Raw genomic sequence first — 71341 nt, forward strand, 5'->3', positions numbered from 1 at the left:
AAAGCTGTCCAAACTGCAGATGAACTGGTCCAAACATATTTATAAAATCATGTACTTTTTTACGGAAAATTAACAAACAAATGTGAGCAAATGGCAAACAGAGTAACTACACTGGCTGCCTCCACACTAATAAAAAACACCAGGAAAACAAAGTATGCAATCAGTTAATTGCTTTCTTAACATGACTTAGCTCAGCTTCTGCACAGCAACTTTAAAAGTAGGCAAAAAAAAAAGGAACTGAAAGAACAATCACCTGAACGATTCGTGACTCCAGCTGCTCTACAGAAGCCTGCTCTTTGGACTGAACTGTGGCACTCATCATCTGCTTTTTCATCACGCCGTACTTGTGCAGCGCTCTCTGGTGCTCATGAAGCACACCCTTTTCATGACGCTCGCATAGATCCTAGAGTAAAACAGGTTGCAGCTTTTACTGATTGACTCAAAGTGGCAGGGTGATGCACCTCAGAACAGCATTATATAACAACAGAGAGTATGTTAAGAATCAAAAGTGGCCATTTTATCAATTTGAAAAGTATTTCACCAAATAAAAATTCTGTTCTTAAAAAAAAGATTAACTAGGTTCAAAGTTCGGTTTACACAGCCCTATATAACATCTTGCTGCATAAAAGGAAAATGAGACCATGTGAAATAACTGCCAAGCCTTTTTAACCTTTAACGTGACATTTGTCATCTACAATACAACTGAAAAATAATAATAGTATAGTATGAAGCTGTCCTTATACGTCTGACATTTGCATCTTTCAGCTAAAGCCAAATTTGAGTGGTTACAAAAGCTTGAAATAATCTCACTGTACAAATGTATTAGTCAGGAGAGGTGTGCAAAACATTTTACTACATACAGTACTACACACAAACCATTGCACAGTGGAGGCAGTAAATCAATAATGTGAGAAAATGTGGAACAATTCGGATATTCCAGAAACTGTATGTCTCTCTAAAATTGATCAAGACTAGACTAAAACTGGTCAGGAAGGCTTCAGCAATGCCCAAGAAGCTGCAGGTATTTCCAACAACGTCTGGTTGTGTTCTTTAAGTAAAAATCCCCTGTATTCTCCATATGTCTGAACTGAGTAGTAGGGTTGTAAGACAGAAGTGTTTTTTCCAGAGAAAACATCTTAGCTTTTCTAAAATCTTCCAAACTTTGTGAGAGAATGCATCATGGTCTAATGAAACTAACTTATAACTTTTGAGAAGCAATTCCAAATGGTTTTGCACAAAAAGAACACCAGTAAAGCATGGTGGTGGGAGAATGACGCAGTAGTGTAACTCAAACCAAATACCAGTCAGTCTTTACCGTATAACCAAATAATAATCTTGGTGACACAGCTACTTCACACGTAAATGTCTGTAATGTTTTCAACATGCAAATGTTTATTACTGTAGAATGATTGATATGTAGGACCTATTTTGAAGACCATTTGTTTTTATTTTTGCAGTAATGATTACATTTTTATGATCATTTATGATCTTGCTTGCTTACTCTGTATGACTGCAGCAAATCTAGGAAGAAGTTCAGTTTCTCCACAACATCATCCTCTTCCCGTCTGCCCTGGAGACATAAACAGAGTAACATTTATCACCCAGCGTTGGTTTGGGGAAACCACAGCAGGCATCTACTTAAGGCTGTACCTGCTGAGTGGCTTTGTCGGATAAAACGGCAAACTCCACCGACAGGCTTTTCAACGACCGACGCAGGGTTCCCCAGCTGCTGTGTGAGGAGGCCAAGGAAGGAAGAGCCGACGCATCTGAGCCCAGAGCACTGACGAGAACATTAAAATAAAAAGAATACAATATAGCAGGGGCCAACTACCCAGGATTTGAATCCCGTAAATCCTACGAGAGGACTAACTGAAGATCCTTAATAATAAAATACCTAAGCTCTCGACCAAACTGAAGCAGATCAGTTGCATTCTCCTTTGAGCGCTCAGCCATTTTTTCTGCTCTGTCCCGCAGCCTCTGGAAGCTGTTGTGGATATTTTTAATCAGCTCTCTGCTAGTTGAGAACTGAGCCTGAATGTCTGCTGGGAGATATTCCTGCAAAACAGGTCCAACAAATTTCCTCTGTTATGTTTACAGTTTTTAAACGAAAGTAACTGCACAAGACAAGGTGCGCCTGGAATTATCATATCCACAACGAACCTTCACTTGGGTTGCAATCTTGTTGGTCATGAACTCGTCACCCGATTTCTTGCAAGTGTCACGCAGCCTGGTCTGGACATCCTGTTTGTGAAGCAGGGTGATGAGAAGGAAAGTGGAAAAGGACAAAGAGTGAATCAAACAGGATGTGTTTTTTTCCCATGTGTTGTACAGATAGTGCTTATTGTGCAAGAAAATACTTAAAAACATACAGAGCCACTGAAGGTGAGGAAGGTCTTGACCAGCTCATCCTCGGAGAAGACGGGGTGGCGGGCCACTAAGTTTATAAATCTGCCCAGAGCTCGTCTTCTCCCTTCAATGAACTCATGCTCAGACACAGATGTCAGGACTGTGGATAAAATAAAAACAAATGTATATTTAGAGATTTACTTTAAAATGAAAGAAGGGTGTATAGGCAGCTGAACAGTTTAACTCAAGAGACAAATGCTCATAATCCCATAAGGCCGAGCTAGCATGCAGATATTACCTCGGCATATCTTCAGACCTGAGAACATATACTGGCACAAATGTTAGAAAATAGTCTGTTACGACCAAAAGTCACAATATTAGGCTGTTCAACGGTGACTAAAGCTACAAGACATCAGGAAGTGAAAGAAGCTCATTTGATGCATCACTAGTCTCTATGTCTCAGTCAGGCAAAAGCTTCTGAGAACTGCACATTTTGTTTGCAGGTTTATAAACACATCTCTTCTAAGACCGCAAAAAATCCTTACAAATCTCTGTCTATTAAAAACATTAAGACGACATTTAAACCAGGAATTTCTACATATTATCTTAAAACAAATCAAGACATAAAGAAGTTATGAAATGGTGATACAAAATCCGAATCTAATGAATGAATAAAGAAAACACAGACAGATGTAACAGTGCAGTTCACACAGTAACCCACCTCCCTTTAGCATCCTTTTGGGTGGCAGTGCTGGAACCACTCTGTAGGCAAATTTCTGAAGTAAAAGTTCATGGAAGATGTCGAAATCACTGTACCGCCTATAAACTGATATTTTATAACGCTGAAAAGTAAAAACAAATTTGAAAATAATCAAACAGAATTACAAAATGGGTAAAAATACCTTTGATTGAGTCTTTTTTAATATGAATCGTGCAAACTACTTGATAAAAGGTGGAGTATTTCCTTTTACTGAAACAATATAACTTTCATAATTTGTTTTTAACGTGAACATGTTGCAAATTTTTCTTTTAGGATCCTTGCCTGGCTGGTGACCTGGTACTCCACATGCTTGAGGAACAGGCCCTTCTTCTCCGGTATCAGCTCCACCTGGACTGTGTCTTTGGCCAGAAGCTTTTCCAGCGTCTCTGAAATGGTCAGAACATCATTCTGAGCCGGCTGCATCCTCAGAGCGTTCAGCTCCCTTGGCTCTCCGAGCTGGGGTTTTGGTAACTCTGTAAACCACACAGTTCAGCAAGATTTGTTTTGCGTGACTGAATCAATACTCCAGGAGTGACAGGAATTTCAAAACAGTTTGGAATGCAAGCCGATTTTTTTGAAACCAGATTTGTTTTTGTTTCCTTCTGTTTGTCTCCAACTAGAATAGTACTTTTGACAGTAATCCATGTGACCTTTTATAGTTCCTCCCAGGACATTCCAAGACAGCCATGAATAAAATTTAATGTACTGAGACAAACTCAGAAAGCGAGTTCTGGGGCAGAAGAGGAAGTGGCACGAAGCAAGTTGCCATACTGGCCACACCTGAAATAACAAAACTGGATTCAACAGTAAAGCTCATACTGGTTACTGTAAACAAAACCATTAAATATCCCTCCATCATCATCATCCCACAAAGAGAGAGGGAGGATGTGACACTTAAAATACAGTGAATTGCAAAAATATCCATACCCACTGACATTCTCCACATTTAGTCTGTCAACCATTTATATTCAACCCTCTTTAACCTAATGCTCGTGAATAAATTCCAGCGAGACCAGCTGTCTTCAGCTACCTAATTGGTAAATAGAGTACATCTGTGTGTAATTCAACCTCTGTAGAGCTGTTCTATGAGGGCCTCAGGGGTTTGTTAGAGGACATTAGTGAACAAACCTTATCATGCAGAACACACCAGACAGGTCAGAGAGAAACGTATCCATCTGAAAAAGGATCAGAGTATAGCATAGCTACAAATTTACCAAGACATTGTTGTCCACCTAAACGCCCAGGCAAGGAGAGCACTTATCAGAGAAGCAGCCAAGAGGCCCATGGTAACTCCATAGCTCTAACCTTTATACAAAAGTAGCAAAAAGAATGCCATTGTTGAAAAACAGCCTAAATTTATCCAGTTTGCAGTGCCACAGTGGAAGAAAGAGCTCAAAGTCAAATGAGCCCCGAAATGTAACTTCTTGGTCTACATGCAAAATGTTATGTGTGGATGAAACAAATACTGCATATCACCCTGATAATTCCATCCCACAGTCAAACATAGTGGTGGCAGCATCATGCTGCGGTGTTATTTTTCTTGAGCAAAGACAAGGAATCTGTTCATAGCTGATTGGGAGACAGATGCTGGCTAAATACATGGAAATTCTGGAGGAAAACCTGTTAGAAAGAGAAAGACTTGAGACTGGGACAGATACTCAGCTTCCTGCAGGATAACAGCCCTAAACATACAGTCAGACAGTGCTACAAGAGAACGGTTTCAATAAAAGCATAGCATTTGAGTGGCCAAATTACAGCCAGACCGTAATCCAACTTAAAATATATGACAAGACTTGAAAAATTATGTTTACAGATTCTCTTCACAAAGAGGAATGGACAAATATTTCTGTGTATGTAATTCGGTTCTATAAAGTACTGACTCAGCAACGCTGCATAACCCACTTTCAGATTTGTAAATTTTTCCTACCACATTACAATAATATTTTGTTGTTCAATCATATAAAGTATGTTGAGGTTTGTGGAGGTTCAGAACACTAGTTGCCATTTTATCTGGGAAAAAAGAAGTGATGGAGTTGAAAATGTGGATATCTTAAAAAAACATTATGGTAAAATATCCCCAAAAGCATACAACTTGGTAACTGCAGTGAGGAAACTGTTGGGTTTATTTCAGGGTTAAAGTGGCAAAGAAAACTTCCATGTAAGCTAATAAAAGAGTGAGATTTGCACTTTGTACATGAACAGATGAGGCCTTTCTAAGGTTGTCTTTGGACGCCAAGCTACTCATTAAGCAGAAACCTTTACTACTCTGCTGTCACTGCAACTGTCACTTACCCTGTATGTAGTTCTCCAAGAGTTTAGGGCTTGGTTGTTTCCCTTGCTGGGCAACAGCAATCAAAGCCAGTCCTTTATAGAGGGACAGCTTGGTAAGGAATCCATCTGTGGAGTCAACATGCTGAGCAATCTGAGAAAAACAAAAGGTGGATGGAGAGAATATGACACAGAAGGTCAACCTTTTTTCCGTCTGAGATCCAACTTTAACTGTGGTTTGCATTCCTGTGTACAAAAGCCCTCACAAGGCACAAAGCGAACAATATGCTATCAAAGGTCAGAAAAGGGGGAATGATGCCTTCAATAGATTCATGCATACTACATCCCTATTAAATATCTTATATTTGATTTCTAGCTACACTTAATTTTTAGTGTTTTGCATTGACCGCATCTTGTGGAACCCCTCACCTGGCTGCGAGCCGTCTTGGGGAGACCGGCCCTTTGCAGGAGCCGCTCAAAAACTTCAACCTGCACTCTCTCATCTGTCCTGCATCGGATGGCCTCATACACTTCTCTGTAATAGGCAGGAACTGAACCTAAAAGGGGAACAACAGCCACATACCATCACATGTGCCTCAATATGAGTTACATCTTATCAACTGTAAAACACCAAGAGCTTACTTTAGACAATGAGTGACATCAATGTCATTTTTTTTTTCAAAATGACGTGTGACTTTGTGTCATATCTGTTCTGCAAAGAAACCTTAAATTGTTGTAAGTTTAAATGACAGAGGGGATAAATTGTGAGAATGGGCATCCTTAACAGATATTTTTAATAATGAACAAGAGGGATATCTATTATGACATTATAAATAACTCCTGCAAGGCACACCTTAGAAGATTTTAGGAGGAAGAGGAGAAAACAGCAAGACTTTAAACAACTTTTCTTGGTCTTTTTGGTAGATCAAGGGTAAAGAAAGGAGCAACAGTAGTTTGGGGAAGAAAACTCTGATTAAATATAAAGAGGAGCTTTCAAGATGCAACAACTTGTTTCCGATCGGTCACTCAAAACGTCTTAGAGATGAGTTCAAATCGCGACCTCGGCGGGTAGAAAAGTCATCGCATTTTAACGCGAGTTTTGCAAATAGCTACACCGAGGAAACATTAAATAAAGCCACAAAAAAATCCTTGGCTCAAGTGAGATTAAAAAAGTTTTCGCACTGTACCTTCATTGATCTCTCCTGCCATCGCTCGGACTGTCATGTGAGCACAAGAGCACCTCCATGTGATTTCCTGCAGACTAGGAAAAACAAGTAATTTGCGTCTTAAAGTTGTAGTGAACCCTTGTTGAGGTCCAAGTCCTGTTGAAGTGGACCCAGTTGCCACCAACACGCACTGCCAGCTGGCGATGCAACGTAAGCTATTTCACTGCGGGGATTTTTTTAAGTGTTTGGGGGGCGTGAATATGCCAGTCTATGTTTCTTTGTGTTAAACTTTAGCACGCTGCAATATGCAGTTTATATTCTACCAACAATATCAAGTAAGCGTGGCTTTATTTGTAACTTTTTATCATCTGGTCTCACCACCGCAGGTTTATTGTCTGTTCCTCATTCTTTAAAATTATGTCCACATAAAAAATGCTGCCTTCACGTACACATCGTAGACGTCAGCTCTTGTTTTTATTAGTTCTTAGAACCTATATGAGATGATAGCTTTTTAGACAGGGTTCGGATGCAAACCATGTCGTTATGTGGACTTTACCAAGATGAATAATTGCTGAAAAAGGAATGTAGGGCAGTTTTCCGAATGCAAACATCAAACGCATCCATCTGAACATTTAATTCCAGTTTATCACAAATTAAACTTCCTGACCTATCTAACCAAATTGTTTGCCATGCACAAAGTGAGAAAAAACAAATGCAACATTGTTTCTTTCTGTGATTTGGAGAAAAATCATCACGTTTTTCTAAAAATTTTGGGGTTTTTCATTTACAGCAAGCAAATTCTTAAAATAAACCCATTTAAATTTATTCAAAGTCATTTTATTAGAACTTATTAGCATTCATGGAATACCAAAAGAACATTGCAGCTGAAGAGACAGGGTAGTTAAATTTATTTCTGATATGTTTGTTAGAGTTTGCTCATATTATCAGTAAAAATTTGGTTAATGTTCAATTCAATTCAGTTTTATTTATATAGCGCCAATTCACAACACATGATGTCTCAAGGCACTTCACAACAGTCAGGTACATACATTCCAATTAATCCTAACAATTGAACAGTGCAGTCGGAGTTAGCTTTTTATTCAAATTGGATAAAACGTTTTTCTATCTAAGGAAACCCAGCAGATTGCATCCAGTCAGTGACTAGCAGCATTCACTCCTCCTGGATGAGCATGTAGAGACAGTGGACAGTCACTGGCGTTGACTTTGCAGCAATCCCTCATACTGAGCATGCATGTAGCGACAGTGGAGAGGAAAAACTCCCTTTTAACAGGAAGAAACCTCCAGCAGAACCAGGCTCAGTGTGAGCGGCCATCTGCCACGACCGACTGGGGTTTGAGAGAACAGAGCAGAGACACAAAAAGAACACAGAAGCACTGATCCAGGAGTACTTTCTATGGGAAGGAAAAGTAAATGTTAATGGATGTAGCTCCTTTAGTCGTTTCACCTAGAAAGAAAGAACAGATAAACTCTGAGCCAGTTTTCAAGGTTAGAGTCTGAAAGAGAGGACATAGAGTTAGTTACAGTTAAGCTCAGTCAGTAGCTATGTCTAGGAGAGAGAAAGGGTTAAACACTAAAAGACAGGGCCATGTGGATCATCGGTAGAGGGTGAGCATTTGTTGTTGCCAGCAGAAGCTCGGATGATTCCCCTCTCCAGAAAGGTGTCACAGGTAGACACAGAGCCAGGCCAGGTGTAGCTTCTAGGAAGAGAATAGAGAGAACAAAGTTAAAAGCTGAAATAACAGCAAATAATGCAAAATTGGAGAGTAGTGTGAGAATGTAGCGCAGAGGGTGAAAGTGGTCATTATGTCCTCCAGCAGCCTAAGCCTATAGCAGCATAACTACACAGATAGTTTCAGTTCAGATTATTTAGTTAAACGGCGCTTATTTACAACAATGTCGTCTCAAGGAACCCCACAAAGGGTCCCACTGATGGTCATTGTTATACTAAAAACCACAAGGATTGGGATACCTCTCTCTGTCAGACTGATTATAACCATTGGAAAAGAGAAGGGGTCATACAGGTAGCAGAAACGGAGGGTGTGTTTGCACCTCAACCATAACTGAGCCGGTTTAGGCTAAACCTGACTCCCCCTTACTCCATCCAACAGGGAAGGAGGAAGGCTCCCTCCCTGATAAACTAAGCCACTCTAACCATAAGCTTTATCAAAAAGGAAAGTTTTAAGCCTAGCCTTAAAAATAGACAGGGATGTTATCATTTGCTGTAATAATTCAATTCAATCCAGTTATTTATATAGCTCCAACTCACAATAAATGTTCTCTCAAGGCACATTAGAAGTAAAGCTGGTCCAATTCAGATCCAGTTATAACATCAAATCAACTCATTACATATATAAGCCCAGCTGAATGCATCAAGTCAATGACTCTGTTGCAACCCCTGCTCTTGAGCAACCACGTGGCAAAAGCGGAAAGGAACGTCCAGCAGAACCAGGTTCAGTATGAGCAGCAACCCGTGGAGGCAGACTTGGGGCTGAAAGGACTGTGCAGACATAGAGCACTGGGCCAGGAGTACTTTCTATATGAAAAACAAAACTGAGTACACAGAGTTAGTAGCAGCACCAGCTTTGTTTGTGGTTTCATCTAAGTGATAAACACAGCTAAACAGAGAAGTACTAAGCCAGTGGTCTCAAGTGGTCGCAGCAGTAGGTTATATGTGACTTTATCCAAAAAGGAGACAATATTCAACACAGATTGACAGGTTCAAGTGTATCATATATAGAGAGAAGGTGAAGTTATTGGCAGCAATAGCTCAGCTGATGGCTTCATATGGGAAAGTCACAGAGCTAACAGAAACATCTGGACAAGTGTGAAGAGTAAAAACCAAAAGTGAACATAAAAGTAGTTTCAGCAATAAAACAAAAATAATGGTTAAATAGTGAGTAGTAGGAGAAAGTCGCTGAAAGAGGAAAAGTGGTCAATTTGTCCTGCAGTTGCCTATGCATATAGCGGCACTGCAACAGAGATAGCATAAGGAAAATCTAAGCTATACTAACTATGAGCTTTTTATTAAAAAAGAAAGTTTTAAACCTAAAAGATGGGACTTGGTAGATAGGACTGGTAAACCTGCTGTCTGAGAGCACAATGCTTTATCTGGGAACATATGAAACAATCAGATCACTCAGATGGAGCTTGATTATTCATTATGTTCCAAATTTAGCAGAGATCAAATGAAGAGAAGCTAAAATTGGAACAATATGATGTCTCCTTTTAATTCTCATCAGACCTCGAATAAGATGAAAACGTTTTATTCATTTTTATTGGGTTTCCTGTTAATAAATAGTATAAGAATCTATGTTTAAAGTAACAAATGCATGAAGTGGTTTTTCTGCAGCACTGTGGGACAGGATACATCTAAATCTGGCAATACTGCATTGGTGTAGAAGGATGTCAGAAACCAGTTTAATGTTGAATTTACCCACCATTTCCTGGTGAAAGAAACACTAGGGTTCTTTAAATTAGTACTGAAAGTCAGAATAATGCAATACAGTGTAAATGGACTGTATGGAGTTTAAAACCAGAAATGTAAAAGTCACCCAGGCGTATATACCTTTAAGAGATGCTCGTAGTGTAAAAACAGATTAGATTTGTCAGATTTCAATATCTTCAAAAACAACATGTTCTTTAGGCATAATGGTTCAACTATTGCTTTCTATTTCCATGGGTGATAAAACTGATTTATTTCTATACAAGATGCCATTGTGAGTCCATGTCTGTAAGGACTGAAATTTGATTCATAAATTAACATCTACGTCAAAAGTGATTGACTGTAAAAGTTATCTAAGTTCAAGAGAATTTTCTACAAATAGAAAAATTGCACTTTAAAAATTTTAAATTAATTTAATATTTTTAATGCGGGTTTCTACCATTTGAATTGCCTGAATAACCAAACAATTTGACAGTTCGTCTTCACCACTATTTGTAGCGACCACTATATTTTGAGTCTCAAATTTTCTGAATTTCAACCCCCTAAGTAGCAAACAAGTAAGTTATGACATTTCCGACACTCGATGAACCTCAGATTGCTTCGACGCCAGCGCGCCTGTAGGTGTCGCTGTAGGATCCTTTTTCTCACTGATGAGTGTTTTTGTTGAGTTCTGGCCCGGGCTGGGTTGATTCGCCAGCTGGGGACTGTCGTGAGCAGTCGCAGCGTCGGCTCCAGTTTCCTGCGCTCAATTCCTAGCTGGATGAAGTCAATCTGAGTGACTAGGGAGAGATATTCTGCGTTGGAGTAAGTCCGAAAAAGATTAATTAACAGACCGGAGAACCCAAAAAAATCTGGATGAAAATAAGCGCAGACCAGAATGCCAGCGGGATAAAAGACACTTCTTCTTCTCTTCCGTCTATCGGTGAAAAAAACTAACTAGCAGCTAAAAGCTAGCTAACCTACGTTGCTGTCTTAAGTAGCTTTGAATAGTCGAATGCTTTTGTTTCTAAGAAGCACAATTTTAATGGGCTTCATCTCTTTGGAGTTTACTACTACATTACAACTGGGTCCGCGTTAACACTTCAATGTTAGCAACGGTTAAGCAGGTAGGCTGAGGAGGTTGGTAGTTGGTTAGTTACTAGTTCAAACTAGCTCTTCGTGTTGGTGCTTGTTCAGCTGTCTTGAAATCACTCCATTGAGGTGATTAGTTGGGCTTTTTTTTTTTTTTTCCAACAGTAAAAACGAGCTGTCGTCAACACTTTCATACTGTACATCTACCGTTTTTGAGCTTCGCTTTCATCTTGGACCCAAACTGAATGAAGTGCTTTATTTTTCTAGTTTACAGCTGAAAGCTTCTTCTTTTTTACTTTTGCTTTTGACTGAATCGCTTAGACTTTTCGTCGCCATGGCAGCTGTAGCCAGCTACTCACCACCTTGGTGGGTGAACCTGCTGCACAGACTTCCCCACTTCAACTTAAAGTTTCAGCAAACAAGCAGTGATTTCCAACCAGAAGACTGGACATATCAGCAGGTAATATCTTCACACACACACATAAGGTTATGATATCATCTAATTGTGAACAGCATGATGAGGGCTTTTTCTGTGTACAATTCAATAATTGAGTTTCCAATCTGGATTTAAAGATTACTGGTTTATTGTGACAGGTTTACACCTGTTTGCTCTGTTTACCATGTGATCCATGTCACCATCTGTGTGAACCTGTGCTATCCAGGCCTTGGCCTTTTCCAGAAACAAGCCAGGTGGCTTGGTGTGGAGTCAAAACAAACCTGAGAATACAGAAGAAATCATGTACTTTATAATATATTTTACTTACAATATCATAGCTTGTACCCTGCACATAGATATTTATAAATCTGAAATAGGTCTGTAAATAAAAAGAAGAAACGAACAAAGAAAAGGAGTAACCTGCCTGATTAAGGCATTTTTAACCAGTGGCAAAGGTCAAAGAGTCTACACAGCTTGTTAATCAGCTAAGGCTGGGGGAGCTGAATTTGTTCACAAGTTTAGTACAAATGATGCTTGGTTTTAAAAATCGGTTTCTCAAAGGCATGTAACAGAAGTTCTGTATTTCTCAAATTCCTTCGAAACAGCTGGTTCAGCAGTTTTTTGTTAAATTATTTCCAGTAGGTTCTGTAGTTTCTATTTGTCTAATTATAGTCATAATTATCATGCCTTTTTCTATTTTTACTTAAAAGGTTCTGGATTGGTGACCAGCTCAGCAGGGATTGGCATCAGCCAGAGGATATTTTGATACTTATATGGGATTTAAATGGGAAACTTTAACCAGTACCAGTTTATATAGGTGTTTAGGGGTGTAAGGGATTTTGTTTTGTTTGTTTCTTTTTTGTAATATCACCTTTTGGGTGGGTAGAGGTTTGTTTTTATTTTTATAAAGAACAGAAAAGTTCTCTAAAACATTTTAAGCAGAAAACATAATTAAGAACCTGGTCCTGAATGAGAGTCAGGCATGATCCCAGGAAGTATTTTAAGTTATGTCTGTACTGCAGTTAAATGGGAGGACATGATTCAAAAAATGAAGAAGTGATTCATGCTTCCTGAGAAGCAGGATGATATGTCCCAGACATGCGTTGGCGGTTTAATGGAGATGTACTTGATCCTGTACAGGTTGGAAAAGTTCATCTCAAGGCGTGAAACGGTTTATTTTCTTATTTCGTCCTCTTTCAATTCATGTGGGCGTCTAATGTTTGCTGCCAGCTCTGTTTATTTCCTTCAGGATTTAGTGCAAACGGACAAAACGATTCAGTTCTTTCAGTGTTATGCAAGACTGGCTCTCCTGAATCTTATTGGATCCAAGATAGATGGGTTTGCTGTGTGGTATGTACAAACAGGAACGGGATCGGAATAGTATCGCTGTTTTTGTGGAGCATTCTGTGTATTTAAATGCACAGGTAATTTAACAAGTAGGATATGTCAATTTTTCTCCCATCACAAATTTATAATGTCAAATGTCATGGAAAGGATGCTAACACAGGCTCATCCTACAAGCGGCTATTGTTAACCTTCTATGATGACATCCTGCTAATTATTGGTAATGCAGCTCTTCCCCCACAGGCTTAAAAAGAGGTTTCAACTCGTCCAGATGGCCGAGCTGTCGTTGTTGCTTACTATGCAAACACTTCTTAATGATGCAACCTTGAGTGACTGCCGTGTTGCAGTGTGCCAGAGATGACCCAAAATTACAACTGCATTTGCTCAGTCGTTTTCTACTCCTCGCTGAGCCTTGCAGAGCTGCAAGAGCCAAGAAATCATCCAACTGCGTGTGATCAGCCAGTCTGTCACAAGCGTGTGTCACAGTAGATAAAAGGAGCAGTGTCACCGCTCTTTGAAGGTTAGCTCTTCTTGTCTCTAAAGAGTAGAATAAGTTCACGTGTTGAAATTAGCAGTCATTAGAGTAATGTGTAATTTACAGTGAGTCATTGAAGGGATAAAAATGGAGCAAGCAGAAGAACCCAAAGGTTTTGGAAATCTGCCTCAGACATGTATCCTCAGGAGTCTGCAGTGAACACAGAAACCTTCTGCCTGACCTACATACTGTATGAAGTGTTGCTGTTGGCTGAGAGGTTTAACTATTACTGTACAATACTCCGCTGTAAGCTTGGAAATACTGTCAGCACTCTCCTGAGTATCATATTTGTTGTTCAAGAAGATGTTTTTTTTTCTTTTGTTTTTATTTTACAGTACTTTGTAATGTAATTCTTTTTACATTTTTCCCCCTGCATTTCACACAGCTGCTTTATTCAGGGCATCATGTCTTTCTTTAACATTGTGCATATGGGATTAAATTGTATTACTATTATTCTAGCAATAAGTGTGCTTGTTGGTTTAAAAGAAATAGGACAGCCTATGAGAACCTGTCAATATTTAGACATTAAGGATATTTGATATCAGTATAAGAGTACTGAGAAATTTAAGTAATTCATATGAATATAAACAGAAGAAAATACAATTTAGCACTTTGTAATGTAAAAAATCATTTCACTAAGGAATGAGTAGGAACTCCCTGACTTGTAATCCCACTTTAAATAAATAAAATCAGACAAAGGCATGTCACATCAGGTCCATATGGTTCAAACATTGTTTCTCAGCATGTTGAAGCAAGCCTACCCAACTGAAAGTTTGTAAAGTCAGAGTGAACACTGTAGTGAGATCAACCCTGCTGTCTGTGGACTTTAGTAAAAACATTGCAGCAGCCTGAGTCTGATAAGGGGTTTAAAAAGGCATCAGAGGAATTTGAAATCAGCTATTTGCACTGGAAGGAAAATGGTACACAAGTGGAGAAAATTCAGTACAACTGCCCAGGGCTATCCTTCCGAGGAAGCTCATCCTTAAGGAATACTGCAAGATGCTTAAAAAGTCTCCAAAAACCCTTAAATGTAACCACAAGACCTACAGCGTGCTCATGCTCTGTTGAAATGATGGAGAATGCCCCTAAAATTAGAGAAACACTACACAAATTTAACTTTCATGGGATGTTTGCATAGAGGGACACCTTTAAACTCTAATAAAAACATGAAGGTCAGACTAATGTTTGGCAGAGAGAACAGAGACATAGACCAGGACCTCTGAAAATATTTTCATTTGGACAGATAAGAATAAAATTTAATTATTTGGACCCCAGAATGGAGGACATATTGGGCTTAAACCAAATATAACATTCCAGGAAATAACCTCATGTCAACTATGAAACATTGAAATGTTGTAGTTTAGGCTCGGCCTGCTGCAGCAGGACCCGCCCAGCTCACAATCATTTCAACCGGCATAAATTCTCCTGTGTTTCGGAGGGCGTCTGAGGAAAATATGAGGCCATATCTAAATAAATCATCTTGGAGAACAACTGGACCCTGCTAAATGACAGTGACCTATAACATACCGGTAAGTCCACAACGGACTGGCCTGGAAAGTCCTGGAACGCTCAAGTCCAAATCTTAATCCCAGTGAGAAACCACACGGTGACTTGAAACGGGTTGTTTCATGCAAGAAACTTCAAACATCTCACTGCTGAATTCTGCGTTGAGATTTCCTAGATGTCAGAGAGTAGAAGTTGCCTTCAAGAAGCATCTTGCTGAAGTTATTTCAGCCAATTTCTTGCTCAGTTACAAAATTGTGAATATTTCTTACTAAACAACAAATTAAAAAGTTTTACCATGACTCTAAATGTTTATATTAAAGCATAGGAGACAGTTCCATTATTGCCTTTGTCATTGACACAGACAAGTTCTCATAACTTTGCTCCTCGTTCCTTCAGTCCATCTTGTTGCTGGGCGGTTTAGCGCTTGCCTGTCTGGTTCTGGACCTCCTGTTTCTACTCTTCTACTCCATCTGGCTCTGCTGCCGACGGAGCAAAACCACTGAGCAGCCCAACGCCGACTGCTGCTGCACGGCCTGGTGCGTCATCATCGCAACACTCGTGTGCAGGTGAGTGTAAACACATGACCGCGCTGGCAACGGTTAAGTCCATGAATTCAAGTTGCCAAGCATAATTAGCTTCTCATTTCGCCCACGTTCATGATTCACTGTGCTACATTTCACTTTGATGTGACCACTTGCTCGCGTGTTATAGCCCCATGGTCGCAGCTATCGCCCAGCATGCAGTCGGATTTAATCATGAAAGAATCCATCTTGCTTTGCTGATTAAGACCTAAATTATTTGAACAGTCGGTGTTTTCTCTCATTCAAACTAACTGCGTGGGTTGTATTGTTGTAAGGATATGGATATGATGGTGAGAAGTACACTTACTTTATATATTTGCCTCTGCATTCAGTGTTGGCTTCACTTTCTGTGCTTTAGTGATATTTTTGTTATTAGGTAGAGAGGTGTGAGAATTTCCCATCTGGTCTTGTTTTCTGTCCTTGAACACAGCGTTGGTTTCCTGTTTTCCTCCTCCTGTTGGGGAGCCTCCAGAGAGCCATCATAGTTGATTCAGAGTAGCACAAAGAGCCCAGGGACTTGATGAGTACAAGAACTGCATCACAATCGCTGTCTCTGTGCGCTTGTACCCACGCACAAATGTTTTAGCCAAAATAGGAAGGAAACAAAAAAAAAAGTTTAGTTTCAATGCTTTGTTTAACTTGTATTTCTTTTTTTTTTTTCTTTTTTTATATTTAGTCTGTAAAGTTGTCTGTGTAACTGCAAAAAGCACTGAACTGTGCGATTATCTGTTATTTTAAATGTATTCCTAAATATTTTCCAAATGTAAAGGTGTTTCTGTGGGTTCATGACAGCAGGATATTTACCCGGCTTTAGTTGGGCTTTTTTTACTCTCCAAAGTGTGAGAGGAAGAGATTAGCAGCCATACAGGAAGAAGGAAAACTCCCAGATCCACTCCGGCCTGTCGGTTTATCCATGTTTGTCCAAGTTTGTAGGAATGTTCTTGTCATCAATGCGTTTGGTGAGATCAACTCGTAGGTTGTTCGGCATTTAATACAGAGTCGTGCTGAAAGGAGAAACGACAATACTCCTAACTTACAGGCATTTTATTGTTTCTTATAGAAATAATTAGTATTTATATACAGTGCTTTGTAAAAGTAATCATATCACTTAAGGTTTTCTGCAGTGTGTTAAAAGGTAACATTTGTTTTATTAGGATTTTATGTGGTAGACCATTTGTTCCAAAACCTTTCCACCTACAAATTCACACCATAATGAGACTTGTGACCCCACCTATCGGTGGAGTATACAAGCATGTTGTATGTATGCTGTTTTCCTCTATTTGAAAGTGGTGTTTACAATGCATTTTAACATTTATGGCATAAATGTCTCTTAATCATTATCGTATTTTGAAATTAGTTTGATTTATAGAGGATCTCATAAACCACCGCTTGTTGATCAGCGACCCGGGTATTGAGAAACCACTGTGTGAGACCGATGAAAGTATTGCATAATTGTGAAGTGAGGGGAAATGATGCATATTCATAAAAAGTTTTAGAAATAAAAATCTGAAGTGTCCCATCTATTTTTATTCAACCTCCTTTACTTTGATACTACTTGATTTCAGAAGCAACCTAAGTAGTCGCCAGCGACCCATTGTGTGTGATGCACTACTGTTGGTCTATCACATAACATTCATAAGAAATATATTGGCCTTTGTTGTTATAACATGACAAAATATAAAAAACTTCAAGAAGTATGAATATGTCTGAAAGACTATGTATAATAATGTTACTCTAAATTAAGCCACAACGAATAAATGTAAACTGAGCACATCCTTTTCTGAAATTGTTGCCCGTGTAGCTGCCTGAGCTGTTTGAGGCCTGTTACAGCCAATGAGAGCTGATCTACTGGCTGACTGCAGCCTTTGTCAGGCGTAGCGTAGGGTTTTGGGCCATTGCTGGTCCATTCCTCTCTGTTTCCATGGTTCTCTAAAGGGTCTTTCTGCCGAGGCTGAAAGGAGCCTGTTGACGGGGGTCCGAACCGACAGGGTTAAAACAGAGTTCACACGCCTCTCACCCTGCCTGGCTGTCCCCCGCACTTGGTTTCTTCTCTCTCCTCTCTGTCTTTTTTTGCCAAGCCCTCCTCTTCACTAGCCTGTCTCCCCTCCTTTTTTGTCTCCCCTCAGTGCTGGCATTGCTGTCGGTTTCTATGGGAATGGCGAGACTTGTGATGGAGTGAATCGACTGACGTATTCCCTCCGCCACGCTAACCGCACAATCACTGGGGTTCAAAAGCTGGTAAGACCAAGAGCGCAGTCATATGAACGTGTCTAATAGTTCAACATTCTTCTGCTGCGAGCATCCCGGGTTTAAATACAACTTTGCCATTCTTTCCTCTGAACACTGTCATGTCCTCATATGTCCATGTGTTTGCGCTAGGTATATGATAGTACGTCGTCGTTGAACCAGACAGTTGACAACAATCTGCAACAGCTTGAGGGTCAGTATGCTCAGCATGCAGACTACCTCTCCATCATCCAAAAGCTGCAGGGCCAACTGGATGAGCTGGTCAGACAGATGGTTGAGATTCCTTTCTGGGACAACAACCTCATTTCCCTGGAAGATTTGTCCACCAGCATCGAGCTATATGACTGGTATAGGTAAGACTGTAATAGTGTACTCCAAAGAGCAGTAGAAAACAGAAAAATATATTCGTCGTATCTTTTTAATATCCAACGTTATGTGCAGACACACTAAAACTGTAATGCCCCGCCCTGTGGAAACTTGATTTGCCTTTTATCTCCATTTCCTGTATTATTGAGAGCCTTGGTGAAATGATGCTGAGTGGCTGTACTCTCTTAAATTGATTTTTGTAGATGTTGATTGGAAATCTACAGAAGGAACCAATGTAAAGCGCAGATCAAGAGAAGGTACTTCAGCGCAGCATTAGCTTGCAGTGAACTTAGAAGTTTTCTAAAAAATAAAAATGGTAATTTAGCCAGACTACTTACATGATGCCAAAAGTGTGCAAGTGACTCCAGAGATTGTTTTAATGAAGTAAAAAGTGTTTATAAAATACTATTTACACTGTTTGGGTTGTTTATGTAAGAGTAGACACTCGACTGCTCATTCAAGAGAATATTCAGTCCCTTTTTATATGTAGTCATCGACAGTTGCCTCTTTCTTCACCAACAATTTGTGTGTGGTTTATTTAAATATACCTATAAGCCTAAAACAAGGCAATCAAATCCTTTCTCATTATCGGGGCAATGTTTTTACTCTCAGTGCACTTTAATGTATCTACACAACTAGAAATCAGAGCAGAAAGTACTACAGTTACTAAAACCCTGAAGATTTAACAACAAAAAATTGTACTACTAAACTGCATTCTTGAGGCTGGACTATTGTTTATTAAAATTGTCAGTTTAAGAGGCTTGTTTACTGTTTTTGACTGAACCGAGTTGCAGTATGACTGAATGCAAGTTATACTAGCTGTCTTGCACACAGCGTATCTATCTTATTTCAGTGTTTTTATGGTTGGTGGTACATCATTAACGCTAGATCAATCCCAAGGATTATTAATGTCATTTGATTTGTTTTTCTGTGTTTGATTTTCATTATCATTTTAATGTTTTTCTTCATGTACAGCGCTTTGAGTGCCTTGTTGCTGAAAAGCGACAAATATAAATAAACTTGACTTGACTAGATGATCAGGTTAGAAACTGTCTGTGCCTCTGAAGAAACTCAAATTTTGCCTAACTTTTCTTGTATTGAGTGCCTTTCTGTTCAAATGTTACTTATTGATTCCAAATTCAATTGGAACTGATTATTACTCATTACTCCTACAATATCGTTTAACATGAGTATGAATGCCAGCTTAAGTGTTTCACAGTGCACTATAAAGCCAGATATTAGTGTGTGGTGGTACTTTTATTTCTGTTTTTACACTGAGATACATTCTTGAGATGGAGGTGATGCAGCTTCTGTCTTAATTAACAGTAGAAACACAAGGAATTCATTATGTACATATTTTTTGTTGACTGGTATAACTAGATTTGAAAACCACAAATCACTTTTTGTTGATAATTGCCGACGCGGTTTGAAGCGCGTCTCAGAGGGAGAATGATGACGTTATCTCCACAGGTGGCTGGGCTACATCACACTGCTGCTCTTTGACATCCTCATCTGCCTCCTTGTTCTGTTCGGCCTCATTCGCAACTCAAAGGGAATACTTATAGCGTAAGTCTCCTCATTTCATCATTATTTTCCCACATTATTGATCTATTTTTTTTAACAAAGAGCAACAAGTTTACAGGATGGAATAAAACCTCAGTTGCAGCAGGAATTGTATGACTCCTTCTAGTAAGTCATAAAGTCAAAGATTAACTTAGCATGGCAGTCGTTCAGATAAATTAGTTTAACATTCTAGATAAATTGATACTTACAGGGAATCTTACTGTTCATTCCTCACATCATGTCCAAATTTAAACATCCTATATATTTTCACCAGTTGGCAGTGAGCTTAGCAAACATGTCTACCTATTTGTTTTTCAATATTATCCCCAAATTTTGCCGTCTGCAATTACTTGCAATTACTATCTTCTCTGGGCTATTTTCTGCATCATTATTAAAGTCTAGCAGTCAACATTCTAGGTCCAAACTTTTTTGCAACATACTTAAAGTGCTAATGTCAAGGTTAGGACACATTTTAGAATGATCTTTGTTTAGTTGCAGCTTAGCCCAGAATCTGTTCGCTTTGACCATGAAATTAAATCACCTTTATTATGTTAAGCCTCTCTTTTGGTAAGTAGAGTTCATGGTCTAACGCTGCTGGTGAGATGTGCTCCTGACCTCATGTTTCCCACAGGGTGTGCTTGTTCGGTGTAGTGGCTCTTCTAATCAGCTGGGTCTCCCTGGGATTGGAACTGGCTGTCTCTGTGGTAAGTGTCTGCAAGACATGATCTTCTTTACCTGGTGGGACTGCTCTGTTTTATGCTTTTTGTTATCTGATATAAGTTTTTTGGTTTTTTCTGTTAAGAGTCCTGATCAAATTTGAGGTGAAACACTCAAATTATGGACTCATAAATTCTGTAACCCTCTAAAAATTTGGACATAATACTTTGAAACTCAGAATAAATACATGTTTAATAATGACATATTTTTATGGGTTTAGTTGGAATAAACACCTGTGTTCATGTTTTTTGGGTCACGTTGTCTTTTCTAGAAATCCTGAAGACTAATAACAGTGGTTAGGACCTGTAGCTCAAGCGTAACAGCCATTATTAGGACTGTAGCCGTACTGTTGAAGGGGGAGCTGGAGGTTTGCTTTCTTCATTGAGAATATAAAGTACTAAAATGCAGAATAGGGCAGCGTAAGTCCAGATGTTTTCTTCATTTACTTAATTTTAATAGACATCTGGTTTTAATGTTGATAAAGGACAGTCTGCTTACGTGTGAAGGATTTCCTCCTCTGCAGATGACTCTGTTTATAGTCTTTGGCTCCTGTGCATGAATAATTTCTTTCAGCTTAGATTGAGGCTGCTTTTTCCTTTTTTACCGTAATTACTTAAATGTGTGTTCACGGCCTTTAATGTAATTTGGGCTGATCTTTGACTAATTTCAACTCAATCGTCTTGTTTTCAGAGCTCAAGTGACTTTTGCTTTGCTCCTGATACATATGTTACCTCAGTGGTGGATCAGTATGCGGTCATCAATAAAGGTATGACTTCTTCTATTATATTTTCAGACACACACAAGATGCAGTTATATCCTAAAACTAGCGATACAATCTAATGCTAGATGGGGATTAGTCTCATCCTCTCGTTTCAATGCTCTGATTATTTTGCGGCAGTAAGACAGCATGCCTTTTTATTTTATTTTTATTTTTTTGCCCACAAAAAAAGCTCCTAGAAATTGCTGCCACATCTGCAGCAAGATCAGAAAGGTGATGGGCTGCCATTTGAATTAGTACAAAAGCCTTTCTAACACATCTCATTGCAGTAATTTCCCTAACCCGTTCCATGACAGGCAGCATGTCACAGGAAAGCAAGAAGAGCCTTGGGTTTTCTTCTGTTTGTGTATGAGGGAGATAAGAGCAGGAGAGCAGAGGATCAAAGACAGCATATTTCCCTTGGAGATGAAACTGTTGCTTTAAAATAAAACTTCCATTTAGAAGTCTGTTTAATGTCCCTTCCCAACGTCAGCTCAGCTAAATGAGCTTTTTCCTGAAAATGATTGCTGCTGCATGCAAGCAAACAGAAATTAGAACGTGGACCTGTAATCACTGAGCTGTTGAAGTAATATGAGCAATAAGAGCTGATTTGCTATTGATTATTTACTGATCTGTGTTATATTAAGGCTTTTACATTTTTCCTGTATAAAGGCTGATGCAGCTAATGAAGCAGGGTTGAATTAATGCTGGGATAAAGAAATCTTTTTTTTGATTATAATTTTTACATAATTCTTTTAGTACATTTGCATTTCGCAATGTTTTCAATTAATTCAACAGAACAAAACGGTAAGGGACATAGTTCTGAGTATTTTCTCTACATAACTCTTTAATTCTCAGTATATTTTTGATTTTCCTTTCTGCAGCTGTTGCCTTTCTCAGATTTCATCAGGAACCCATCTTGATAGCACAAGTGTTTTCCTTTGCTATTGGATTTATTGCTTCCTGCTGTTTCTACAATTATTTTAACATTTATTTCATCAACTATTTTACTTCTTGTGCTCTTGCCCTGTCTGTACCTCAGCTGTATTATAGAGAATCTAAGTTCTGTAATCTGGGGTAAAGAACCCATATTATTTTTACTCTTTCTCCCTTCCTGAAGATGATCTGTGAAAGATGTTAAATTATTTTTAATTTTTAAACTTGAATAACCCTCAGTACCTAAATCTGACTGCACTTCGTTAAGTGTTTACTCAGACATTTTGGAAGTTAATGTTTTGATCGTCATTTCCTTGGTTAGTACTTCTGATTGCCAGAATCTTTTAAAGTTTTATGAAGTTAAAAAACTTGCGGATCAACTAAACAGCAACTTCAGTGAATCTATCAGTGCTGTTCAGCCTGGTCACTTCTGATAGGTGGACACAACTTGTCTTAAGATCGTACCTGTCCATCTGTAAATGTGTCCATCCATCCAACCATTTGTGTAACAGTACACAGTGCAGAACGCACTTTGGGTTTAAAGTCACAGTTGGTTATTTCTTTCAAGACAAACGACCAAAAATGTGGAATTTTGTGCAACGTTTTCGGTTAAAATTCTGATTAGAGGTTTATTTTCATTTCTTTAATTGAAAAAACCATTAGATAACAATAACACCACTTGAAAACGGTTGTTGTTGTTGCTGAGGAATATTTTAGAAAGGCCGTGCTTCGATAACAAGAAAGTGTTTAAGTTACAGACATAAGTCTAGGAGTGTCACTTAAATTCGCCATAGAATCGCTGCTGGTGGGAAAATCCCTCCCAATAGATGGACTCATCTCTACACAGCGCCAGTGTGTGACCACAGGTCTGCAGGTATTAAGACTCCTATGGCATTTACCGGTGGTTGAATGCAACAGACAGCTAGGCCCTTTTCATATTGCCAATGTTTATATTTGGTGCGGTTTCATTTGATGTGAGTATCTACGGTCAGTTTAAAACGAGTTACCTTGTTGCTGGAAAACATTTATAATAAAGCATATGATCCCTCCTTGCCTGAAGTAAATAGTTGTATGAGCTATTCTTTTGCATTAGCTGGTGATTTATTTAGAAGTCTGTGATTATTTACACTGGATTGGTCTGTGGTCCATTGCTAATGTATTAGTGTATTACAAAACTGCTTGTTTTATCATTTATAGTACCGTTTAAAATGTAGTTAAAGCATTTATTTTTTTTATCAGTCTAAGTTATCATCAAGCTGTATTATTTGCTTCAGCACTAACTACATTTAACCTTGTCCCAGCCCCTTGGTGAAGTGTCCAAAGCATCACCCACTGAGATCGGAAAATCCGTTCCTCCTAATATTCATGCTTGTCAGCTGGCCTTACAGACTTGCGTGCGTTTTATTTCCTGCGTTCCACTGGTGCTTAGTTGTGTTGAGAGAGAGAGAGAGAGAACGCAAATCCACTGACTCAGCAGTGAGTTTGAATGTCACTAACACCGTGTGTCAGTTCGGTGGCGGTGGCGTTTGTCACAGCTTGGATCTGTACACATGGTTGTGTTGCAGTACTTCTGAGTCATATGTGAAGGATTTCTCACCAACGGAAGTGGGTGGTGATCGCAAGTGAAAGTCCAAACCTCTAATAATTACGATCCTCGTTGGTTCACTTTGTACTCAAGCAGAATCCAGGTTTAGTCTTGTAACAGAGCAATAACAACACTGATGATGTAACAGGCACTGGTGGTGCTTTTGCAAGGCTGTGTGCAGTCGGAGGAATTATACCTGCACCTCTCCCTGGGTTTGTGCAGTGTATTAGTTTCAATGCTTTCAAAGAATTCATTAAAAGTTTTGTAAGTTTCGTGTATCTTTTGGAAGACTTCTTAGCGTTTAGGTTGCCTCATTCATAGTCGTACTTTGCAAGCTGCAACAAGTCAGAAGGAATTACAGAAACATGACTAGATAGAAGATAATGGAATCTCTGCGCTTCAACAAAACTGTAAAGACCGAAAACAGAACTTAGTGTAGGTATAAGCAAGATGCTTTCTCAGAACAAATAAATACACTCTATCTGAACCCTGATTTTTCTGCTTTTTTGTCATTTTTTTACATTTCAATGTCTGTCACGTGACATTTCTTTATTCAGGCACGAAGTTCTTAATACCCTCTTTGTTGCAGCATTTTGCTGCTGTAGAAACCGATTAAACTCAGTCAGTGCTGCAACTCCACCCTTACATGGAATCTTTCTGTGAAGTGCTTTCAATTAGCTTTAGGAGTTTCCACAGTGTTGTGGTGATACTTCAGTAGTGACTGGTCAGTCTTGTCAGATATTTACCAAGAGAAGTGCCTCACCTTTTCAACCAACGTATGGTTTTTAGTAAAATAAATATAACTTCTTGTCAAAGACCCGTCAGTTGACAGTTATTGGACTGAACAATAATTCAGAAAGGAATAAAACGATAATCATTGTATTGTGTCAGTTACATTAAGATAAATGTGTGTTTTATGAATCTGTTTTTGCTTTCTGTCCCTGTTCCTCCTTGCTGACTCTCAGAGATCCTGCAGTACTACCTTAGTTGCAGTTTGGAGCAAACCAACCCCTTTCAGCAGGTTTGTTGCACTTGCATTTTACAAATATGAACTTCTTTTTCTAAAATATTTACTTCATGTGTTTACAACTGAGATGTAAGAGATGACAGCATAACATGCTCTCTTTGATGGCCCCAAAGCAAGCATTTTTTCTTTCCTTTGCAGCTGTAAAAAAATGTTCTCTTCCCCAGGGAGTTGAACTGATGCACATCAGCATGTGCCCATGCTAATAGCATTGAGTTTGTGCAAAGTGCATTCATTAAACGTTTGTTTTTTAGCACACAAGTAAAGTCTGTGTAAAGATCTTTAGCAAACCGTGGTTAATTTGTTCTTGTTTTCTTGAGTAATAGTTTGTCAGATCCAAAAGAAAAACGGTTGTAGTACCTCCAAATTACAAACATGATTAAAATGAACATTTTTAATGGTACCCTCCCTGATCTAAAGACACAATTTCTATTTAGCTGAGTGTTCTGACTTTTCTTGTTTTTTTAATGACCTTTTTCCTTCCTATTGTTATATTTGTTTTCTTTGTCACTGTTGTTGTGGCTCCACTCGTCTTGCAGCAATGTTTATGAGATTTTTATTTTAAATCTTTTTCTTAATTTGTTTTTAAGGGCATTATTATATAATGTTCACTTATTTGAGATTCATATTTGGTATTGAGTATTCTACTTTTCTGTCTTGATTTATTCAGTTTCCTTTAAGGAACAGAAGGCCATTAGTGATAAGATATTCAAATGTTTTGGCTACAAGCTCCTTTTGGCATTTACCTTTATTACGTTTCAGATGTAGCGTAAGATATCAGAATAAAAAAATCTGTTAAAAACAGACGTTAACATGTACTGTGTAAAAAGTTACATAACCTTTTTTGGCCTCAGTGTATGACATTGAATCAGAATCAACTGTTCCTCTTTTAGGTCACCAAAGTTAGTTCTTACATAAATCATTATTTATTTATTTTTTTTATTTTTTTGCTAAATGCCAGAATAATGAGTAAGAGAGTTTTAGCAGTTTCTCCTTATTGAGAGGTTTACATACAATAAGATGCCATTAAAGATCTTGGGAAATTCTAGACGATGGCGTTACTTAACAACTTTGACTTTAACTGCATATATATTCATAACTGTGGATATACTTTTCTTCATTGCATGACACCATGGGATAATGAAAAGATTTTGTCATGCTGACATAATTAAAAAAAGAAGCTTAAAGCTTGCAAGCCTGAAAGCCCCATCTCACCTGTGAAGTACAGGAGTGGCAGCATCATGTGGGAATGTTTTTCTGCAGAAATAACTGGTGCAAATCAAAATATCCAATTGCGTCGTGAGGAAAGAACATTTTGTGGAAATACTGAAATATCTTTAGATATCAGCCAGGAAGTTAAATCCTCGGCACACACGGGTTGTCCAAATGGATAATAACACCGCCATGCTAGTTATGATGTGGGTTAAGGGCAACCGAGTCAATTTTTTGCAGTGGGCATCACAAAAAGCTGATCTTTCTCGCATGGAGAATTTGTTTTTGTGTGAACAAAGGTAGCCTACAAACCAGACTCATTTGGACCAATTCTGTCAGTTGGAATTGGCCAAAATTCCAATAAATTACCATGAGAAGTCATACAGTTAAAAGGGAATTCTACTAAATACAAAGGAAATTTTTGCAAAAGTCTGAATCTCAAGAAAGAAAAAAATGTAATAAAATCTCTCTTGATTCTATAATTTACCAAGTACGAATATTTTTGGTTTTTCCTACTGACCTAAAACAGAAAAGATTTAGTCTAATTTCAGTGAGTTCAAAAAGTTTTGTCTTTGTATACAGTATATGTAAACTGTCACCTGTATGATCTCAACGTTTTGTTTTATACAAAGCACAGTTCATCTGTTTAAGATTGATATTTCAAGAAAAAACTATAGATCTGCGTTTTTTTAAACAGGAATAGTCGGGTGGAAGGATTAGACTAAAAAAGAGTGGTAAAAACTGTCCAAAGGTTTAAATTAAAATGGTTAACAGTCTTTTTATAAAGCCTGGAGAAATAGTCTTAGAAATGAGTAGAAAAAATGACAAGAAGTCTGGCTTCTTTTTGAAGAAAAATCTAAAACAAGGAAGGTTAGCTTCCATGTTTCTGTAGGTTATCTCTCTTGCTGTCAGACGTGTTGCCCTAAATGGCCTACCTACCTTTTTTACTTTCAGGCCGCATCAATAAGTCAAAACCTTTGAGTGCTCCGGATGTCATGGGCATCTATTGTTGGTATCCATGTGTGTTCATAAAATGTCTCCTAATATCCTGCTGAAGGTTTTTTGTGATGATTTTAAGAATTTTAAAACTTTCAACTCCTCTGGGTTGTTTCTCATTGTATTAATGCTTTCCTTTCCAGAGGCTTTCTGGGAGCCATAAGGCCTTAGTAGAAATGCAGGATGATGTGTCTGAGCTGCTGCGCTCTGCCACCAGAGAATATAAACAGACAAAGGTAAGGTATGAGAGACTGAAACTGTTTGTGGCGACAGAATATCTTAGTGAATGGGACCTGACTGACCTGCAGAACGGGGAGCTACATCTGTCGAACAAAGATTAGCTGACAGACCACCTGGGACCTGCATTATTCATTTAGCTGCATTAGGCTTTCACTGCCCCTTGTCCACACAACATTGGTATTGTCCATCACTGGTTTTTACACGGTGTTGATGGAGGCATAAATGAGAGCAGACATTGGGAACAGAGGGAGGCATGTTTTCCTCACATACACGCACAGAGAAATTTGCTGAGGTTGTTCAAACTTTTTTATCAGGCAAGCAGATTCATTTTGAGCTAAAGATAAGGCTAAAATGTTGACTAGAGGAAAAATTGAGAAATGATCATAAATTAAAATCTGCTTTTCAGCTCTTGCTGTCTATTTATGAACGGCCAATCCCTGATAAATGTGCTTTGAATGGATAATCGAGAAGTGAATCACTCCCATTTTCTTTCTTTGGACTTTAAGCGAGCAGGAACAGAAAAACGTTCCCGAAGTTTCGTATCTCGTCATGTTGGCTCTGAATGTTTCTTCTTTTGTTAGTCTTACAGCTGTACAATTGTAGTGTTTTCTTCACTTATTCCCAGGGAAGTTTGGAAGAGATTCAGGGGATTCTGAACACCACAGAGATCAGCCTTCATCAGCTCACTGCACTGGTGGACTGTCGCAGCCTGCACATGGTGAGCAGAGACGAGGAGACTACAAACGGAGACACTGTCTCGCTGTAGCGCTGCTCAGACCTGGAAACTGATTCGTTCAGGCAGATTTTACAGCAGCTAACTTGTATAAAGCATCCCATCTTTGATGGCTGTGGAACTTGCAGAGTTGTCACTCTAGATAACATTTGGTGTCCTATATGTAAGTACTTGTCCCTTTGATGCTGTATTATGAATTTGGCAGTCCTTTTTTAATAGGGGCTTGCTCTCCAGTGGATTCATAATTCCAAAGGTGCACACAAAAGTGCAGTTAAAAACTTTTAATAACTTTACCAGTCTATTCATGTATTGCTTTAGGAATTTGAACGTAGGCTGAATTTGTCTTGCAGGACTACGTCCAGGGAATGACGGGACTGTGCTATGATGGGCTGGAAGGCCTCATCTACCTCTTGCTTTTCTCCTTCGTGACGGCTCTTATGTTCAGCTCGATTGTCTGCAGCGTGCCTCACACCTGGCGAGTTAAGCGGTAAGACAGCCACTACATTCGTGGAAAGCACAACCTCCACAGATGTAGTTGTGTAAAAGCTTTCATGCCAACTTTATATTCAGAATGGTATAAGGACTGATAAATAATTCACAAGGAAAACTTATTAATCATTTATGGTAAAAAAAAAAACTGGCTTTTTAGTCATGGTTTTTTTTTTTTTACTTTACACCAAAATGATCTGGGAACAAAAGTCCAGTAGACTCCAGCTGCTTTAGCAGATAGACTTCCCTACCTAATTGTGCCATGTTGGCCAAAATCTAATACAATCCCTAACTGATCTAGTATCGTTTTCTGCAGCAGAAGTGTAACATCACTGTGATTTCTTTCTCCCATTAGCAGCAGGATAATGAGTGCAGAGTTGCTACTTGGAAAGAAGTTGAAGCCTGCCCACATAATGAACTGATCTCTCCTTATCATAGGGGGGAGCATGTTTATCAGTTTTATCTCAGCTGGTGCTTCCTGTCACAAAGCAAAAGCTTCGTCTGTCTGCTGTTTTCAGTGTTCCCCGCTACGCTTGTTCAGCAGTACAGTCGTAATGAAGTATGCCAGCTAATTATTTTACTCCATCTGAAATCTGAACAAAGAGAGCAACATTTATTTTATAGCTGTTGAGTTATAATTATGCTGTTTGGAATCCCTTGCCAACATGCATGTGTGATGAAATCCATAGGAACATATGCTAAATGTTACTATATGATGTCATAAATGAGGTATGATGGAACTGGAGCTGTGGGTCGCCATGAACTTTAGAGGAAGACATGCAGCAGTTTCTTATTTTGCTAGAAGTTTGGGTGATTCATTATTTGAATCCACCTTTCTGTCTGCAGAAGAGATCATCTTCCATTTTTCATGCAAAATGTTTGCTTAACAAAGCACTTTTATTTTAGTTGAAATGGAATAAATTGCACTAGTCTATTTTTCAACACTATCCAGTTACAAGGAGGTTAGCACAATGCTGTTTCTTATTTATTTGAAATAACAGTTTTTGTTTTTCCATCCTAAAATGATTAAAGACACATCATAGGAAAAAATAAAAAACATGACTGTGTGGCAAGTTTATGCTGTATTGTCATCAGAGGCAGATGAGGGGCGCCCCCTGGTGGTCGTTCTAAAATTCTGTTTTTGCAGGAGCAACGAAGATGGTGAAGATGACTCTCTGAGCCCCGGCGGAAGGCAGAACCATGACAGCCTGTACCGGGTCCACATGCCCAGCCTCTACAGCTGTGGCAGCAGCTATGGGAGTGAGACATCCATTCCTGCCACAGCCCACACTGTCAGCAACGCACCTGTCACAGAGTACATGTAAGATACCACTATTAGAAAAATATGTTTATTCAACAAGAGGACACTATAAGTGAAAGCAGAAGAGGTAGAAAATGTATTTGCATGTTGTGTTCTTAACTCTGCACAGTAAGGGAGATTTTTTTTACTTCTTCTTGTTTTCAAAAAGTTTATTTGACCCCAGAGAGAAGCTTAGTTCCCCCAAAGTTAGCAGATGCAGCTGTTTCTCTCCAGCTGTGATGGTTGTGAAACGCAAAGCGTTCTGAGGCTCCATCCTAATGAAACTGGGGGAGGGGATACATCTGTTTCTAGTTCTGTGTAAACCTTGGTGGCAGCAAAGGTCTTATTGCGTGCACTTTATAAATTCATATCAGCAAGTATACTGTGGTTTTTAAAGGTCTACACAACTGAAGTTCTGTGATGTAAAAACAAATTAGACTTTATTGAATTATTTTGCGTCTTTTCCCACATATAACTTCACATATATCCTGAACAAGAGAAGAAAAAACATTTATTAGTGGGGAAACAAGCAGCAGTAACCTTTTTGAGTAAATATGAACGCTGTCAAACTAATACTATGTTGATCTTATTGTACAAAGGTATCAGTCAGGCGAAGAGTACTAAAAAAACATTTCACAACATTATATATACACCATGAAACGGTGAAGTCAGTCACCTAAAATTAGTTAAAATTTGCTGAAACTGAGACTTCTCTTCAAAACTGATGAAAATACAAGACTGAAACTGGTGATGGCAGGGCTGAAGGAGCAGCAGGGATTCCCAACAAGTCCCAGTGGTTTTCTGCAAGCAACAAAAATCTCCTGTATGCTCTGTACCACTGATCTAAAAATTAGTTCAGTGGTTTTCTCCCAAAGAAGACATCGAAGCCTGTCTAAAATCTCCTAAACCGTTGCAGAATGTGTCATGGTCAGATGGAGCCTAGTTGGAACTTTCTAAAATATACAGGTCCTTCTCAAAAAATTAGCATATTGTGATAAAGTTCATTATTTTCTATAATGTCATGATGAAAATTTAACATTCATATATTTTAGATTCATTGCACACTAACTGAAATATTTCAGGTCTTTTATTGTCTTAATACGGCTGATTTTGGCATACAGCTCATGAAAACCCCAAATTCCTATCTCACAAAATTAGCATATCATTAAAAGGGTCTCTAAACGAGCTATGAACCTAATCATCTGAATCAACGAGTTAACTCTAAACACCTGCAAAAGATTCCTGAGGCCTTTAAAACTCCCAGCCTGGTTCATCACTCAAAACCCCAAACATGGGTAAGACTGCCGACCTGACTGCTGTCCAGAAGGCCACTATTGACACCCTCAAGCAAGAGGGTAAGACACAGAAAGAAATTTCTGAACGAATAGGCTGTTCCCAGAGTGCTGTATCAAGGCACCTCAGTGGGAAGTCTGTGGGAAGGAAAAGGTGTGGCAGAAAACGTTGCACAACGAGAAGAGGTGACCGGACCCTGAGGAAGATTGTGGAGAAGGGCCGATTCCAGACCTTGGGGGACCTGCAGAAGTAGTGAACTGACTCTGGAGTAGAAACATCCAGAGCCACCGTGCACAGGCGTGTGCAGGAAATGGGCTACAGGTGCCGCATTCCCCAGACCTGGGCTACAGAGAAGCAGCACTGGACTGTTGCTCAGTGGTTCAAAGTACTTTTTTCAGATGAAAGCAAATTCTGCATGTCATTCGGAAATCAAGGTGCCAGAGTCTGGAGGAAGACTGGGGAGAAGGAAATGCCAAAATGCCAGAAGTCCAGTGTCAAGTACCCACAGTCAGTGATGGTCTGGGGTGCCGTGTCAGCTGCTGGTGTTGGTCCACTGTGTTTTATCAAGGGCAGGGTCAATGCAGCTAGCTATCAGGAGATTTTGGAGCACTTCATGCTTCCATCTGCTGAAAAGCTTTATGGAGATGAAGATTTCATTTTTCAGCACGACCTGGCACCTGCTCACAGTGCCAAAACCACTGGTAAATGGTTTACTGACCATGGTATCACTGTGCTCAATTGGCCTGCCAACTCTCCTGACCTGAACCCCATAGAGAATCTGTGGGATATTGTGAAGAGAACGTTGAGAGACTCAAGACCCAACACTCTGGATGAGCTAAAGGCCGCTATCGAAGCATCCTGGGCCTCCATAAGACCTCAGCAGTGCCACAGGCTGATTGCCTCCATGCCACGCCGCATTGAAGCAGTCATTTCTGCAAAAGGATTCCCGACCAAGTATTGAGTGCATAACTGTACATGATTATTTGAAGGTTGATGTTTTTTGTATTAAAACACTTTTCTTTTATTGGTCGGATGAAATATGCTAATTTTGTGAGATAGGAATTTTGGGTTTTCATGAGCTGTATGCCAAAATCATCTGTATTAAGACAATAAAAGACCTGAAATATTTCAGTTAGTGTGCAATGAATCTAAAATATGTGAATGTTAAATTTTAATCATTACATTATAGAAAATAATGAACTTTATCACAATATGCTAATTTTTTGAGAAGGACCTGTATGTTGGGCACAAAACCAGCACTGAGCACCACCAACAGAAAACAATACCCCCAGTAAAAGATGGCGGGGGCAGCATCATGCTCTGGGGTTATCTATCTTCAGATGAAACTGAAATAATTATTCCCAATAGCGCTCTGTTTTGGCTCAAATCCTTCAGCCTTCTGCTAGAAAAATGAAGAAAGATTAAAATTTTCAGAACCACAGTGAGCTAAAGCATGCATCCAAATCATCAAAAGGTTGCTTAATGAGAGGAACATTCAAGTTTTGTAATAACCTCACACACCGATGGATTTGGAAGAACCTTTATAATGTGGAATAGGCAAATATTACCAAGTCAAGATATGGGATGCTGAGACAACAAAGTACTTTCTGAGTGCGTGCACCTACGCAAGTGGATTATTGCACCTCTTTTTATTTTCTACCTGCGGTATCTCCATCAACACTATTGATCACCCTTCCCTTTGGGGTTTTATTAACACCAGTGTACAGTAAAAGTATCAGAAAGAGCATGTAACTTTGACCAAACAGTATGAATTTACATTCAAAGGCAATCTGTTTTTTATTTCCTGATCCAAGGTTTCTGTACAACAGCAGCGATAAGTGGAAAAAGTTTTGAACCGACGTATCATGGTCTCATTTCTACATCACTAAAACCCGGCATTTTAACAGCGTTGTTTATATATACTGCTGTATGTGAGAGGTTTTCATGTATTTGATGTCTCTGTGTGTTGTATTATACAGGGCTCAGAACTCCAACTTCCAGAACTCGCGCTGTGAAAACACGCCACTGATCGGACGCGAGTCTCCTCCTCCCACTGTAAGTTTTCCTTTTTTGTCTAATTATTTAAAAATGTCAGAGCTTACACAACGTAAAGCTACCAGCAGACTGTTACATATCATTCTTTTCCAATATCTTGATAAATAACAGCGACTGTGTACTACACGTAAAGCAGGTGTGGTGTGCATTTTACCCATCCATCCCTTTGGAATCACTAACATCAGTCAATCATACGTGCCATGCTGTTTCTCTGATTGAGCTTCATCAATCAGACAAACATCTGAGGCCTGATGATTCATTCCTGTGTTCAGGATTGTTTCAGCTCCTTCCAAGTAAAGAGTTTTTAAAGCCTTAGAGTTGATATTAACAGCCGACTTCAGTTATTTCGCCCCGACTCGCCCTGGTCCGATCCTCCACTAGAAATCCTGCTCTCCCTCGCGTCCGTGTGTCTGCTTGGACCTCGACACTGCTTTGTGCATCTTCTCTGTACTCTCTTCTTGTCGTCTTTTCTCTGCGAACCCATACAGTTGTATTTGACTGCCGCGGACAGTAACAGCGGTCACTGCTGGCAGTTAAAGCCCTCGGAGAGTTCAAGATCGTTTTGGTAACTTCATCTGCTTTACTAACAGGTACACAACATCCCCACCTCCCCACACCTGCTGGCCTGTTCCTCTGTATCACCTCCCAAAGTCCTGGCTTTGCTGACCCCCTTTTAGGCTCCCAGTGGGCGGGGTTGTAGAGATCCTCCCCCCATGTTCTGCACCCTCTCTGCCCTAGTGTCCCACCTAATGTCTAACCTGATGTTTGTATGCTGTCGCCCTGGGCTGCATGTTAACCTACCTCCTCAACCAGCAGGAACATGTGCGGCTGTAACTTTTCCCGGACTCAGTGTGGCATATGAATCAGTGGTTCATATGCATCAAATTATAAATGCCTTCAACTATTTTGGTATATCCTTGGTTTTTGCATTAGTCGGTGAACTACTTTGTCAAGGGCCAAAAATGCCATAATTCATAATAAATAAGCCATTTAAATAAGTATTTATATATGTGGTCAATTAAAAAAAATGAAAAAGCGTACATTAAAAAAAAAAAAGTTACATTTCAGTAATTCCTGAAATACATAATTTAATAATTTAATGTTGTAATTATAACTTAAATTCTAAATTCCTTAAGTAAAAATCATAAAGAATTTCAGTATTTAATTATTTTACATCTTTTAAGGTTCCATCACTACGGTTCGTTAAATATACACTAATATTTCATTGTGCAGACCAGTCACACTGTTTTCACTGTTGACCGACTTTAATGGGTAAGGCAAATTGTCTTGTACTAAAATAATTATAGTTGCTTTTTAAATAGAGTTAAATCCTCATTTTAATGCATGTTTTCCACATTTCCGTATTTATGTTATATCTCTGGAATATATAAATAATTACAGATATATACACATGGGCCAAATTGTTGATACCCCACTGTTAATGAATGAAAAACCCACAATGGTCACTGAAATAACTTGAAACTGACAAAACTTAATAATAAATAGAGCATTTACTGAATATCAACCAATGAAAATCAGACATTGCTTTTGAATTGTGGTTCAACTGAATAATAAAAAATAAAAAAAACTCATGAAACAGGCCTGGACAAATGATTGTACCCCTAGAAAATATTGAAAATAAATTGATCATAGGCGCTATAGGTGTCTTCAAAGTTGTAATGAGTCAGTCTGCCTATTTAAAGGGTGACAAGTAGTCACTGTGCTGTTTGGTGACATGAACGTGGACCACAGGAAGCAAAGGAGAGTTGTCTCAGGAGGTTAGAAAGAAAATTATAGACAAGCATGTTGAAGGTAAAGGCTATGAGACCATCTCAAAGCAGCTAGATGTTCCTGTGACTACAGCTGCACATATTATTCAGAAGTTAAGGTCCACGGGGCACTAGTTAACCTTCCTGGATGTGGGTGCGGGAGGAAAATTGATGACAAATTTGAAGTGAAAGGTACAAATGGTAACCAAAGAGTCCAGAACAACCTCCAAACAAATTAAAGTTGAACTCCAAGGTCAATGTACATCAGTGTCAAATCGCACCATCCGTCGTTATTTGAGCCAAAGTGGACTTCATCGGAGAAGACCAAGGAGGATACCACTGTTAAAGGAAATCATAAAAATGATATTGACAAACCAAAAAGCTTCTGGAGAATGTCCTTTGGACAGATGAGGCAAAACTGGAGATTTTGACAAGGCACATCAGCTCTTTGTTCACAGAAATGAAGCATATGAAGAAAAGAACACTGTCCCTACTCTGAAACATGGAGGAGGCTCTGTTATGTTCTGGGCTGCTTTGCTGCATCTGGCACAGGGTCTCTTGAATCTGTGCAGGGTATAATGAAATCTCAAGACTATCAAGGCATTCTGGGGAGAAATGTGCTGCCTAGTGTCAGAAAGTCTGGTCTCAGTCGCAGAGCATGGATCTTCCAACAGGTTACTGACCCAAAACGCAAAGCTAAAAACACCCAAGAAAGGCTAAGAGCAAAGCCATGGACTATTCCGAAGTGACCTTCATATAAATCCTTCGGAACATCTGTGGAAGGAGCTGAAACACACCGTCTGGAGAAGGAAAACCTGAGACAACTGGAGCAGTTTGTTCATGTTGTGCAACAAAGTATTAAGTTACAGGTACCATCATTTTGGGCCAGGCCTGTTTCATTGGTTTGTTTTTTAAAATGATTCTGTTGAACTACAATTCAGAAGACATGTATGATTTTCATTGGTTGATTTTTGTTCATTTTTACTATTATTTCTGTCAGTTTCAAGTTATTTCAGTGACCATTGTGGTTTTTTGTTGATTAAGAGCGGGGTTACCAACAATTTTGTCCGTGTGTGTGTGTGTTTGCGTGTGTGTATGTATTCATTAAGTTATTGTATGTATTTCCAATTATGTTTAGATCACTACAAATATAAATATTTATTTACCAACTTTTTTTTATTTTATCTAATTGTGGCATTTTTGGTCCTTGTATTATTGAGACTATATTTATGTCAAAGCTTTGTAAAGTAAGAAAAAGATCAAAATTTAAATATAAAACTTTAATGACATAAAAGCAGATTTTCGTTTTAATCCTGCACGAGTGAAAGCATAAGAGGACCTGTGTGGGTTTTAATGTGCAACTTGCAGTAGCCAACTGATCTAACTAGGACTAACTTTGTGGTTTGGAGATTAAAGTCATCATTTTATATGAAATCAAAAATAAATATGATGATAATGTTTCATTCAGGAAATGTAAAAAGCTGCCAAGTGACGTGCAGTTTGTTGGCAGACTGCTCAGTGTGACAGGAGCAGGTGCCAGAAACATTTGAACAAAATTAGCAGCGCCACATAACATTTTCTTCAAGCTAAACGTTGACAAACGTAGAATGAGCTGCAGACAGAGTGAGTGGAGGGAACTCATTTAGCGTTCTGCATTTGGTACAGACAGAAAAACCTCCACATATGTGTTCTAGAAAGTTCCTTTTCTTCTTGTTTTGTCACCCCTCTCATTTCTCACCCTCGCTGAATGGCGCCCAGGTGACATTTTCAAAATAAAAATCTTTATTGAGTGCATTGGAATGCAGCCGGGAATTTTACACTAGGTTTCAGTAAAAAAAAAAAAAAAAAAAGAGGATTTTGTTGCTGTGGTCTTCATCTTGAAACAAAACCCAGAGTCCAACCTGTCCAAGATCTAGACAAGACCAGCATTTTGTAATATTACACGTGATGGAAAACAAACAATGGAGCTGCTGTTTTAAAAAGCTCAAGCATCCGTTTAAGCTTCAGTGCTTCATAAACCTTTATCCATTTACCTTTTGTATTCAACAGAGTATAGTCTGTCCTGGTTTTGACATTTTCTAGGGAGAACAATTAATAAAAAATAATGATAAATGTTTCCCTGAAAACAAGTTCTGGTGTTTTTAAGTTGTTCAGATGACTCTGAAAGGTGATCACAGAACAAAATACACTTTAACCTTATTGCATCCAAGATGGCCGTCTCCACAGGAGTGAAATGCAGCCCTGTCATGCTCGTTTTCCTCCCATCCAAACATGCATGGATCCATTCCAACTGTATATAAATGTCTGGTTCTGTTGGTCTGAACACACAACAGGAAGAAGGGCAGTTTAAACTACAGCAGAGTTATATTATACGGTTCTGCTGTGCTTTTTGTCTCCTGTGAATTTGATGTTCATGTAGACTGTAGCACTTGTCTGAAAGATAATCTCTGCAGGATTTTCTCCCATCTCCTTGTACTGTTTTGTTTATCCTGTTTTATCTTTTCACAGTTTTTAATGTTTAAGGAATGGATGTATTTTTTTCACTTATCAGAACTTTAAAAAGTTTTTTTCAGTCTATAAAGGTGGTGTCTTTGATTGCTGTTCAATAAGAATGAGAAAATCCTACATTGGATTCGCTTGTTTTATGTGACCAGACTGATTTTTTATTTTTTACCCTGTTTATTACTTGCTGTTCATTTTTAAATCTGTAGAGGGAGAAATTATTACCTATTTTTCTCTGGTTCTCTTTACAGTACACCTCCAGCATGCGAGCAAAGTACCTGGCCAACAGTCGACCCGATCCCAACAACCCTCCAGCTCATTAAACCTCTCCAATCTCCACCAATCTGCATCGCTGCACATCTCTGAAGCTTCTCCTCTATCCAGTCTCTCCTCAAGTGATCGGTTCCATTTCTTCTGCTTCTTGCTTATTTTTCTTGTCTCACTTTATTTGAACCAAATGTGCTTTTTCTTGCTTGGCTTAAGCAGAACCAGAGGACATGCATCAGATGGCCAACTGTGTGTCCGACGTACAGATGCCACTAATCCAACTTCCACACTCCTTTGTTTAGCACTGCGTGGATCATTAAGGATGCTGGGACTGAACTCCTGAGCTGATGCAATACACTTGAAAGATTTTAAACAAGAATTCATGATGACATGGGTGACATCAAACATGGACTCTTCTATTGAAGCTGGTTAAGTACTGTAACATATTCTGTCTTTACTCTGGAGCAAATGCCTACATCTGTAGATAGGATCTTTAAAGCTACCTATTTCATTGATTATTAACTTTAGCTTGTTAGGACTCTGTTTCTGGAGCTTGAACCGTACTGTACTTGTGGCACATTCACCACACACTAACACACTTGGCTTATAGTGGCATTCTGTCTTAAACCTGTTGTCTGGGACCAGTGTTCCTGTGGTATTGCATGTCTGACCACAGTCTTATTTTTCTTAAGACACAATTATTTCACTTGTTTTGTTTTTATATTGCAATGAGCCCCACTTCTCTAGCAGTTGCTGTTCACTTGTGAAGATCTGGATCTGGCACATGTTTTTATTTGGTTGAATGAAACTGAGAAGCCAGAACTCATTTTTTTTCCCAGCAGATGACTAAAAAAAAGACGAGTGTGTGGTCTTTGGAGCGCCCTGCGTCTTCTTAACGGCTTGTAATGCTTTCTGTGGTTCTTTTATTAAAAAAACTGCAAACTTCACACAGAAAAAAGCAGCAGTGATCACCCAGTGGGAGCTTTTGACTTGAAAAAATGGCTTTTTCTCAGGAGATTTTTCTGAAAACATTTTATGCGTTTGCAATGCAGTGCCTCAAATGTGTTTTAGCATTTATATAACACTCAAAAGGGGTAGTGGCTGCTGTGAAAGGATTGTGAAAACCTCTACTTTCTGTGTAAAAGAAAAAGGAATTTCTCTTTTAGGAAAATAATCTGTTGCAACATGACGAACTTTCAAATGTGGAGTGAGATGTCTGTACTCCCACTGCCTCTGCTTGCTTCTTAAGATGTGATGTGTAGGAAGTGATGTTGAGACAGTGCCACGTTAAGCACAAACCTTTTAGTATCTGAGAAATGTTTTACATGTCTTTAATTCAACCAGCAGCTCCTTGGTGGCTGTGAAACAAGAAAATGAGCCTGAGTTTAAAAACAAATGTATGCTTTCTTTAAATATTCACTGATGCAGTCTGGTTTTTTTTTTTTTTTTCATTTTTTGTAGTAGTAATATTGATCTTGTTCTAATACAGATGAAGATCATTAGAAACATTTCCAACTCTGAAAAAATTATTTTTCTTTTCTTTAAACAAAACCTGTGATTAATTTTTAAGGCATTTCTTTTATTTTACCTTTAGAAACATGAATTCATGTAAATATTAATAGATTTGTCTTTCTTTTGTGTAATAAAATCACTGTAGATCTGTTTTTTTATACATCATTTTGTAATGTGTACGTGTAAAGGCTGTGGTCACGTTGAAGCTTGAATGCTGTGTTTTAAAATTAAAGGAAGTTTAACTGAAGTGGCGAGGTTATCGAGGGGTCATTAATTTGAGCAAATGTTGACACAGAACAAACACTAGGTAGCAGCAAAGCTTCACTGCTCAGATCCTAATGAAAACACACTTTTTTAACACTGATTACCTAAACGCATTTTCCATTTGGTTTCTTTTTTTTCACTTTAAACAAAAATAACTCAGAATTTCCAAAAATAACGGAAAAAGTTGAATCTGAAACATCTTCTGATTGTAATGATACAACTGCAGCCTCATGTTCTGTTTTTTTTCTGTGTTGCAACACTCATTTTACCAATACTTCAGGTCAAGTTTAGCCACCAACAGCAGCTGTAATCAGAAAATATTAATCATCAGACAAAAAATAAAATCAAGGATTACCGTACTGAAGTTTGTCTAGTTTCCACAATGTTTTTTTTTTTTTTTCTTTTATGAAAAATAAGGTCATAGCTACAGTCATGGAAAAAATAAACCAGATCCTCTTAATTTTGGGTTTAACAAATCAGGATGTAATAAATATAATCTACCGGTATTTAACAGGTATACTGAAGATTTCACCTTCTCTATACACACTAAACAAAACAGAAAGCAAAGGCTACATATATGGGTTAATAACCAGGCTACTAAGCTTATATACATTTTTCTGTTAAAGTTCATGATTTAAATGATTGTAGGTATTTGCAGTAATGTAGACAAGAAAGGCAGGCTTGTGCGTGTGTCTGACCTCGCCTGGTCAACAGCAGACAGGAGGTCAGTGTCAGCGCCGGGCCAACAGTCTTGTTTTTTCACTTTGGGGCCAGCCAGCTGCTGTCCTCCAAAAACACATTTTCCAAGTTTGAGGGTTGACACAGAAAAAAGTTCTTAGCCTCAGCTTTGTCCCAGCTATTATACTTATTATACAAAGAAACTCTTAAAATATAAAACATTTAGGAATAGATTAGTGTCACCTCTGATATTTAAAGTATGAAACAGTGATCAATTAAAAAAGATTACAGCATCTTCTCATCGTCTGCTGTTTGTTCTGGAGCAACTGCAGATCAAACAAAGCATGACAGAGACAGAGACGTTTTTACAGCCTGGACAAAAACCCAGAGAACTGAAGATGCAAATCAAATTTCACACGGCCCCATTGTCGAGGAAATTGAATTACCCTGCTTGTTGCTGGACTGGAGGAATGCATTACTAATGCTTTGAGGTGAGGAGCTGAATGGAGAAGAGGAGGAAGAACAGGGGGAGGGACCCCCATACACACATGGACACTTCCTGAGCTGGACCGGGCTCTCTGCCAAGCTATCGGACCATGGCTCTCCTCAGTGTTGAGCAGCTGCAAGGCAGCAAAGCAGAAACACAAGTCAGATACCCCTCCAGAAGGCAGTTCAGCACTTCCATTTAAAAAAAAAGGTTCTGCTTTTATCAGACCCAAACACAACACAGACCTCTGATAGACCTCATGTCTAGAAGCAATTATTCTGCCAAACAACAAAGTTGTGAGGATGTATCACAGTACAAACTGTTTAAATGTGTGGGTTTTCCAAGTTTTAGGGAAAAACTGAATATGTCCACATTGTTGATTTTGTCTTCCAAAGGGTTCCATAAATATTTAGTAGCCTCTGACTTTCCGAGTGAATGTATTTTCAGTTTGTGTCAAAACATAAAGTAAAACACAAGTTTTGCTCATATTGTTCTCATTTTCCTCTCATACATCAATTTACTGTCATCACAATAAAGATAAAGCAGCAGACTACAAACACACCTCTTTATTTCTTCTTCAGATAGAGAATAACAACCCGCCGCCTGGGGCCTACAACAATGGAAAAAGCACCCGACACAACATTATTTCAATCTGAAAAGACTCACAAGGAAAAGGGATGGCAATCAGAAAAGTTTTAATGATGTGAAATGACATGGATATTTTTCTTTGGCGCGCGGACCTGGGAGGAAGACATGAATGCTGAGAATGACATGAGCTAAGGTGAACGTTTGAAAGGTTTAGATTTAGAGATGTCTTCCCCCCGATCCGACGCTGGTGGTGGGTTGGCGGCCAGGGAGCGAGGAAGCCAGGAGTAGATGTGAAGGAAGATGCTGGAGGTGGGGTGGAGGAGGGATGAGCACAGCTGACAAGCGAGGATGAACACAGCTGAAGGTCCTTTAAAAGCGAGGCGTCGGAAGGTGATTGGATGGAGAATCAGGCAGACAGGATGCTGATTGGAGGCCGGGAGACGCACAGAAGAATCATTGGAAGATGGAGGCGGTGAAGGTGAGTCTTTCATTCTGAATTTTCGTCTAAACTCCATTACACCACACACACTCCTCATCAAGTTTATGACAGTCCTCATGAATAAATGAATGAATAAGTGAATGAATGAATGGAATAACAGTTTTGTGGTTTGGCAGCTAACAGAATCCATCAGTTGATGTGAGGGTTTTCACACCATGTGTGATATTGCAGTACACATCCCCATCAGCCTGGACAGATAGAGGACAAACGGAGAACAGGACCAGTTTCTTACTGTTAATACTGCAACAACAATCCTCTGTTGAAATACACAAAGGAAATCTTATTAGCACTATGCAAACTTTTTAAACCACTCCTTATCCCATTTTATTGGATTCCAAGTAGTCCAAATTTGTTGTAAATTCATCTCTTCAAGCTTTCTTAAATTCTATCAGTGTTTTTCTTTGAACTTTATCTGCTTTTTCACACACTTTCTGTCTGCTTCTTGTACCTAATCAGGTGTTGTTTGTTTAAACATTGTTTTCAAGAGGTCTAACCTCTTGAAAACAGGAAATACGAAAAAAGCATCACACATTTTTAGCAAATAGCCTATTTGAACCATTTTGTTGGAGCTGAAGTAATAATTATTTGCACATTTCTAGACATTTCAAGTCTGTTATTTATTCTCTACTTTCATCACTCTGTTAAAGTATGTATTTTTACTTATTAATGTATTTTATTAATTGTATCTCCAATTTTCATTCATTGGAAAACTCTTAATTTCACTTTTGTTTTAAAGAAACATGTGTTTCATAACATTTTATGTCTTGTAGTTGATGTCTGGTATTTTTATAGATTTTTTTATAGATTTTTTGATAGCAATAAAAGATGCCATTTAAAATTGGTTTGTTGTTAAGAAGTCTATTGCCACAGTTGTCCCTGAGTTGAAATCCTTTTATAGTTTTAAGTGATAATTGACTTAACAAACACAAACATTCCTCTGATTACACTAAAAATTACTAAAAATGCAGCAAATGTCCAAAGAAAAATCTTTGAAGACCTCCATAAAAGCCAGTTCTCTGAGGAGTTTAATTTAGTTTTTGAGTCACACCAGCCCTTTCAAGAGTTTTTAATGGCCTTCTTTTACACTCTACTTGTTTTACTGTTTTAGTACTTTTTGACTTCTCCGTAGCCTTTCATAGAATAGACCATAAACACATCGGATGCAGGACTTCTTCTGTTTGCCTGTAATTTCTCTTCTGTAGCAGCTCTTTATTTCGGGGTTCCTCAGGGGCCTGTATTCGGTCAATGGCTGTTTATCATGTACATGTTGCTCCTTGGGTCAATCTTTAGTATAATTTACTTTACATTGTTGTCCCTTCAATCGGGCCTAATTAACAGCAGTAATCTCCTGACACCACAACTAAACTGTTTTAACAGAATTAAGACCTGGATGAAGTTAAACTTTCTAAATTTTAACAAACATAAGACACATCTAATTTGGGAAATCTAATTGACCCATTTGGTTAAACAGATTACTGATGTTATAAAATCGGTGCTTTTCCAACTAAGAGTTATTGTGACAGAAAAGCCTTCCCTCCTTGCTTAAGATTTTCTAACGTATCGTCTGGACTATTTCAATGCTCTGTATAAACTGTCAAGTAGCTGTTACTCATCTTTCTAAACATATTACTCTGGGTCTGAAATCCCAACATAGGTTGCCCTTGATTTTTTTCTATTTATTGAAAAAAATTATTGCTTAATGTTAAAGTTTTAAAGGATCTGTGCCTATCTTATTTACACTTTTATAAGCGAAGATTTGTTTTGGTCCTTGCTTCAAACAAAGAAATTAGTTCAGTTGATTTAGTTAACTAATCTGCCAAATATAGTTGCTTTTCCTAAATGTCCTGTTTTTGGAATTTGGGTGAAGCACAAACTAAAACACTGTAAATCTTCTGGCTGAGCTTTCAAGACAAGCAGTTCTGCATTCTTAGGTCCTGAACTCAAGTGCTGCTTATGAAGTCAAGTCGCTCTTCTGCGGAGATATGTGATACCCGGATTATGGTAAACTCCTACTTGGTGGGCCTTTGTAGCACATGCTGAGCAGGATTAAGGCCTCTGCCAGTTGTTGTGAGGTCAGTCCAGCGGGGCTTGTGCCGCCAGCTCTAATCCTGCAGACAATGCAGACTGTTAATTGGAGACTGACTGATATAGCCAGGGAGAGTCATGAAGACAATGTGCAACTGGCCAGTGTCTCTGTAATCCCCATGCACACTGTCCCTTTGAAGAATCCATCCATATGTATACTTCACCACATCCACTCCTCTGCCTCCCCCACAAATGGGGCTTTCCATTTTGCTTTCAGTTAGAGGCGCTCTTCTGTTGTGAGTTGAACAAATACAAGGCGTGTGGCTTTATAGAGATGTGAAATTTCACATTTCCCGCTCAGCGCTCTGATAGGAAGTGTAAAAAAGCACACAGAGGTGTTTGTATTGTGAGCTGTTCAAAACACACAGTGTTTCCAGACTAGCTGTTCCAATTAACTACAGAACATAGAGAGAGCTGTAAAAACTATGAATATATTTTATTTTATATAAACTCAGCATAGATTAGAAAGCTACTATAGCAGTCCAAAAAGATGTTATGTCACTGAAAGCGATTAGCAATGCTGATATTCTGTTGTTTTATGTCTATTAGATGTCTTTATTTCATAGTTACATCTCTGTAGTAATTTCTGAACCATTCCTTATTGTTTTTCACACCTTTGTGGTTGTATCTGAGCTTTATGAGTCATTTTAAATCTGGATTGGTATTTCCATGGTGATATTTCACTTTTTTGTGTTTTAATGTACTTGAGAAATCAGGGTACCCTTGTAAATTCAATAAGAAATAACTGCATATGTGGCCTGAAAACATGTTTTTATATTCAGTCATGAATTAAATAAAACCGCAGGATGATGGAACAGAGCTGCAAGGGGGTTTTATTGTATTACTGGAACAGATTTCGGCCACCACCTCCTGAGTATAAACCTACATTTTTCTGGTTTCTGATTGCATTAAAGTGTTTGATGTGAGCATCTCTCAATTCAATTCAATTCAATTCAGTTTTATTTATATAGCGCCAATTCACAACACATGTCGTCTCAAGGCACTTCACAAAGGGTTTGAATGGTATAGGGTTGTTGGGGAGGTTAGATTAAACTACTGAGTGTTAGAGTTTGGCCATTTTAGAATGGGGTTTGTGTAGGGGTACTAAGTAAAATAATAAACTGATAAAGTTTGTCCATCTAGAGCCCACTGGTGGCCATTGTTATACTAAAAACCACAAGGATTGGGGGTACCTCTCTCTGTCAGACTGATTATAACCATTGGAAAAGAGAAGGGGTCATACAGGTAGCAGAAATGGAGGGTGTGTTTGCACCTCAACCATAACTGAGCCGGTTTAGGCTAAACCTGACTCCCCCTTACTCCATCCAACAGGGAGGGAGGAAGGCAGAGGTAAAAATAATTGGAGAGTGTTGCAATGTGTGAAAGGTGGGTAACTTTAAAATGGGCTAATTCAATCGAGTCATATAGATTTCAAGGCAGGTACATACATTCCAATTAATCCTAACCATTGAACAGTGCAGTCAGATTCAGGTATTTATTCAAATTGGATAAAAAGTTTTTCTATCTAAGGAAACCCAGCAGATTGCATCCAGTCAGTGACTTGCAGCATTCCCTCCTCCCGGATGAGCATGTAGAGACAGTGGACAGTCACTGGCGTTGACTTTGCAGCAATCCCTCATACTGAGCATGCATGTAGCGACAGCGGAGAGGAAAAACTCCCTTTTAACAGGAAGAAACCTCCAGCAGAACCAGGCTCAGTGTGAGCGGCCATCTGCCACGACCGACTGGGGGTTTGAGAGAACAGAGCAGAGACACAAAGAGAACAAAGAAGCACTGATCCAGGAGTAAAACCTAACTGCTCTCTGGCTGTCAGTTACAACACAAACGTCCCACTTTTTGTGTTTAGTTTCTGCTCCATGTCGTCAGAGACGATGCCTGTCTCACAAAGCATGAGCCAAACTGGGAGAGAAGCAAGTAACACAGGATAAGTGTTTTATAAACAGAGCTCTTCTGACATTTGGGATACAACATCCTATATCTGCAAATACAAAATCAGCCATAACATTCCACTCCCTCGCCCCCTCTCTCCTGTCCCGATTCACCTAACTCCCCTGGCAGGCAGGTGGTTGGACCGGTGGCAGCCATCTCCAGTTGGATGTTTATGAGCTTCAAACCTCCTACCTGTCGCCACATCATGAAAATGCAAAACAGCATTCCAGCAGATGCTTCCACAGCTTTGAATCTGTCATTATTTGGTTACAATTTGCAATTGTAATAAGTAACAGATCTTTTTTCATTTGAAATTGTGAAAAGTTGATGGTTAGGTTTTGCCAGATTTTTGTAAATATATACAGATAGAGATATATAGAGATAGAGATATACAGTATAGAGATACAAATGTAAACATAGATTTAGATATATCTCTAAACTGTGGCTAAGCAATTCCAAAACATTAATTTCCTTCTCCTGAAGTTATTCTGGAGTTATTCAAAAATGAATTCATCTTCATCTTCTGCTTTCTAGCTTTTCTCCTGACTGATACCTTTGTACAATTGCATCATTTTCAGTCTTTGTGAGTTGTCAGCAGACTACAGTTTAAGCAAATGAAGACAAACAAGAAGCTTTCACAGGTCAAAAACCACAAATGTCTTCACAAAGTGAATAAAACAATCATTTTTACACAAAAAAATGTGACAACTGCGCCGGGGTGTTGTTCGTTTTTTATATCCAGAGTATAATCATAAATCATTTTCTGTCAACTGTTCCTCTCTCTGACAAATTCTTGCCCTCTGTCCGAGCTGTGATGAGGAACATCATGGCTGGAGCTCTGTGTGCAAACTGAAAATGATAGTAGCTTGTGCTTAAAAGCTCAGTCAGGCTGGATTATTCTGCAGCCTGTGTGGAAACAGCCTTAATTGCAATAGCAAACACTGAGGGAAGATAAACTGGGAAAAACCACCAAAGGACAATAATCACATGTAACGGCTGTTGTGCATTCAAAGCTGCTCGCAGATGTTCGTGGGTTTGACAGATTACCAACGTCAAGTGATCACAAACCGATCTAACTCATATTTTATTTCTTTAGTTTGTAAAAATTTAAGATTAATAAAACTATAGAAAACTTTGTTTAGGATGGGAGATTATAAAGATTAGAGATAGATTAGACCAAGACATGCATGTTTGGCTGTTTATGTAAAAACTGTTCTCTTTTGTAAGCAAATATCACACTGCTTTTTATCTGATTACTGTTTTTATATTCAGAGACTTTCATACCTAAGCCACATGCTGTGTTTTCCCATGGTTTCTGTGCCAGAGGACAAATCTCTCTCTTCCTTTTGTTTGTAAAACACATTTGCCTCTGAAACAAACAGTAAAAGATGCCCCGGTTTTTAAAATTTGATACAGTGCTGATGGAAAACCTTTTGTTCCCATTTATACAAAACATTTTATGAGTCAACATGCAGAAAAAAACCGTTTGAACATGAGCTTCAGACACTTGAAAGGCTTCAGTTTCTTTCCCACTGTACATCTCTGAAGGATAATGCTGTGATTATGGTTTGTGGTTGGGATGTTTGCTGCAAGTAATTTGTCTCCCATGCAATGCTTTGATGATGAATCTTTAGCTCTACATCAGCCAGCTAGTCCCATATCATGTGAAACACCTTATCATTCCTTTTTTTGTAGTATTACTTAAAAAATATCAGTGTTAAAGTCTTCTGTATTAAAATTCTATGTGCTTACTGTTAACAGCTCAGTAAAGCAGTGAGCAAAATCTCTCTGCAGTGTCAAATCTTCCCAAAACAAACAGTCTTTGCAGCCAGCTAAGAGTGTCTTTCCTGTTGTTTGGGCTATTGACTGATTTCTTCAGCAAAAGGCATCAAGCTTTGAATTGTGTCTGATTTGCACAGTTCTTATTCATGTCTAACGATGTTTAGGTTTATAGACTGTTGCTGTTCTGGCAAAGCCCCCGTCCCTAAGTTTCCTTGAGCAGTTATTTGTTTTTACGAGTTTATCTCTAATCATTTTTGTGGAATGTTGGATCATGATTATTGTTTATATAAATCTATCCCGAACGTTTAGGTGGGAAAACATATTAAGTGCTTTGAAAGGCAGATTTCCTCTTAAAGTTACAAGTTGCTCCAGATGCACATGCAATTTAAGTGGAAATTGATACAAAGGGTTTTTAATAAGGTATCTAACTTGTTTTTTACTTTAATACGCAGTAAACCATTAGCATTTCTTTTTCTTTGACCTTAGATGGCAGCCAACATATAGCCCTACTTTAAAAATGGAAAATAAGCTCATGCAAGAAGACATTAGAGCGTGTACATTACCTATAGCGAATCAAAACCACAAATGAATGAAGCGACTAGCTTTGTTGGTGGAGTCTTTTAGATTTACAGAAGGCATTTCATACAAGTAGACATCATGTTCTTTCATACAAATTTATTCACCTTAATTTCTTTTTGAACAAGCAATTCTGTGGAAGAAATTTAACCTAATAAACAGAACCCAATGCATTTATGTTGGTGTGATCTACTCTCTTTAGGTATCCCAGGGGGGATTTTATAACAGTGTTCATTAGCAAACTATTTGCATTATGTTTTCTAACAAATTGAACAATTTAGTTCAATTAATTTCTAGGGTGAGAAGCACTATTTATTTTAAGTACAATTTTGTACCTTGTTTTGTTCCTCTGGGTTGTAAATTATTATTTATAAACTCATGTTAAAAAAGTGACCAAACCGTTAAATTTCATTTCAACAATTTTGAGGCTGCTCAGCTGTAACTTAGTTTTTTGTTTTTTTTTCCATACTGATTATTGTATCAAGTCTTGGTCATTTGCAGTCAGGTCAAGTCCTATAACTGAAATCTTGCTAAGAAAAGCTATGAAATCATTTAACATAGTGTATTTTTCATTTCATTATTGTACATTTTGGAGGAAAATGGCTTCCTGAATAAAACACTGGACAGGAAAGTGGTACGGGCACAAAACAGGTTACTGTCTATATGTACAACACATAGCCACACATTGTTGTGTGAGAGATTTTAACTGTTAAAACAGTTTACACAAGTCTTTAAAATCTGTACCTTAATGGTTCATTTTTTTATATCTTAAGGAAGCGTTTTGTTTCATTCAGGTTTTGTTTAATCAATGTGGGCAGTCTTTGAAGTCAGTCTATCAATAGTAGTAAAGTCTGTCTTTGATAGTACACTGTCATTGCAGCGTTATGCCATAACCTTGTCTTAAGATTACACTTTACATTTAGAGGGTCTGCTTATACGGATTAATGTGCATGTTCCCTTTTTAGACAAAAAAAGGTAAAACACACTAGCCTGTTGTATATCTTAAAAACCCAGTAATCATTTAAAATTTCTCCAAACGGTTACTGATTTAGAGGCAACTTATTTTAATTAACGTTTTCCCACTAATTAACATGCCTGCTTTCTCCACCTTGACCACTAGATGTCAATAATTGTAACACACTGTTCCTTTAAGTTTCTTAAATGTCATAAGAAATATACAAATTTGGCAGAGACTAAAGTCCCACTCTAAAATCCATAACAAGTAGTAACAACTGCATACCAAGCCTGGTAAAATTAAATAAAAATACAATATTTCATATCCTATTTTACAGCTTCCCCTTGTGTGTGAGATACCACTTCTGGCTTTGCATCATCTGCATCATTTAACTTTGTTTGACTGAAGCTAGCTAAAAATGTAATTCTATAAACTCTGAAAAAACTCAAATAAAAAGATGACAAATATGTGGAAGTTTCCCAGTGGTTTTGTGCTTTTATTTGACTTTTCGGGTCCCACCGTGGGTCCCTTGGTGGTTAATACCAGGATCAGCTCATAATCCCTGAGAAGTCAGATGTGGGAATGAACTGTTAAAACCCTCCAGATACTGGAGAATAAACACCAGTCATGCAGTACAGTTCAAAGCAATAGCCAAAAAATAAAACAAATCCTAAAACTGGTGTAAACCACAATGAGAAAATTACATTCTACACAATCACTATTCTTTTAAACAAAAGTGCAGTATACAATACTGCCATAAAGATGAAACCCAATATGGGTGAGAGAGGACACAGAGGGATCAAAACACCTCCATGTGGAAACACTGACGCTGCTCTCACCTCACAGGCCTCAACAATAACCAGCTGGATTTATGTGTAAATAAGGACTAATCGTGTTGACAAAAACAGATAAACCCTTAGTTCTTTTTGTGCAAGCCACAATAGACTGCAGCTCGGATTATACGAGCAGATGTTTGTTTTTTTGGCTGTTTTAGCCAGTAATTCTCCACCGTGAGGGGTCTGTAGAGGTGAGATGCAAACGTCAGGTCATTTAATACACAGCTGTGCAATTTTTAAACAGCATAAAACATATTCAAAGCAGACCGTTACCCCCCACTCCCAAAACACAATCTCTTCCACTCATTGCTTTTCCCTGATTGTAACTAATGCAACGAGTGTTATTAAATACATAGGAATGAACAGGGAAATTAGATTCTTAGGGGGTTATTTTTGTTTAGCTTGGAATCAAATCTGAAGTATGTCATAAAAGAATGTAAACTCAGCCAGTTAATCTTAAAATGTGTCTTTTTTTTAAAATAAGAGGGGAAAAGTGCTTTGTTCTGACATACTTCAGATTAAGTCCCACAAAGAAAAATGCATTTGGAAATCTGCCAACTGCCAGCTCAGGTTGTGGGAAAAGTAACACTGTTCATGTAAATTACAGCAAAATCTTCATCTCAGAGCATTTATCCGGAGTCATCTGGAACTGAACGAATTTGGCAGACAAAAAATGTTCGCATTATGAAAATCTCAAAGCCAAGCATAAACCTGAGTGGCATTACAGTTTTTAACAGGAAAAAAAGAAAGCTGGCAAAAGGCTCGGATATATGAGAATACATTCTATGAGAATTGCTGATGCATTTACAAGCAACATATACATCACAAAAGCACAACTGATTGCCTGCAAAGCTAAATAGCAAAAGCTACTTCCTTCTGACAGCTGAAATCCTCCACCCAAGCATTTTGGGATGAGTTCAGAGTCCAGAGAGGAAGAAAAGAGTCCAAAGATGGGCCGCACAGCAGCCTAGTAAAACCATTAAAGACCACGCACGGCTGCAGCGAGAACGCAGCAGCTTACACGGTCTCATACGAAAAACACTGGTCCCCGTGAGCCTTTCAGATACCGAGGCACGACGGGGACGAGGATGAGAAAGGAGCGGTCACCCTAGAAGGCAACCTGAGAGGGACACCATGGAGTGTCTGGATGCAGGAGACAGTGCACAGACTTGAACCTGGAAAATGGAGATCAGAGAATGGGATGAGTGGAAATGTGTCAGAGATCTGCTTAAATATAAAGCAGAAAAATGTCCCCACCTTGATGGATCCTCCTCCACAGAAAAAGCCCCTTTCAAGCTGACAATATTGCTCTTGTTTTCAAACATCCCATAACTGAGAGTGATCTGGAAGCAGAAGGAGAACGATTTAGGCAATTTATTCAATTTAACCTACTGATGTTCGTTTGAAGAAAAGCAAAAATAGTCCTGTCAGGGTCTCACCTGCTTGTGAATCTCAGATCGGGACACCTGTTGCAGGTTTTCCAGGTGGGAGTGAAACAAGCTGCTTCGAGTCAGAGGGACTCCCAGAACCGATTCGATGATGTAGCCAATGGTGCAGTCGTCAGGTAGGCGGATCTTTTCTGCTGTGTTCATAAAATGACCACCACTGAGAAAAGAAAAACAGAGAGGTTAAAGGTCAAGACTAAATACACTTCATTTTTTTCATTTTGGCTTACTTCTAAAAATAAAATACCTTTACAATGTTCATTCACTCTACTGAGGTACAAATATGTGAATTTGAAACCAGACATTTACATACATTGTAAAAAACGACACACAACCTCTTTTTCCTCATTGTCCAACATTAACTCAGACTAAACCTTTAGTTTTTTAGAGCACTTAGGATTACCAGATATGAAGCTGTTTTGGTGCAAAATGAGCACATCAAACCCCAAAACAGTCCTTGTATATGTGTTGGCTGTACAGACATGGGCTGGAAGGCCACGCAAAGGAAAAATTCATTACTCCAAAAGCAACAAAAATGCAAGTGCAATCACAAATATGGTTTCAAGACTATTTTTTCAGAGACAAGTCTAAATAAAGTAGTATTCTAAAAAAACTAAAATTTGAAGAGTTGACCACAATAATCTTTGTTAAATTTGGAGGAAAAAGGAGGACGCTTTTAAGCCTGAGAACAGCATCTGCAGGAGAAACGTGGCATTATGAACGAAAGAACAGTATGTGGAAATATTAGAACATCATATCAAGACACCAGCCAAGAAATGGCAAAAAACAGGTCTTCCAAATGGACAATGATCTTAACATACTACCAGATTAGTTACAAAGTGGCAGAGGTCAACACAAAGCTCAAATCTTAGTTCCATTGGAAATTTCAGACCAGAACTGAGAAAGTGTGTGTGTGAGCAAGCTTCCTGTTAAACCTGACCCAGTGACACCAGTTCTGTCAGGAGCAATGAGCCAAAGTTCCAACAAACTATTATATTAGATACCCAAACGTTTGACTCAAATCATACACTTTAAAAGGCAATTCTACCAAATACTACATGTAGACTTCTGAATTTGGAGACCGTAAAAAAATCTCCTCTCTCATTAGTCTGCCATTATTGTGTAATCTTGGTAATCCTACCTAACCATAGTCTGATTTCATGTCAGACATAGAAGAAGATTGTGTCTTCTTATACACACTATGGAAACATCTGGTTTAACTGTAAATTCAATCCCACCTGGCCCATGGGCTCATCTTCAGTGCCAGACCCCGGCTCACACAGAACCCAGCTCCTCCCGTGGCAAACCAAAAATTGACTGGTTTCTAGATGAAGAGAAAACCAACAATTACTATATTGCAGTTACTTTGAAACAGCTATATTATATCCTTAAAAAATTATGCCTTAACTAACCATTTTGTTTTCACCCAGCCTCTCTGTGGCCTCTATTGGCCTGTCCAGACTGGGTTTACCAATGTACAGGTCCTGGGTGTGGGGGTACTGAGACAAATGCTTCACAAGAGTACGAACATTCACGTAGTTATCATCGTCTACATGACAGAACCATCTATGAAGCAGGAAAAGCAAAGGAGAGATTAGATGCACTGAATTTCAGACTATTAATTTATCAACCAGTCTTCAGATGGAGAGGCTTACTTTTTCCCTGACTCAATAAACTTGTCGTATTCCACCGCCATCTTGCAGGACAAAGCTTGCCGGCTATGAGCCGCAGAGCAGTTGGTGTTGATTGCGTGAATTCCTGTAAGAAAAAAAAAAAAAGAAACAGAAAAAGGGAGCGTTTTAATGTGAGACTGAACAATAAAAGGAGGCTATCTCCAAATCGAAAAAACCCAAAGAAGATTTTTTTATGACATTCATAAAATCCTTTCAGTATTTCATGAAAGGTCCTTTCTAATCAAACAAAGCACTTCTCTGTTGTTAAAATTCCACATAAAACTCACCGATTTTCTTCTTTAGCTCATCGTCCTCCCCATCAGTGAAGATGTAGGTCTGTAAACGAAGAAAAGTCACAGATAAGATGACTTGGCCTAAAATGAAATTAAAAAAAAAACCTTTAGCCGATTATTTGGAGCTGTGACATGATCAAATGCAAAACAAAGTCCCACTTCCTTGCATCCAGCTGCTGTGATTAGCATCAATCAACGTGTCTTTTATGCAGTGGAAAACACACTGCGTTAAACAGCCCTTTGCTCCAATAAAGGCCTTTTGTGCTGCGTTTTACTCTCTCCATGGCAACCATGCAGCCGCCCTGAAGCATCCCAGACAACCAACAAAAGAGGAGGCAGACGGTCCGCTTCCCACACACACACCCCACATCACGTCCCCCTCGGACCAGCCGGCTTGCGCTGCAAGGCCCTGCACCAGAGCCTCGCCGTGTTTACTCTCCTGAAACAGTGGCATAAAAATGTTACAGGCAATACAACGTCTTTGTCCCTGAAGCAGTGTAACTGGCAGACTCGTAATGTCTGAGGAATTAAACCTCAAGACTACAGGCACTTGTTGAATGTAGCAATTAGTCATAAAAGGGGTGAGCAACAAAGGCCACTGATGACTCTTACACAGAGCAGGTGCAAGCTGCTCAATGTGCATGATGAAAAGGCTCGAGGTGGCAGGCTTTCTAACCGCCAGGGGTATGTTTACTCTTCACCTCAGGTGAGGCAGCACCTGCCAAACATAACGCCACCTTATCAAGGCCACACGTCTAGACACGCCAGGTCGTGGTGCCTCACGATGAGGCGCTTTGTGCTATAGGGCACCATTTGTACATCTGCAGTTAGAGATCTTTACACAATAAAGGATGCAAACAGAGGCTACCACAGGAGTTTTTGGAGCAAAGTCTGAGCAGATGTTTTTTTTTTTTTTTATGCTAAAAGCAGAGACCCTGTATTTGCTTAAGGCAGGGTAGGGTGGTGGTTTCAGTGGTGAAGAGATCACAGGCTGGCACTGTTTGCTTTAAAAGTTTGAATGATGAATAGACAGCCTAATCACTGAGGCAGCTGCCAGAGCTGCCAGGGCACTGATACAAAAAGAGATGGAGGGAGGGGATAGAAGGAAAGGGAGGAATCTCACCACTGATTAATAAATCGAAAATCGTGTGTGGCCATTCACCCCCTGTTCCTCCTCATTCTGCCTCTCCTCCTCCCTCTCTGAGACCCATGCGCAGCCAGAGCCTCTTAAAGAGAACAATGCAGAGAGTTTTCATGCTGGGTAAAGCCTCTGCTGGGTAAATTCTGAGCATGTTTGCTTACATTTGCAAACAGCTGCAGGAGTTAAGTGAAGCAGAATGCATGTAGGGAAGAATTCTTGCTACCATTGTTACATTCCTGAAGCTTAAAGGAGTAATTGCTTTCACAGAAAATTAAAACAAATCAAAAAATTAGGAAAAGAAATGAAAAATGTTTGTTTTGTAAAGTAGAGATAAGCAACAAAAGAGAAAATCAGAAAGAGGGAGGGGGGTATGGTGCAATCCATACCACAGGAAGGACTTGTGCGAACAACCCTGTCTGAGCTGAACGTGGTGCCTGGCTGGCTGCCTCCAGCTCCACAGGAAGGAAGGCCACCAGGCTCCCTTCTTTCCACCAACTCCCTCCACCCTGACTCCTTCCCCTCTCTGTACCGGAGCCTTTCAGCACTTTTTGTCAGGGACAATTAAGGGGCATGTTACAGACAATATTGCATCTGTGCCAAGGCTGACCACTTCTACTTTACAACCTCATACTGAAAAAATTTTATTAACTCAACTATGGGAATATTTCATCTAAAAGTCTCTTATAGGGAGATTTTCAGCATCAGAAGCTCCAGTTCAGAAAAATGTAAGATCTAGGACTTCTTATCTATAGATGACATCTATTTATATATATTTAACAATGCTAAGAAAAAAAAGCCTTACTTAGAGAGCAGCTTCATTTGCAGATTTCTAAAAAAGAATTTCCCTTTGCACAGACAGCAGTTTAGGGAAGTGAAAATGTCTACAAATATCTTTCCATTTTTTCCGTGTTACTTCTGCTTTCGTACAAGTGATGCTCTTGTTCTTGCCTATATGGGTATAAAAAGTATCCAAACTTCACAGATGTTCATCAGCTGAGCGTGAGAATCAAACCTCTGCTGATAAGGACGTCCATATGCACACGGTGGGAACTCTGTGCATCATATGGCTGGCATTAAAGCCGTTCTTTGTTCCATGTCCCCCTGACCACCTGGCACCCTTCCTCCAGGAACTCCCTGTTGCATTGTGCTGCTCAGTCTACCCCCCCAATACCACCCCCCTCCCCCGTCCGTCTTTTTATCCCCCCAGCTGTCTGCCTATCAGTCCTGCTGTTACCTCTGGATGATGGAGTTCACTAATATCATCCATGACAGTAGCTGCAAGCCAATTAGCACATGTCGTAAGATGCTGAGGGTGTGTTAAAGTCTTTAGTGTTAAATGCTCAAACAGTTCCAACTAATGACTACTCTCAGCCTGGAATGACTGATGGGTTGCTATCGTTATAGATACTAATTGTAAAATGTTCTGAAAGTTGAGATGAACAACGGGACTGGTTTTAAAAGTGAAGAGCTCCAAAACTATTCAAAAAGCATCTGACACATGAAGATGCTGGACAAAACCACATATGATTTGCTTTCTTCAAAGAAATAGGCCTCCCTTTGTGCACCAATGTGCAAATCTTCCTGCAGATGCACCCCTTTTGTCCCAGGCATCACCTCTAAGCAAAGCCCCCATTTTCCCATCCCTTCCAGTGTAGCTGACCCAGACTCTGCTCCCATGTTCCCATGGAGAAAGAGAGAGAGAGAGAGGAGACAAGGAGCTGGGAGATCCTCCCCCCTCCTTCAGTAAGATGCTTTGTTAGTCCTGGAAAGGGGGAACAGAGCTGGAGTCGGTGCTGTGAAGCATCCATTGCAGCAGGGGCACTCACAGGGACGCCGAAGAATAGGAGGGATAATAGGCAGTGGGGAGGGAGAGAGGAGGAGGTGGAAGGAAGAACAGGGGGTCCTGAAACAGCTCCCTCCGTCCTCAGGGACATCATTCAGAGGAGAATAAAAAGTGACAGAGCTGTAGAAATTTAGAACCGTTTACAGGAACTGTGAGGCTATTTAAGTGTGTCATCTGGTGACAAGAGGATCAAAGCAGCACCTAAAACATGTCAAGTTTTATTATTCAGTAATTCTTAATTGGAGCCTACAAATTATCACTTACACAGTTTGCTGTAACAAACTGATTAGTATGAAATGAAAAAAATAATCGGAATTTATTCACCTGTTGCATGTTTCTAGAGATCCACGTCTCCAGCAGTAGGTTCAGTCTGGATTGGTGGAACTTCTTGGTGGTCTTCACGGCGATGAAGATGTCAGCGGCGCTGATGTCCTCCGCCGGAGGAGGTTCTGAGGCGGCGGCAGAGGTCCGTGCGGGCTTCTCCGCCTCCCTCCGTCCCCGGGTCAGCTTGGTGAAATAGGTCGAGAATCCTTTCTTATCCTGGGCGAGCCGGGCGCTGTCCTCCGGCACCGAGCGCGCAGCTGCGTCCTCTCCGTCCGCCTCCTCCGTCACCTGAACGCGGTGATGCTGCACAGCGACCACCAGCAGCAGCAGGCAGAGGCATCCCGTGCAGGCTACACAGATCGCTGTCTTTTTCCCATTATTTTTCAGCATGGTTAAAACTTAAAAACAACTAATAAAAACTATGAAGCGACGCAACGTGCAACTGATGCCAAGTCCATATGGTACTGTGCTCAACAAAACACAACCTGAAATACACAAGCCCTGTTAGAGGTCATAGCAACTGAATGGTTCAGTTGTAAAGTGGGGGTATTTATAATCTCCCGTAGTGGCCACGCCTCGTGGGAGGTCTGTGAATCTGACATGCCAGCATGTGATCGTTCATGGGGCGGGGTTTGGTGTCCGGATCAGCGGCTCAGTTTGGGTTTTCAAAGATGTCACCAGTAAACGTTTGACCCAAGAAAATCCTAAACTTTATCTAATCAAGGAGCAATGTGTGTGCCACACCAGGCTTTGGACAAACTGTATAAACCAAAATTACAAAATAAAGTTAGGAAAGTTACAGTATGTTAAAATTATGAACACTCAATTATTGTGGGGCTAAAACCATGTTCTAACATATAAAAGTAGTTGAATTTTGGTACATAGTTATCTGAAGACATGGACTTGTACCCGATTAGGTTCCTTAAAAATATCCTTTTATCAATCAGACCTAAATTTACAACCTTGCTTCAGAGCCATAAAACCTATAAATATAAAAACTGTGAAACATAAATATTATCAGTCTTTTCTTTGTTCTTCTAGGTATGCAAGCCTCTGTAGCCAAGCCCCTCTTAAAACCAGGAAGAGAGTATCATGTATGAATTATGACATTGATACACTGCATCAGATAGTCAATTTTTTTTGTAATTATAAAGGTTGGCCTGATAAAAATTGGGTTGAGTGTTTTGGATGTTTCTTTTCAGCCTAAAAAGAGAAAATAAAACAAAGTATACAGGTCCTTCTCAAAATATTAGCATATTGTGATAAAGTTCATTATTTTCCATAATGTCATGATGAAAATTTAACATTCATATATTTTAGATTCATTGCACACTAACTGAAATATTTCAGGTCTTTTATTGTCTTAATACGGATGATTTTGGCATACAGCTCATGAAAACCCAAAATTCCTATCTCACAAAATTAGCATATTTCATCCGACCAAAAAAAGAAAAGTGTTTTTAATACAATAAACATCAACCTTCAAATAATCATGTACAGTTATGCACTCAATACTTGGTCAGGAATCCTTTTGCATAAATGACTGCTTCAATGCGGCGTGGCATGGAGGCAATCAGCCTGTGGCACTGCTGAGGTCTTATGGAGGCCCAGGATGCTTCGATAGCGGCCTTTAGCTCATCCAGAGTGTTGGGTCTTGAGTCTCTCAACGTTCTCTTCATAATATCCCACAGATTCTCTATGGGGTTCAGGTCAGGAGAGTTGGCAGGCCAATTGAGCACAGTGATACCATGGTCAGTAAACCATTTACCAGTGGTTTTGGCACTGTGAGCAGGTGCCAGGTCGTGCTGAAAAAGGAAATCTTCATCTCCATAAAGCTTTTCAGCAGATGGAAGCATGAAGTGCTCCAAAATCTCCTGATAGCTAGCTGCATTGACCCTGCCCTTGATAAAACACAGTGGACCAACACCAGCAGCTGACACGGCACCCCAGACCATCACTGACTGTGGGTACTTGACACTGGACTTCTGGCATTTTGGCATTTCCTTCTCCCCAGTCTTCCTCCAGACTCTGGCACCTTAATTTCCGAATGACATGCAGAATTTGCTTTCATCCGAAAAAAGTACTTTGGACCACTGAGCAACAGTCCAGTGCTGATTCTCTGTAGCCCAGGTCAGGCACTTCTGCCGCTGTTTCTGGTTCAAAAGTGGCTTGACCTGGGGAATGCGGCACCTGTAGCCCATTTCCTGCACACGCCTGTGCATGGTGGCTCTGGATGTTTCTACTCCAGACTCAGTCCACTGCTTCCGCAGGTCCCCCAAGGTCTGGAATCGGCCCTTCTCCACAATCTTCCTCAGGGTCCGATCACCTCTTCTCGTTGTGCAGCGTTTTCTGCCACACTTTTTCCTTCCCACAGACTTCCCACTGAGGTGCCTTGATACAGCACTCTGGGAACAGCCTATTCGTTCAGAAATTTATTTCTGTGTCTTACCCTCTTGCTTGAGCGTGTCAATAGTAGCCTTCTGGACAGCAGTCAGGTCGGCAGTCTTACCCATGATTGGGGTTTTGAGTGATGAACCAGGCTGGGAGTTTTAAAGGCCTCGGGAATCTTTTGCAGGTGTTTAGAGTTAACTCGTTGATTCAGATGATTAGGTTCATAGCTCGTTTAGAGACCCTTTTAATGATATGCTAATTTTGTGAGATAGGAATTTTGGGTTTTCATGAGCTGTATGCCACAATCATCTGTATTAAGACAATAAAAGACCTGAAATATTTCAGTTAGTGTGCCATGAATCTAAAATATATTAATGTTAAATTTTCATCATGACATTATGGAAAATAATGAACTTTATCACAATATGCTAATATTTTGAGAAGGACCTGTATATGTTGATTGTCGGAAAAAAATGTATTGGTGTTTTTTCGCAACATAGAAAAAAGGATATAGAGAGGACTGCAGCCACAAAGATTGTCCATCCAAAAGATGTGGATGAGCTCCATGGAAGTAAAAAGGGGAAAAGGGCAGAGGTAAGAGGACACAGCACAATTCAATTCATGCCACGACGAGGACAGATAGCTCAAGCAGAGAATAAACAGCCAGAACACCAGAGCAACTGCAGTTGTTGTTGAACATAAGGTGTATAAGGCCAGAAAATGCTTTTATTAAAAATGTTTTCACTTTTTATGTGCCCTCCATACAAACGTCTACTGATGTCTGCAGATCATGTTAAATCAATTCCCAACTCTGATTGTATATCAGGTATTTTAACTTTCCTTCTATCCACCAAGTATGCACCATTAGCTTTAAGTTACTTTTTGAAGCCACACAAGATGTTATTGCAAGAAAATTAACTGTTTCATGCCAGTCAAACTGTAGTTTAACTGGCATGAAAAACAGTTATTTACTTTACTGTGATGTAGTTAAATCCCCATGCATAAAACATGGACAAATTATGTGTAGAAAAATGAGACTTGCACACCCACTGCATTGAGTGCTGAGATAAGTTGACAATTCTGGTGAGCTGTTGGGAGCAACGTGTTGATGAGTGCCTGTCCACACTAGTTTAACAATTCTGATCAGAACCAAAGTGCAAATCCCAATAATTATTTGAATTCTGACAGAATTTTAGGATTTCAAATTATAGTTTTCATTACAAGTGGTTGTTTGCCACTGTAGTGAGCTGGAGCCAAACTGGCTCAAAAAAGAGCCCTTTTAAAGATCTCCCCAGGGTACCAGTTTGTTAGGTCTCCAGCTTACAGGTCTCAGAGAACATTTCAGCTGTTTTCCTCCTCCTCACAGGATTAATCACCATTTACATCTTCAGCCATCAAACTCAGATTTGAGCTGGGGACTTTGCTGGGGACGTTATGCTTTTTATTACATGCTGTTTAATTACAGACAAGAGAATATAACTGCCGTGAACTACAAGCCTGAACACAACTGAAAAGTAAAAGTCCAATGATATGTAACCTGTAATAAAAATTCCTGAAGTTTGATTATTGTCTTTTTGTTTTTGCCATGCCAAGATTATTAGTGATACCCATCTGGCCACCACTTACAAAACCTTCCTGAGGTTCCCCTGTTCCAAGGCAAAGCTGTTTGAACTCACCCAAATGTGAGCCGTGTGTTTACCAGACAAACAGGCTCCATTGTTCTTCTTTGATCTTGTAAGGAATCTTAACAGTTGGCCGCTCTTGAACACTTGTTATTCAAATTTTGGCTCTCACCAGTGAGTGCCGTCTGGTTCTGGGATGCCGACCAAACAACATGAGCTCCATTCAGAGGGACACGCAGCTGCAGATGCCTCAATAAAACCCCGACTCTCAGCAACCACCAGGCACCACCAAACCTGCTGTTGAAACACAGATCTTTAGGGACCTTCTTATTAATTCAAATAATTTTCCTAAGGTAAATTTTACCTTAGGAAAATTGTTGTTTTTAAAAAACCAACAATGTCCAAAGTTGTCATTACAATTCTCAAGGAGCGATCAAAGAAAAGCTCCAAATTCCAAGATCTGTCATGATCAGAAAATTGTCTTTCCAATTTAGCTTTATTGCCATAGCAGGTGTTCCCTCATTTTAATTCTGTGACCTGTAGGAAATAAATTGCCTTCCTGTTCTGTTTCTCCTGACATAATAGTGAAGAAATTTGCATCTAAACAAGAATAGGAGCCAGCGACAGTGGGTTGTCTCTGTGGATTTCATTAATATTCAATCAAATACCTGTTTTTGTTGTACATGCAGGGTGTTCATCCTTGTTTCTAGACCTCTGGATTCACAGTTGCAAACTCAGATATTAACATGTAGCTCTGCTTGCACATTTGATCTTCAGAGCCCTCTTCCAGGTGAACACAAACTCACAAATATTTTATAAATATGTCAAATTTTCTTTATTAATTTATTGGAAATCCGAGGTTGGATTTTTGAGTCATTGTGGTTTGTTTCACTGCATGCTGCAAAACATTCACGGTGGAGTGTGACCAATGTGACCCAAATATTAAATGACTGAAGAGAGATTTTTGTACTCTTTTGATTTTCTGATACCATAATACCCAAAAACGCATAGATCTTCACCAGCCTTAGCTCGATTCCTAAAAGATCCAGCATGTTGAGAAAAAACCTGGAAGAAATTAGCTGAGAGCCACAGCTTCATAATGTTTTCATTTATCCTACATTTTGATGTGTTTAACATTCCTTAGGATGTATCTCTGAATGTCTCTTCTTTTAAATAGTTTTTCTACCAGCAAATACTTCAAAAGACTTGCTAAAGATGATATATATTGCTTTTATTCCTAATTCTTGATTCTTCTGTGCACCAAGCATAGAAAAGTACAAGTATCTCCTTTTTGCAGCTGCTTGTGATGAACTCCAGCTTTCAAGACTGTTCCAGCACAAAAGTTGACATACAAAACCCTAAAAAAACAGGAATTTTGTGAAATTTAATCTCTTAATCACTCCCTCTCTTTACTATTTAGAAATAATATGCAAGTTTTTAATCAGGTGTAATACAAAGTAATTTTACAAGACATGATAAAAATGTAATGTGTTTGTAGTTAATACTAAAAATAAAAAAAAAGCTATCAACCAATGAAGAGGTGTCAAAAATAAACACTTTTTATACCCCCTTCTGCCAGTAGTATAGAGGTTATTCTTCTTCTAAACATTTTGCATTTTAAATCATCTATAGATCTAGGTCCTCTTCAGAACTGCTCTCTTTAGTTTTTCTATAGGATTTAAGATTAAGTCAGTCAGTCAGTCATTTTCTACCGCTTATTCCATAGTGGGTCGCGGGGGAGCTGGTGCCTATCTCCAGCAGTCTATGGGCGAGAGGCAGGGTACACCCTGGACAGGTCGCCAGTCCATCGCAGGATTTAAGATTCAATGACGACCTATTTTCTGTGTTCTGGCAGAAGACAAAATATTTTTATTTAACATGTCATGGCATTTTAGTTTAGAGTTTAAAGGCCCTACACTCTAACAACCTTTTCAGGGGTTTGTGGAAGAAACCCACAGCTTCACAGATCTTCCACTTAACCATGGAAATGCAGTACTTTCCTAGAAATATATCTTCTGTTTAATGCCAGACTCATCCGAAGTGATTGTCAATCTGACTCTCATCTGGCCAAAGCTTACAGTTCCTGTAGCACCTTTCCACATGTTTACATTTGTGATGGTAGGAATAATAATACCATGTTCTTGCATTACTCCCCAACTACTGGCTAGCATGTAGATAACATCTAATGTTATGGAGACTTGGTAATGCCTAGATGCTGCAGTTCTCTTTGCTGCAGTCCTCTAACAGCGAGCTTTGGAGATCTTTACCTCCTTCACTATCCTCCTCACAGGGGTAAGATAAACTTGGGTCCTCATTAAGCCTTGTTTTCCACAGTTCTAATCATTTAAAACTTTAAAATTATTGCTCTTAATGTAGATTTGGGCAAGCAGCTGTTTCTTCCTATTTTAAAGAGCAACAGAAACTGCCCTTTGTGTCACATAATTTTTTATGCACTAGGGGAAGAAAAATCGCTGGAATATAAATTAAAAGGTTGTGTGATGTGTAAATAAAAATATTTCAGCTATATTTATTTTGTGGAAATTGTTACTTTTTTTATAAGTGTGACACCTTTGATTTTGTTAAAAGCAATAATTCTTAATGTGGCATGATTTTCCCCTCCCTGGATAAATTTGCTCAAATTAAATGTTGGATTTTTGGGTTCATTGAGATAGGGGTGGCTATTTTAATGAGATCAGAAACATTGCTAATCACTATGAAGGACTGAACACCTCTGTGTGAACATGTGAGTTCAGGGGAAAACTACACTGATGATTCTCAGAGGACCAGTGATGAGCTTTAAGATCCTGTCTCCACTTCTGTTTACTTTCTCATCATAGATACGGTATCACTGATGGGATTAAAGGTCACAACAGTCCTGAGTGCCAGGCGGAGCGGGCTTCATTCTCAGAACTCGGCTTTATTTTACCCTCCTCATTTAACATTAGAGGGATCTCTCAAAAGGCCGGCGTTGAGTGCTCTTCAGCTTCTCTTTAGATGAGTAAACATGGAGGATTTGTACCGATCAGCAGAGAGTGTCTCCATTAGGCTAAAGAGAGCTCCTCCGTGCAAACAAAATAAAACACTGAGTGTGACACTATTTTTAAATAGGATAAAAACAATATTGAATGTTTAGCATTTCTTGCCTTACAAAATTACTTTTCACATAAAATTATTTTTTAAAAACCACCTCACACTTAGATTTTGAATCTTTTTGTGTGGTGTGATGTAAAGCAAAGATCTTTAGAAAATATGTACATTTTGATACTGGATACCAGTTCAAGAATGCACTGGCACAAAACTGAAAGGTACATCTATTTTATTGACATCACTTTTTTAAAATCAGATCACAATTTGACACAAGACTGATCTTTCTCTCAAGACAACACAAACCTCCTCACTCTTTGAAGAAGCTCAAGTTGTTTTTTGAAATCAGATAGCCACCCTTCAGGTTCAGATGTCAACCGACCCAGGGGACCTCTAAAAGCAGTCGGTGACTGAGTTATTTCCATATCATAACCCCAGTTTTAAAGACACTATCCAGTGTTGTACTTTTTAACTTCCAAATGTAAAAACAATACATTGAGAATAAAAAAACTAAGCTGGAAATTGAAGTATGAACTTCCACAGCAGGATTTCACAAAATAGAATGTTTCTAAAATGGAGAAAAACATTGAGAATCCTGCTCTGTATTTACATGGGTCAGTGACATCACAAGAGACAGACTAATCAAGCTGAACAGTTGGCATTAACAAACATCACGACAGACAAATGAGTTTGAAAAAATGTAGACAGAGTCTGAAATACTTGCTCAGTGCAAGGGGTTTAAGGCAGAATGGGACCTCAATGGCCTCCAAGCAACAGTGAATATGACATTTAACAGACAAGCTGAAGAAAACAGTGATGATAACAATAATAATAATAATCCTCACAATGTAAAAAATTTTACCCGGTTGGTTTTCTCGCCTGAAGTAAGTAAGTTAGGTATTCTACTTCTATCATCTTAAATAGTTTTGTGAATTAAAGTATAGGAGCACTACATGCAGTCTGAACTCATTGTACTTCAGCTTACCCAAACAACTTCTCTTTATCAGTCAAGCAATGGGATTTTTTTTAAACATCCTCCCACAGTCATGGACTTGAATGATGTCACTGGTACAGACTGCGCTGCAGGTACCATCATGGTAGAGCTTACTGGTTGAGTTGGGCTTATCATAAGTCTGTTTCACTGATTATCATTTTAATAGGGTAGCATTGTTGTAAAACATCTTAACTAAATAAATGCATTACCCCGACTGTATGGTTTTTATATCAATTTAACATGAAATGATAATAATGGCGTCTGGCATTTCCAGTCCTGCCCCAGTCCTCTTCACAAACTACTTCAGTACTTCATTTATTGCAGTTCCTGAAACACTTGCAGTGTTCTCACATAAACCTTTTGCTGCAAATGTACAAAATACTGGTAAACTATTTAAATGAGGAATTTGGTTAAAATCATTAAAATAAAAAAACAACTATAAATGACACACTTAAAATAAAAATTGGTCTCCTCACACCTTATATGATGTAACTAGTGGTAAGCTCATCTGGAAGTTTCTGATTGAGAAGGTACTATGCTTTGATTAACTAACGCTTTACAACAAAAAGTTCATAGGCCGTAACTTTAAGAGCCAGAATGTGAAAGGTTTACATTTACTTGCGCCAACTTTGCGCCAACTTTGCAAAGCACTTGCCCTCATTGCAACATTCACCACCATGTGAAATCAGTAAACTTTTGACTGTTCCTGGATGTGTCTTATAAAGCATGTTTCTTGCATGGATAAACAATCTCTTAGCTTTGAGCACAGGGAGATTTTGCTGCGGAGGAGAAAGACAACTCAGCAGATCCAACAAAAACAGGAAGCTCATGCCTGGTGGCTGATGTCCCATTTCAAAGTTCCCCACGTTGAGGCTGTACTTGCTCCCTTTGCCCCCCCTTTATTGGCTTCATAACCAAGCAAAAAAAGGTATTTGCATTGCAGTTCAGCTCTGCTCATCGACCCCTGCCGCTGCCCTATTTCCACTCTGTCACCCCAAATTTTTCCCAGGATTCTCTCTTTGTGCTTGCTCCTGTTGTTCTGGGAACATCTAAAATAATCAACAAATTGTGAGTTCAGCCTAGTCTGATCTTTCAAAGCCTAAAAGGCGTGCATCTAGTGGAACAGCCTTAAAATAGAACAGATGAAGAAGACTTGGCTCGGTTTCCTGTTTGTTGTCTCATCTGTGTCAGAGGGTGGTGGAACATGAAGAGGTGCAGAGACATGATCAGTGTTTGTATTGTGAGGAAAGAATGGGACTGTGGGATCTGAAACTATGGAGAATAAAGGGCAGTAGAATGTGTCAGACTCTCACGGGCTAACAGGCAGAGGCAAGAAAGACTCCAGTGGGAAGGTTCTGAGGTTTGACTCTGAAAGTGTTATATGGGTTACAAAGTTTGTAATTTACCTTTTCTTTCTCCAGAAGAAGATCAGGATAGCCCCAGACTGGTGGGTATGATAGTTATGTCCTCAAAGAACATGAATTGAGTACATTTTATTAGACATATAGTCCATAAAAGCAGTTGATGCCAAGATGGTGCAGTTGGTAGCACTGGTTGGTAGCACTGGTCCTCGGTTCAACTCCCAGCCGGGGGTCTTTCTGCATGGAGTTTCTCGCCATACATGCGTGGGTTTCTCTCCAAGTTCTCCGGCTTCCTCCCACAGAAAAACATGACTGTTAGGTTAATTGGTCTCTCTAAACTGTCACTTCTGATACTCCTATGCCCCATACAGAGGCAGTTAGTTGTCTCTTCAGTATTCCACATCTGTAGCTGTTTAGGATTTTAATAGATGTTTGCTCTGCACCCAGAAGTCTATTAGCAACTAATTACCTCATTTTCAACTTCCTATTCAAAAAGATTTTATACTTCAACTTGTTGTTTTTACAAGTTAGCTGAAGTTTTTTTTGTTTTTGTTTTTTCTGTAATGCAGAGTGACAAAGTTCAATCAGGGCTTATTATGTGCTCCACAGGCAGTGGGGGTAATATACAGCAACAGGAGACGCCTTGCACATTAAGAAGCCATGACAATAAAAAGCAGATGTGACTGCAGAGTAGTTAAATTATGTTACTGGTATGCGAAAACAGAAAAAAGCAAGAATCGCTGAACATTTTTAGGGTATTAGGTAAAATTCTAAACTTGTGATTTGCTTCTAATGCAGCAAGAATCCAATGGTTTCCAAAGTAGGAGTCAGGACTGTGGGTCGGGGGAAACCAAATATGGGGTCTCGAGATTACTTTAGAAATTAAGTTACATTAAAAAATCCTTCTTTGCAAAATGAAAAGAAATGTTGTAATAAACTGATTTTAAAACAATATATTAAGATAGTATGTTCTGTTATTTTGTCCCTGTTTAATATGCCTATTAGTAATAATAGTCTAATAGTCTAAGTACTTCAGATGCCACCATTTGGGGTCTCAAATCTCTGATACTGTTTTGAGAAAGATAAAAAGATTGGCAGTCATACAATGTTATAACTTTTTTTCTCAAGCTCTTTACACCCACCAGGATCTCGTTTGCATTAGCACCTCTTCAATGTGGCAGGAGGTAATACATCTCACAGAACCAAACTACCCCTTATGGGTTTTGTTATTTCCTCCAATACAACTCATATTAGTGCTTCCACATTAGAGTAAACATCATTCTTATGTGCTTCCTTTAACAAGCCACAACGTATTCTGAAGTAAAAACAAAGCAAGGTGGACGGTGCCCCTCAGGGTTTTTCCACTAAACCGACATCAGAGCTGGTAATAGAGGAGGTTCTTAACTGGATCTATAAAATAAAACACAGCTCACTTTCTACAACCGAAGAATCAACTCAGTACCATGTGATTACATCACCAGAAACCTCCCATCCAGTAGCACCTGATGAAAGTATTTCTTTTTGTCTGGCTCAAATAAGAGTTGGACCTGAGATAGTACCAGTTTGTTAGTGCCAAGGAAAATGCTTGTTGGAACCATTTAGCTGAATAAAAAACAAGCTCTTTAAACCATGGAAGACCATAGGCGTGGCAGTGGTGCATGGGTAAAACATGTGACCTATATTCAGAGGCTTCAGTCCTCGTCGCAGCCCATGGCGGGTGCGGGTTCGACTCCCAGCCCAGGTAACCTTTGCTGCATGTCTTCCCCCTCTCTCCACCCCTTTCCTGTCAGCTTACTGTTGAAAAAACTGAGAAAAATAAAGGCCACTAGTGATTAAAAAAATATGGAAGACCAATTAAAGGCTGAGTAAAAAGTCTAGGCTATGAACATGTATTTGGTTAGACTTATTGTTTATAGCTTTGTAGGTCTAGTTATTTCCTCGATGCGCAAGAAAACCGTGATGTCATTTTCTGGTGCTTTTGCTTATGTGCACCCAAATTATTTACCTTTCTTCCCAAACTTTGGATGATACATTTAGACACCATCTTTTAGGGTTAAATGTGACATGATTCTCGTGTCTAACACAAACACTTCAAAAGTACTAAAACCAAGTCTAACTTAGCAGAAAGATTTAAAACGGTTCTAGTATATTGCCCTATTTTTTCTGAATCCATGATGAACTGTGCTTTGGCTGACACCAGTGGAGATTCTAGAAAACTTCCTGTCCCTTGCAAGGAATATTTTGCTCACTACATGCTTTAAAAACACACACTTTACCCGTTCTATAATGAAATTTAAATTGTGAACTATTTTTTATCCTAATTAGCATTTTCAATAAATCCCAGGAATTCAATTTGGTTGTGTTCTCTTACAGTTTTGTTATTTGTATAAACTCCTTAATTTACATGATCTGATCATTGCAGTTAATATCGCAGATGTGTTGGTGATGACAGCAGGAGGACTTTGTATTGGAGGACGAAGCTTAATGAGACTGAACATAGTGGCTGTCACATGGGATATACTCAACATGCCACCTGTCAGAAAATCCTACACTGTCATTGACTCCATAAACGGATTCATACAATCCCCTCACCCAAACCATCAATCCTGGTCCAGCTCCAGCCAGGGAATCAGAGCAGCGTCCATCTCACAGACCAGCATTTTACCTCCTGTTGTCAATCCAGCTGAGCTGATCCTCTCATATTAAATGGATTAGCAAAGGCATTGTTCACATGTCAAAAGCTCATTACATAGAATCGACATGAAGCAAGCTGACATTTTTATTACTTATTTACAACCAAAAATTTATTGTTAGTCTTTTTTTCCCAATTATGCATCCTCACTTTTAGAAAGTAGATTTTTAATGAATATCTCCCTTCCCCTGCATATGTCAGAAACGTGATGCTTATCTGCTGAAGTTCTGTATCATGCTTGTTTACATATTGTCGCATTCATGGGAAAGTGTAGCACTGCTTACAAGCCTTTTGATTTTTCCCACGGGACACAACAGCTGCAGGTAGTTTTAAATCTAATCCCTCGTGGAGCTTGAAGAGATCATGTCATTGATATGGAGATATCAAAGGGTTTAGAGCTCATTTCAAAACAGATGTGTTGATATATTTGAAAAAGACAGAAACATGAAACATCCTCTTCCTGATTCACTCCATTTAATTACAACTTTACAGGATTTCCCACTTTTTTCTGCTCTCTAGCTTCAACTTCCCAAATGGACCAAACCCTTTGATGATAAATATGATAGACATTTTATGGAGATCTTAACGTAATTAAATTTTTACCGTGTAGTGATTTTGTGTGTACTGAAATGAGCATTTTGCTAGAGGATGTTAGGTCAAAACCACAAAAATATTCCTGTCTGCAACCAGAATCTGGTTTACAGTAAAAACATATGCAACACATTATAACTAATTAGCTAGCAGGTCAGCAAAGTGTTTCGGCCTGTAGAGATAATCCCCCAAAGGCCGAGTGTTTTAGAAGTAAAGATCAGAAGAGGTTTCGTCAGTTTGAAAAACTGAGTGGTCCATTAACATGCAGCACAATTCTATTATTTATAAAAATTATTGACACTACAAGCACTGATTGAAAAACTAGAGAGGGTTTTGATATTATCTCCCCACCTCCTCAATTCTTTATCCCTCACCATATTTCTTTATACTTCATCCCTCATCTCTACTTCTTAATCCATCACTCATCACTTCCTCCTTTATTTCTACCTAGGGCATCCATCATCCCCCATCCTATCCCATCACCACCTCCTTCATTCAGTCCTCACTTCCTTAATATTTCATCCCTCATCCCTTATGCCTGGATCACTCATCCCACATACTTCATTTATGATCCCTGCCTTCTTTACACTTCTTCATCCTTACCCTCTGTCTTCCTCTTTCTTTATTTGTCTTGGAGCCCTGATGGCCTGAGACAGAATTCCCTCTCTGAGTCTCCAGCATTAATGTGGTGTGCTCTTTGCTAGTGATTCAGGCTTTGGTGCAACAGATGCCACCAATTTTTGCAAAACGTCATCACACGTGTTGCAGCATATGGGTCTATTGTAAAAGAGAGAATGTGCTAAGCTTGGCCACCTTCAGTAAAGATTTGTTACCCTCTCAAAACATTTATGTCATTAGGAAACAAAAAGTAGGTCAAAGAAAGGAATCTACCACAGAATTGTTCAGTTGAATACTTATTAGAAAAAGTTAATTTCAGCACTTGTTTATAATATCACATTCAACTGCAAAACACTGAGAGACCATAAAAATTCTAATTCCAGACACAGAGACTTTTTGAGACTCTTCCAGCTATCAGATTGCTTTAAAGTAACTGTGTCAGAATGTTTCTGCTATCCTTGAAACACCTTCCTGAGAGTTTAAATGACTGAAGGAGTTAAATCCTACATAGAAACACATCTGCCTCCCTATATAACTGTCAAAACTGGTCAGACACTCCAGAGCTACAGCCACCCCCACCTTCATTGGACAAAGCAGGGCCCAGTATCATTGAAGTCTTTGTAGCCCATTCACTGAGGCCGGATCGGGCCCAGATTGAGGCCGCACTTTCTCTCTGGCCCTTTCCCACAACCTTCAGGCACCTTGGAGGAAGCCATCCATGCAGAACGGTGCTCCTTAATCAAAGGCTGAATGTAGAAGTTGTCCCGGAGGTTGGCTGCTGCAAGAGCGGCATTAGCAAAGCACATGCACCCCTTTCACAGGGTAACAATGCCGCCTATTGTGTCGAGCCACAAGTGTCTTTTCTGATTTAAAAAGGGGTCTCATGAGCAGATAAACAACGATGAAGGACCAACAGGGACAACGGTCAGGATTCTTTCCAGACTGTACACCACCAGAAAATTAACACTTCCTGCACTGCATTTCAGCAGTAAAAATGACCCTACAGAAACATACGTGTGCACTTACAAAAAAAGTCATCGTCTTCTGAGAAATTCTTTCCACAACTGCTTTCACAGGCTAAACCTATCTTTGTTTTTAACTGATGGTACAGTTTCTTACATATTTCAAAATAGGAGCTAAAGATGATAAATGGATGAGACCACCGGATCTCTTTACCCTGATAAGAGCGGGGAACCTGATCAGTTTCACAGAATAAAAATATTTTTCACTTTGTTTTGTTTTAGTTGACAACTAGAAAACAATGCTGATCCAAAAAATTATGAGTGTCTCCAAGTTTGTTCCACCTCATTAGGCCTCATCAGTGGCTTATAAATAGCAGTGACCCATCTTTAAATAGGACATTGTGCCGTCCATTGTCTATCTATTACTGTTGTGTCTCTGAGCCAAAACCACTGTGGTAAACATCCTCTGCACAAATCCCCCAACACTCCCAACTAAACCCCTTACTCTCAGTACTTTGTACCAGTGCTGTTAAAAATGAGGCAGAAAATAGAAAAAAAACTATTATTT

At 39.1% G+C, this 71341-nt stretch overlaps 3 protein-coding genes and 1 long non-coding RNA gene across 8 annotated transcripts in view; 2 read left to right on the forward strand and 2 right to left on the reverse strand.

The window, feature by feature from the left end:
• LOC124862513 (sorting nexin-8-like) overlaps positions 1–6743 on the reverse strand; it is a 9614-nt gene extending 2871 nt beyond the window's left edge. Inside the window, exons 1-11 of the mRNA XM_047356473.1 lie at positions 6562–6743; positions 5804–5931; positions 5399–5528; positions 3389–3579; positions 3068–3188; positions 2370–2506; positions 2161–2241; positions 1895–2055; positions 1651–1780; positions 1502–1570; positions 254–403 (exon numbers count right to left, since the gene is read on the reverse strand). Of these exons, the coding sequence (XP_047212429.1) occupies positions 254–403; positions 1502–1570; positions 1651–1780; positions 1895–2055; positions 2161–2241; positions 2370–2506; positions 3068–3188; positions 3389–3579; positions 5399–5528; positions 5804–5931; positions 6562–6598 (1335 nt within the window). The 5' untranslated portion in view covers positions 6599–6743. The remainder of the gene's footprint in view (positions 1–253; positions 404–1501; positions 1571–1650; positions 1781–1894; positions 2056–2160; positions 2242–2369; positions 2507–3067; positions 3189–3388; positions 3580–5398; positions 5529–5803; positions 5932–6561) is intronic.
• Positions 6744–10652: 3909 nt separating this feature from the next.
• LOC124862512 (protein tweety homolog 3-like) lies at positions 10653–39286 on the forward strand. 5 transcript variants are annotated; one of them, XM_047356469.1, is made up of 16 exons: positions 10653–10925; positions 11396–11534; positions 15292–15461; positions 17603–17714; positions 17856–18076; positions 19560–19655; positions 20284–20356; positions 21060–21135; positions 24613–24668; positions 27023–27115; positions 27745–27837; positions 28203–28339; positions 29489–29662; positions 32914–32989; positions 33478–33579; positions 37512–39286. In XM_047356469.1, the coding sequence occupies exons 2-15, from the start codon at positions 11409–11411 to the stop codon at positions 33556–33558; spliced, it is 1584 nt and encodes a 527-aa protein (XP_047212425.1). In that variant the 5' UTR covers positions 10653–10925; positions 11396–11408; the 3' UTR covers positions 33559–33579; positions 37512–39286. The 5 variants fall into 5 exon arrangements, with proteins under 5 accessions (XP_047212425.1, XP_047212423.1, XP_047212426.1 ...); XM_047356470.1 differs by having other exon boundaries at positions 10660–10807; XM_047356471.1 differs by having other exon boundaries at positions 10662–10807; positions 11349–11534.
• A 2191-nt stretch (positions 39287–41477) lies between these two features.
• LOC124862222 lies at positions 41478–42396 on the forward strand. The gene is made up of 2 exons (XR_007036891.1): positions 41478–41534; positions 41672–42396. It is a non-coding gene; the product is annotated as an uncharacterized LOC124862222 (long non-coding RNA).
• A 6976-nt stretch (positions 42397–49372) lies between these two features.
• Positions 49373–56986, reverse strand: LOC124863519 (beta-1,3-N-acetylglucosaminyltransferase lunatic fringe-like). The gene is made up of 8 exons (XM_047357920.1): positions 56459–56986; positions 53145–53193; positions 52840–52942; positions 52597–52750; positions 52423–52508; positions 51179–51344; positions 50997–51082; positions 49373–50914 (listed from the first exon to the last, which is right to left on the reverse strand). The coding sequence occupies exons 1-8, from the start codon at positions 56846–56848 to the stop codon at positions 50848–50850; spliced, it is 1101 nt and encodes a 366-aa protein (XP_047213876.1). The 5' UTR covers positions 56849–56986; the 3' UTR covers positions 49373–50847.
• Positions 56987–71341: the final 14355 nt, after the last annotated feature.

This window comes from Girardinichthys multiradiatus, chromosome X (genome assembly GCF_021462225.1).
Source record: "Girardinichthys multiradiatus isolate DD_20200921_A chromosome X, DD_fGirMul_XY1, whole genome shotgun sequence".
NCBI classification, from domain to species: domain Eukaryota; kingdom Metazoa; phylum Chordata; class Actinopteri; order Cyprinodontiformes; family Goodeidae; genus Girardinichthys; species Girardinichthys multiradiatus.

Coding starts and splice junctions, on each gene's coding strand:
- LOC124862512 (XM_047356469.1), top strand. CDS start 11,409: ATGGCAGCTGTAGCCAGCTACTCACCACCTTGGTGGGTGAACCTGCTG. Junction 11,535..15,291: donor AAGACTGGACATATCAGCAG/GTAATATCTTCA, acceptor TCGTTCCTTCAG/TCCATCTTGTTGCTGGGCGG. Junction 19,656..20,283: donor TCAAAGGGAATACTTATAGC/GTAAGTCTCCTC, acceptor TGTTTCCCACAG/GGTGTGCTTGTTCGGTGTAG.
- LOC124863519 (XM_047357920.1), bottom strand. CDS start 56,848: ATGCTGAAAAATAATGGGAAAAAGACAGCGATCTGTGTAGCCTGCACG. Junction 53,194..56,458: donor TCTCTAGAAACATGCAACAG/GTGAATAAATTC, acceptor CTTCGTTTACAG/ACCTACATCTTCACTGATGG. Junction 52,751..52,839: donor TTTATTGAGTCAGGGAAAAA/GTAAGCCTCTCC, acceptor CCTGCTTCATAG/ATGGTTCTGTCATGTAGACG.